Below are 72,089 nucleotides of genomic sequence, written 5' to 3' on the forward strand. Positions count from 1 at the left end.
GTATTAGTATGGTGTTCCTAATAATCCTTTAGGTGAGTGTATTTTTTTTGTTTGACCTTCAAAGAGGCAAACCAACAAATCAGTGAAAATGTTAAAATCTATTCAATATGCCTTATAAAAAACAGTCATCAATGTCCTGTCAATATTAAATTTGGCTAATTTCCGCAGACAATAAAGTCTTTGTTGACTCATCTTACACAGTCTATCAGTATTCTCTGCTAAATGTAATTTATTATCGATAATAGTGCCTAGATACTTAGCTTTCGACCAATTTAATCTAATGATTATAATCGTACATGGCACTACTGGATTACGCTGCAGATCGATACACATATGCTTGGTTTTCTCAGCATTCAGAAGTAGACCAACCTCTCGACACCAATCTGTAAAAGACTCAACAATAGGCCGGTGTTCCATGATTGTCTGTTACCATAGCACCGTGAGGGACCAATGTGGCAATGGCATGATGTGGTTAATAAACATTGTTGCCTATGTCTAATGCAGTTCATCAAGTGCGAGTGTGTGTGTGTGTGTTGGCATGTTTAGCTATTCTTTTGAGGACCAAATGTCTTCAAAGGATTGTAAAACTTGAGATTCCCTATACTTTGTGAGGACTTTTTGCTGGTCCACGTGCATATGATACGCATGGGGTTTAGGGTAGGTTTAGTAGTGGTTTGGGGTGTGTGTGTATTATACGCAATAAAGTGCGTATCAAATGCACGCGAAAACTGCGTATCATATGCACGTAAAAACTAATTTTCGCGTATAAATTGCACGATAAACACAATGTGTGCTATAGAGACGCATTTTCATGAGATCAGGCTGCCTCACAAGGAAAATTGATTAATAAACATAATAAAATGTGGGGGTTTTGTACTGTATAAAAACCATTACATCTATGGAGGTCCTCAAAATATAGCCAAACAAACGTGTGTGTGTGTGTGTGTGTGTGTGATCAGATATGTACAATTGCAGAAAAAATAACATTACAATGTCTAGAAATCAATTTCAATAGTCCATTGAGTTTAATTTATCGACATATTCATGTTTAACGTGATAGTTTCATCCGTACTATAATACAAATATATTATCCGCCCTCAGATTCTCTGAATGATGACATGTCCCACCCGCAAATTACATCTATTAATTTATCTTTCATTTGTTTGAATTGCACCAAAACCAAAGTAAAATCACAGTCTATCTTTTTTGTTGAGTAACCACATGTTGAGATTTGTTTTTAAATAATGGCTTAATAATGCACATAAAATAAGGACCATATATGACAAAGTATATGTAACTAAATTAATACTATAACAGCGTTTTTTTTTGTTTTTTTTTTGGTACAACAGCCTCTGCATTTAGATGCTGGGGTTTTTTTTCTGAACTACTGGGCATTGACCTAGCTGTTTCGCAAATGTGTTTTACTTATTGATTAAATTCAGTATTCAGTCCAATTTGTCCTTGTCTGTACTTTAACTCTACGCCGTGAATCAATCGATCACTCTCTCTCCCAGTAGCACTACTTAGTCCACTTGTCACATTGTGCATGGCGCTACATCTGACTACAGAGTGTGTTGCGCTCGTGGCTGCGTTCAACAGGAGTCAGGAGACAACCACGCGCCTTTAAGAACTTATAAGCGATTTACATATCGATAGAAAAGACTAGAGAATTTGTCATTCGGTCCATTTGGCATCGATTCCCACCAAATCGACCATTTCTAAGTGACATGTTGCCGTTTTCCGTTTGAGCAAAGGACTCTCTCGCGCGCATTTGGAACTGTGCATCGCGCGCGGTCTCCAGTCCACTTCAGGTATTGTATATCAGAAGATTTCTGCACATTTTCGCCATGGAACCTCCACAAAACGGATCTAACCTAACGGGGAACTTTACAAACCAGTTCGTGCAGCCGCCGTGGCGCATCGCGCTCTGGTCTGTGGCGTACAGCTCCATCCTAGCGATCGCGGTGTTCGGGAATCTGATCGTCATGTGGATCATTCTGGCTCACAAGCGGATGCGAACCGTAACCAATTACTTTCTGCTCAACCTGGCGTTTTCAGACGCATCGATGGCCGCCTTCAACACTTTGATTAATTTTGTTTATGCCGCGCACAATGATTGGTATTTTGGAGAAGCCTACTGCAAATTTCACAACTTTTTCCCCGTCACCTCCGTGTTTGCAAGCATTTACTCCATGAGCGCGATAGCAGTCGACAGGTAGAGTACATGCAAAGTTAACATAAAATCACTGTGAGAACTCAATAAATGTTGTTTTAATGCATGTCATTAATACATTGCAATAGGTCTAACCTTTTTTTAATGCAACATTTCTGGTTTCACGTTTCATGTTTTTTTTTTCTACAAAAAAAAAAATGATTTAATGACTCTAAAATGTAGTTTAACTATCTAGCAAAATATATATAAAAAAAAATCAAACATGTTATTTAATTTTTACAAATATAATATATTTTGCCACATCAAAAATGTCAATCAGGAAATGATTGGATTGTTGGATCATTGCAGTGGTTTGCTATTGCTGTGACTGAAGTCATGTGAGTGACAGGTTGTCCCGCCCTCACGCCAGTAATCACGTCATCAGAGAAGTGATGTTGCTGCAAGATTGAGGGGAAGCTATTTTGATTAAAGATTGGGAGGGCACATGAATTGTAAAAAAAAAAATTATGTGTACAGAAAAATAATTTATATAAAAAAAAAAAACCTGCAATATTCATACAAAAATAAGAATTGTCTATTTTGATTTCGTGGTGACTTTATGTCACACTGACAACAGTTTTTCCAGAATAAAACTAATTTGCCTTACTGCTTTTAAAATAAATAAATAAAAGCCAAACATTTTTTTTTTCAAGTATTTTAGCCATTTAATGACACATTTGTTCTTTTTTACAGTCTCTGGAAGACTTATATGCACTTTAAAACTCCCCTTTGATATGTATTTATATAGACTTGACAGATTTAGTTTAGATTGGTTTAAACAGTTATTTATGTGTCAATTCTCTTGACTGGAAAAAGTGCCTCAGGCAGTCCTTCTTACACAGAATGGTTGACTTGAAGTAAATGGCTGCACAATGATTGTGGATCGCTAAGCTCTTCTAACAGCACCTTCAGGGGGCATCTTTGCAGGTGCAGATGCGCATTCTTTATTTTCTTGGAAATCAAATCACACAGTGCAATTGAAACCACATTCATAAGCAATATTTTATGGCAAAATTCTTAGCCTCAGTTGAAAAGCTCAAAATTGAACTGATTCAGTTTTGATGATAAATCAGTGATAGCCTATTCTTTAAAGGAGTCATGAGCGGCATTTTTCTTATTATTGTAGAATGTTTCCTAAGGTGCACTTTTAATGTTAGTCTGATTTTTACATCAAAAATGGTCATAATTTAGAAATAAAAGGCTGTTTTCTATCCTGATTGTAGCCCTCTGATTTGAATGCTCTGTTTGAAGGGGCGTGTCTGCTTTGAGACTTCAGTGTAAACGCCCACTGCTTTGACTGGCTAACATCTTTGCATAGTGTTCCATATGAAACTCTCAAAATCTTTTACTATGGTTTTACTATTACAGCTTTTTAACTAATCGTGAAAAGTGTTGATTATAGCTGTGGCAAGCAGGTTGGCGTGATTGCTAATGAGCGTCACCTGCGTGCCGCACCGGTCTCGAGTTTCTCACGGAGGAGCTCCAGAAGCATTAAAGGAGGAGTGACGACAGTGAAGGGTGAGAGAAGACCAGGCCTGGACTTTACATTTTGTTTTGTTTATGTGTGTGCAGCAGTAGTCCGTGAGAAACTCAAGATCAGTGCGGCGGCGCAGGTGGCGCTCTTTAGCAAACACCCCACCGGCAATTAGCAATAGTCCTGCTTGCCACAATAGCATTATATTTACTTCCGTCACATGAAAGGTTGCAGCGATGAGCAATTGTAGCTGATGACCGACATGTCTGTTGAGCGCATGAATGCAGTGATCTCATCATTGCAGCTCGATTTAATCATTCGATTTCTCACAAATGCTTTCATCATAGCTAACAATGCAAACATGATGTAAATAAGACATTCAGTGGATTATAATGGGAGTTTTTGCGAGAGTCCAGAACTCAGTCACTGATAATCTTGCGCTGTTTGATTGACAGCTTCAGCGATTATAAAGGGAATGTTCTTTGATCGCTCTCTGTATATAATTCAATTACAATTTAGATAGCTTATTTTCATACTACTAAAAGAACAATGTGAAGTTGACCGTTTAGTCACTGGCTTGATTTACGGACGTATAAACAGCAATAGATTATTTTGAGACATAGAACATCTGACTGTATGTGAATCATATCTATTATATATCATATTAGAACTAACACGGTTACATGTCGGGGCATTAGTGTCAGGTACATATCTTACAGTAAAAGTCTGTCTGCAAAGCCTGTGTCGAAATTGCGACTGATTAACCAAAGAATCCACAGTGAAATGTACAGAATAAACAAATAATGCTCTACTGAGACATTCACATATTTGAAAATAAATCCTTTGGAAGATAATGTTATTTTTAGTCCATTGATGCTGCATCTCTCTTCTCTCGCTAATGCGCCAGTGGGCGGGGCCAAAGATGTCATGATGTAGAGTAGGCTTTACAGAGGCTGCTCACTGCAGAGCAAATGGGTGGCTAGGCGTCCAGTGAGGAGGTGCGGATGTAATTTGGGCTTAATGGGTGGAGCTAGAATATACAACCACACCCTAACCCTACCCACAACTCTATCCCTACACCACATTAGATGCCCAGAGAGGTGGAGTTGGACGTCATTTGATTTGATCTGATTCTGCTGAGGTGTTTTTTTTGTCACACTATTACACACAAATCGTTTTCAGAGCTTTGTTACAATAAAAGCTGTTTTTGGACTAATAACGAAGTTTTGAGTTCTGAAACTTACAGGATGTTTTAATAGTACAATAACCTCTCTTACATGTCAAAAGTTAATGACCCCTTTAAAATGTAAGGTTTGGCAAGAATTTGTCACAATGAAGATGCATTTTTTGATCATTAAAATGGCCTTACTTGCTTAGATGCACTTTTTTTGATCATTAAAATGGCCTTCTAAAGAAATGATTATTATTTTTAAAAACGTAAAAAAAAAACATTATGTAGCCTAATAAAACTTTTATTTTACATGGAGTGGGTCGCCTCATTGGCTTTATTTTACTGTGCTCCATACAATTAATTTGGCCCAAACTTATTAGATAGTGAAAGTCAATTCAACTGTAAATTAATTCTTTTCTCCATGAACAGAGTCAACAGAGAGAGAGACAAATAATTTGCATTTAGCACTACCAGAGAGATTGTGCTTCTATGGCGCTCATTGATCTTGATCTGTCCTTGCCTCTAATCAGATGTAGTTATTTGAAATCGAGATTTTAAAAGAACAATCCAAACTAATGTGAATGAGTTCAACTGATAGGAGAACTGCAATTTAGAAGCCACAAGGTTCTGAATACTGAATATTTCAGAGAGTCTCAGTGCTGTCTGAGTTGAGTCATTTTGCCACAAGCAATGCTTTGGAACTTTTAAGAAGTTAAAAGTTTTTTTTTTTTTTTCTCGAATCCGCCCAGGTCTTTAGGATGCATAATCTGCGTAGGTAAATGTGGAAATGTTTATATATTTATTTTGAGAACATTGCTGCCTTCTCATCCCTTTACGTCATGCTGTGCCATCTAATCATTCTTTTCCTCTCAGCACCCTGCTGATATTTCCTTATTTTTCCTCTGATTAGACTAAAATCTTACTAACTAAATAATGCGAAAATAATGCATATTAAATGGGACTTTTGAACTTCATCAGTAACCTTTCAGATTTGGATGATTAGTTCAGCACAGTGAGCACATATCAGTGTACTGTATTTGGGTTACTTAGGTCAATTATTTTTGATGCCATCATCAGCTGTATGAATTCTGGAGTAAGTGAAAGACAAATGTCAGAGTTATGCAATGCTGTACAATGAGTGCAAGAGCTGTATATTTTACAGACATCACTCTAATGCCAAATATTATCCAAGACTTTTTCTATGTCCTTTCATTTAAACTCATGTCAGAAAGTGAGTTGTCACATTGCACTAATGAAAATAATGGAAGCAGTGTAACTTTTGATTATGACTGATGCCTGAAGCTCATGGCTTGATGCTTGTGCTCTCTCAACTTGACCCCAACTATGACTTCAAGTTAAATGTCAGGGTAATCAGATATAATGCTCATTAATTTGAATGGAGATCACTCTAATATCAACATAGCAAGCTATTATTCAGTCAGAACTGTTTTCTGTATGTATAAGTTCAAATATGCTTAAAAGATGAGGTGGCATTTGATGAGCTTAACCATTTTGCAATACAATTCTGATATCATACTAATTTATTCTGAATAGAGGACTTGTTTTTAGTCCTTTTATAAAGGCTTTTATAAAAAAAAAATATCACTGTAAAAGCAGAGGTAGGCTACTGTAAATTCAAATAAAATGGTTCCATCATCCTCAAATAAATCTTTCATTTGATATTTTGAGATATTAGAAATAATTAGAAATATTGCTAATTAAAATCCAAATCCAAAATACTATTAAAACAGTAGACCATTTATTGAAACTAAAACTGCAAAAGCGACTTGATCCTAAGGTCCCTATTCAAGTAAGTATGATAGTCTGTGCTGCACATTTCAGTGTGGTTTATTTTCGGATCCTGTCACAATCTAATGCAGCCTTATCAAAGGCATTTGATACTGGAGGATGAAAAATGGAATATGGTCATAAAAAGCTATATAATGACTGATTCTGACCCAAAAACCTTTACTAATATTATTACATGAACCTCTGGGAACAAGAAGAACAACAACAAAATGTGTGAAATAACCCCTTTATTATATGGAAAATGGTGTTGTTATTTTTAGCAACCAAAACATAGTTACTGCAAGAAGGGAATTATATTAGACAACGGAAAATGCAAAAAAAAAAAAAAGTTCTTCATAGTTATTTCCTGAGCTCAAAATGTCACATAGTGCTCATGGCTGCAGGCTACATATTTCACAGCCCACATTTGCTGTTACTGTTGTTTTTGCTGGTAGGCAGTCACTACTCTAATGTAAAGAGCAATTGTGACGTCTGCAGGAATTTGCAGTGGGTCAGTGTGCTTGCAGTTGCATTTGGAGGACAGTGTGAGATTTGTGCTGACACCACTTGCCCAGACAGTATTTTTTAGTACATAAATGTTTTATTTTACTGTCAGAGAGATGGCATTGCTGACAAAAAAAACTCATTCTGGTGCTTTTTTGGTTTATGAAACTTTAATGAAACTATTATGTGCGACATTTTTTGACGAATAGTGGAGGCCACTAGGTTCAATCTCAGTTCAAACATTTTGTCATCAATGGCATTACACTTGAATGTGATATTATTTAGCTGACTTATTTTACATTTAGCCGATGCTTTCCATGAATAGTGCAAAAACTCTAATATATCTAAACTTGTGAACATGAGATCTAGTGTGTACGTATGTATGTATGTGTGTGTATGCAGTGCTGGGTAAAACTGATTGCATGTAATCTGGATTATGTAATCAGATTCCAAATATTAAGTACTTGTATTTAGATTGTATTACATTTTAAATTACTTGTAATCAGACTACTTTTTTTATTACATATTCACACAATGGCAGTAAATTGTTCATCATTTATTGATTCTCCCTAATTCTTCTAATTCATGTTTAAAAATCGTATACAGCTTATATATAGCTCATATATAGTCTTCTAGTTTTGTGAAATTGCACTCACATACCACCCACTAGCTAACAGGTGGTTATAATTACATGGAAAATTGAGAGCATTTGACCACTGGATTTACAGACATCATTTCACCTTTAAGGAGGTTTTTCTCAACATTTCTCAACGTTGCAACAATGTGATAAACGAGTCAGGTCAAAAGTAATCAAAAAGTAGTCCGATTATAGACTGTTTCCTAAAATGTGTAATGTGTAATACCTTACTGACTACAATTTTTGTCATGTAATTTGGAATCAGTAACGGACTACAATTTGTACGTAATCTACCAAACACTGTGTGTGTGCGTGTATATATATATATATATATATATATATATATATATATATATATATATATATACACACACACAAATTAAAGAAAAACAATAGGATTTGTGCCTTTAATGCTTTTCAAAAAATAATGGAGCGTCAAATTGCGAACAGCTTGTATGATTGTGGCAGCTTAACACATCACGGCATGACACAATTAGCTGTATTTAACTGCAGTATATTAATTAATCTACATTTGTGAATGTTTTCTAGACACATGCTGGTATTAATATTCATTACTATTATAACTAAAACACAGACAGTGTACCAATTCGTCATCTTCCCTGTTGTTTATCCAAGATGCCCACATGAGTGCTTTGACATTGATGCTGTCTATATCCCAAAAATAACCTTCTCTGCCCAAGAGTTATTGGCTGTCTAACAAAGCCATTCACTGCTTAAGATGAGGGAGTCATTAAAGTAAATGACCTATTATAACTCTTAAAGGAGTAGTTCACTTTAAAATTAAAATTAGCCCATGATTTACTCACCCTTAAGCCATCCTAGGTGTATATGTCTCTCTTCTTTCAGACGAATACAATCTGAGTTATACTGACGCTTCCGAGCTTTATAACGGCAGTGGATTGCAACCATTGCAACCATCAGTATGAAGCTCAAAAATGTGCATCCATCCATTATATAAAAACTCCACACGGCTCCGGGAGGTTAATAAAGGCTTTCTGAAGCAAAGCGATGCGTTTGTGTAAGAAAAATATTCATATTTACTGTAACTCGTTACAAAGTAAAATTCTACTAACAGCCATACTGTATGCTGTTTACTTGCGCAACTAATGACGTCGGAAGTAGGGCTGGGACAATAAATTGATGCATTGTGAATCGAGAAATTATTCTGGATCGATTCCAATTTTTTCCGAATGCATTGCGATTCTCTCTTGAATCGATTCTAAGCTTATTTTTTAACAGCAGATGACACTGCATGCTTTGGAAACAGCCATAATCTGCTGGCTTCCAGTTCCTTACACACACCACTTGAACCTTCTATAAAATAATCATTCATCAAAAGGTTGAGGCGAATTACAAGGGTGTTTGCAGTTTAGCCGTGAGCCGTGTGGAGGTCTTATATAATGGATGGATGCACTTTTGTGAGCTTCAATCTGATGGTTGCAATTCACTGCCATTATAATGCTCATTAATATAACTCCGATTGTATTCGTCTGAAAGAATAAAGTCGTATACACCTAGGATGGCTTTAGGGTGAGTAAATCATGGGCTAATTTTCATTTTAAAGTGAACTACTCCTTTAAATGATTGTGAATATGGTAAGCACATAGGCTAGTCCCACATTATGGAGTTCAGAAGTAATCAATGGCATGTGATTAATCAGTGTTTCCAAATGATTAAAGGAAGGCTTGGAGTGAGAGTTTCTGTTATGGAATGTTGTATTCACCTGCAGGTTGAATTTATTTATTAATTAAGCTGTTTCGAGACTGATTGGTCATCTGTTTGTGTTGTACAGGTACATGGCCATCATCCATCCCCTGAAACCACGACTCTCAGCCACAGCCACTAAGGTGATCATAGTGTGTATTTGGCTGCTGGCTGTGGTTTTGGCCTTTCCCGTGTGTTTCTTTTCAACCATCAAACAACTTCGCGTACGGACCATCTGCTACATTGCCTGGCCGAGACTTTCAGGGGACCCTTTCACGTGAGAGCTATTTAAATATGCATGAGCATTTAAAATATATATTTATAATAGTAATAGTAGTGGTTGCCAATAATAATAAAGTAGTTGTGGTACAGTATCAATTTTCAATAAAGTTTCATTAGTTAGCATTATTTAACTACTTTAGTTAACATGAACTAAGAATAACAATCCTTCTGCAGCATTTATTAATCTTAGTTAATGTTAATTTCTTTTACTAACACATTATTTAAATCAAAAGTAGGTGAACTAACATGAACAAACAATGAACAACTGTATTTTTTATTAACTTACATTAACAAAGATTAATAAATACTGTAACAAATGTATTGCTTATTGCTAGTGCATGTTAGTTAATACATTAACCAATGTTAACTATATGAACCTTATTGTAAAGTGTTATCGTAGTGGTCAGTAATAATAAAAAAAAACATGATTAGTAGTAGTGTTATTATTAACAACACCAATAACAATATTAAATCTAATCATTATAAAATCATGTTTTCTATTAGGTTTGTACATAGCTGGTGTATGGAAACAGTGTCAACACAAGTTCAACATCCACAAGTGTTTTGATTGCAGTCCAGAATCTGTATGAGGAAGTTTAAGACTGCATTATTTCTTCAAGTTATTGCAGAACTGTGAGGTTAGATTCAAGACTGAAATTGTAAAATATAAATCCAAAACTACACTGTTGGATTTGTGCCAATATTTAGCCTCTGTTAGCCAACAGTCAGACAAGCGACATTCATAAAACAAAAAGTATCACAAGTGTGTTAGTGATGCTTGCTTAGTGAGTCCCTTGTTTGTCACAGAAACGGAAATTAGCTATACATACCCCCCCCCCTCTCTCTCTCTCTATATATATATATATATATATAATATATATTTATCTCATTACAGCTATCATATCATCTTGGCAATGCTGGTGTACGTTCTGCCCCTGGTGGTCATGGGCATTACCTACACTATTGTTGGGTTGACGCTTTGGGGAGGAGAGATTCCAGGTGTTTCATCAGACAACTATCAGAGCCAACTGCGAGCCAAAAGAAAGGTAAGCAGATCATGTTTTGGGGGGGTCACTCAGTTTGATTCTAGAGCAGAAGTACAAATGCAGAGAAGTGAAAGAGAATGGAGAGATGTTATAAAGAGCGATCCTGCAAGATCTGGTGGTCGCCAAAGTTTGGCCAATGAAATTCAAATGCTAACTCCATGTTCCTAGATGTAGATTGATGGAATGGCTGGAACACACAAACATCAGAGTAAACACACCACACACTCACATGTAATGGGTCATTACATGTGGGATCAATAAGATATTAGAGAATGAAGTTCTCCAAAGAAAATTGAAAGGGTTGAATAGTTCAGCAGATTATTTAGAGCACATGTAGGAGGTAGTCGATGAAAGAGAAGGATAGAAAAATTTTTTTTACACTAATACTGCTGGCCATGGTAAAAGAGAAATTGGCTTCATGTCTGTCAAGTGAATTAAATGTCAGCATTTGTTTCTGCTATGGACAACTGGCAGCCCACAAATCTAGCCTGTGAATCCGGCCTGTACTGTATGTATTTCTTTCTTCGGTTGAATGCAAAAAAATAATTAAAAAGAATGTATGTAACCAAACCCTTTTGGCTACCATTGAGTTAAATTGCATGGAGAGAAATCATTTCTCAGAAATATCTTCTTTTATGTTCCTCAGAAGAAAAAGTCATACAGGTAGAAATAGCAGTGTGTTCTTAGAAGTGACATTTAAAAAAAAAACGAAGAAAACTGAAGCCTCATAGACGAATCAGTGGACAGATATGTATGCTTTTCTACATTAAACCAGTGTACCTCATTTGTCTGAGGTGCTCATTAATCAAAGTGATAACATACCGTACACATTCTGCATTTGTTCGTACAGCCCAAGTTACTTTCAGGACCAGGAAAGCTTTTATTTGATTTTTCTCACTGGAGAATAATTTTCAAGGTAGAATATTTTTCTTTTGCCTTTGTCTATTTATGTAAAATGATTCAGTTGTTTATCATGTTAACATTTTAGACTTCAAATGAAAGCTTGGGGGATTTCCACAGAAAAGCACTTAGCAAATTACCATGGTTGATCTATAGCACTCTTTGACTTAGAAAATGTTAAACTGATCAAGTAATCAAAAGCTTCTCATTAAAAAAAAATGGTTTTGGAATAGAAAAAATATTATATTTAAACTCAAAAGCCTAGCTCTGTGTCCAATTTCCTGTTTTTTCACAGTGTGTACTGAAATCAGTGAAAAACAATATATTGTTTCTGAAGTTTTACTTCTAGTTGGCTATAGGCTTCCCGTCGACTGATGTGGGAAGCAGCTCTGATCAGCTTCGGTTGGTAACTTAGCTGTCGTAATGACAATCAGAGAGATTTGCATGAGAATCAACAATCAGCTTTAGAGTGTGTGATCCATCGTGTCTCGGGGTTGTGATTCTTCTGTAAATATTTTTTTCGATGTACTCTTCTATGTACCATGAACAAGAATCCTGTGGGCACCACTAAGTGTAGACAGTAAAACTCAGTTCATTAAAGCAATACGGTCCATTAAGTGAGAATGATGTGACTTACCCAAATGATAAGCTATTTAAGATGCATTAAAATTAAATGAAAGTGTGCAAAATATTGCAGCTCAACACAGAACAAGCATTTGGGCAGAATCTGGTCTTGCAACCAATTGTAAGGTCTTTGACGAGGATCACTCAGTCTTTGGAATACAGTCGTTCACTGGTTCAATAGGCATTTTATATATTCTACATTGCAATCAATAGCATTCAGAGCTCAGTCTGCCTGTTATACGTTTCATTAATGGCTGCTGGGATTGTGCTGGCTTTTTTTTCCGATCAACGCTGCATCTTGCTCGCTCCCTACGGCTGCCTTCTCATCATGTCTGTTCTCTCCATTAGTGGCTGGCGTCCTGAATATGTGTATTTGGAGCCAGTTAGGTCTTGCGGGTTCCATATGCCCCCAATTTATATGATGTGTATAGGTGATTATGGGAACCCAGAAGCGTGTACATCTTTTTCAGCCTTTAGAAGACCGTCAATTAAGCCTATAGGGACATTTTTATTTTCATTGTCAGTTCAGATGAAACTCTGGTCGCCGGTCGGTGACAAACACTTATCTATTCGCGCTCTTTATGTAGCCATTGACAAAACAGGAAAAAGCAACCCAATAGAGACTTTATATTTGTAAACATGAATGAATGATGCTCAAAATGGAGTGAAGATATTAAAAGAACATCTGCTTTATGTGGTATATTTTCAGTTTGAAGTAGTATGACCCGTTCTTTGAAATCTAATTGTGGCAAGCCTTCCCGGTAATGTTTCCAATCATGCACTATATCTCATATTGCTCACAATTAAGTAGAATTGATGTGTATAGCACACATACAGAGGTGGACTAGTACACAAATTAAGGGCTTGAGTAAAATAACAGATACCCTTATAAAATATTACTCCAGTAAAACTATTAAATAATCGTTTTCAATTTTACTCGAGTAAAGTACAAAAGTAAATGTGCTTAAGTATTAAAAGTAAAAAGGGTTACACTTTATTAGGTGTCCTTGTTACAGTGTAACTATACATTTAAGTACTGAGTAACATTAATTAATTACATGTACATACTGTTGGGTTAGGTCCGGTTTAGGGTTAGTTGCATGTAGTTATGTATAATGTATAGCTGTTACTTTAGTAACTACATGTGACATGTAACAAGGGCACTGAAAAATAAAGTGTTACCGTAAAAAGTACTGACCAATATTTAATAATTACATAATATGAATATATTTAATTGGTGGGGTTGCTGGGTCTGACATCATAAATTATGAATTGTCAAGTAGCCACCACGACCACGAGGCGTGAGCCAAAACCCTAAAAGGAAGGGACAGTGCCGGCCATCGCCCCGGAGCTGGTGCCCCAGAGCGTGTCTGACCAGGAGTGTGAGCCGCGCAACTGAGGGAATACTGGTGGATTTGGACACAGAGGACTGGCTAATAGATTTGGACATTGAGGTACTGCCCCCCACCCTGTCCCACCCAGTACTTCCTTCATCATTGTTGTTTCAAGACAGCACTGAAACCTGTATAGACTGTGAATTATCTGTCTGTTCTGAATCATCACGGTTTCAAGACAGCACTGAGACTGTTTCGTTGACCTGTTGAGAATTGGAATTACCATCATTGATCTCGTCAAGCTTATCTCTGTCACCTTCACTGCACAGCTCAGTCAGTCCTCCAGCCCTGTCTCTGCTGGATGCTGATCAGCCCTTCGTCTATCCCGGGAATGCCTTGCTGTGACGCGAAGCCACAGGTCGTGCAACCACCAGCCTCGCCTGAGCGAGAGGATCGTATAGCTCCGCCTCCGGCCTCTGATCCTTTCGCTCCATCTCAGCCCGTCGACCTGTCGGCTCCGATTGGCCCCTCTCAGAGACCCTCGGCTCCACCAGAGACCCTCGACCTTGTGGCTCCACCGGGTTCCCGCGTCCCACTGGCTCCCCCTTGGTCAGTCTTGGTCAGGTTTCCTCCTTCGCTTCAGATCCTCCTCTGTCACTCCACCTCAGTTCTTGGGCACTCTGGCTCCGCCACAAAACCTCGTTGCCGACTCCGCATAGGTCGCCAGTGCCAGTGGTGTCACTCATGTCCATCGTCTCTCCGTTTGCGCCCTGGGATACATCGACTCCGCCTCTTTTCGGCCGTCAGCAGGATGTCGTCAGCCACAGCAACACCTTGGCTCCCTCCCTCGACTCCACCGTGGGCTGTCATCCCTGCTGTGCTCTGGGTCTACAGCAGGGTCCCCCTTCCATCATCACCTCCGGGGTCTCGTCGTCACCATCTCTTCCGCCGCCAACTATCACCATCCCTTTACCATCTCCTGTAACCATACCTTCTCCATCCCTTTGTCTGCCTCCTAAGCCTCCTCCTCTCCACGCCGCGAGGTCTCACCTTCCAGGGCGTTCTGTCACCATGGGCCCTATTTTAACGATCTGAAACGCAAGTGTCAAAGCGCAAAGCGCAAGTAACTTTGTGGGCGGGTCTTGGCGCTGTTGCTATTTTCCCGGCGGGATAAATGACTCTTGCGCCAGGCGCAAATCTAAAATGGGTTGGTCTGAAGTAGCCTCATTATTCATAGGTGTGGTTTGAGCGTAACGTGAAATAAACCAATCAGAGCGTCATCTCACATTCCCTTTAAGAGCAGACGCGCTTGTTCTAAAGCGGATTCCTATTGTAATGGCGGTTCACAGCCAAGGAGAGCAACGCTCTCGTCAGGGACGTTGGGGATGGAGAAACACACCAAAATTAACTTCGGTTAAAAAGGCGTATGATAATTTGGGTAAATGTGTAAGCTAGATGTATGCTTTTATAATAAATTGTCTATCTATCTATCTATCTGTCTGTCTGTCTGTCTGTCTGTCTGTCTGTCTGTCTGTCTGTCTGTCTGTCTGTCTGTCTGTCTATCTATCTATCTATCGTAATAATGTATGATTTGCAAAAATGAAAACTGCTGCTTCTGTGTAGATGAGAGAAGCAAAGTGTATGCGCGTTGTGCACACGCTACATTGATTATGGCCAAGCATGCGCCCTTAAAATAGCATATGAATAACATGCGCAACGCGCCACTGACTTTAAACTATTTTTTCCTGGTTAGTTGCGCAATTGGTTTCTAAACCTGCAAAATAGCATGAAGGAACGTTTGCGCTGGAACACGCCTCCTTTTTTGCGCTGAACCGCCCAGGGAGCGCAAGTTCATTCCCTAGTTTAGCGACGTGCTTCTGTGGAGGGAAAAGCGCGCTTTGCGCGGGTGCAAAATAGGTATGATACATGCGTCGGTGTACAAAGTCAATTGCGCTGGGTGCAAGATAGGGCCCCATATGTCAGTTGTGTTTGTTAGTTTCGTTTTCATGGACTTTTAGTTTGTTTTCATTCATCATATGTGTTCCTTTGTTTGATTTTCCTGCCAATCATCAGTTTCTATGGACAGTAATCATCACAGCTGTTCGTCATCTATGTGTATATTAGTTCCTCACCGTTACTCTGTGTTTGTCCAATCTCATTTAAGTTAGCGCTTGTCTGTATCTACCCGTTGGATGTTTATTAAACTTTGCATTGAAATTTGATTGAAATTTAACAGACGCATTCAGAATACGATTTCAATTAGAACAGTCGCTCAAAAATAATTGCATTACTGGTAATATATTATACGTTGGCTTAGCTGCAAAGTTGGACTTAAACAGTACTTTATCTGTCATGCACATTTAGTGCTTATGCAGACTGGAGAGTATTTTTATTTTATGTCATGTAATGTACAATGAATTCCAATATTCCTTACCCTACATCGCCTTTCTTAATCCAGAGCAGGACTCATTGTTACGAAACTTAAACTTTGTCATTACAACTTCAAACATTGTCATATTAGCTGAAAGCTTTAGGCAGCTGCACTTGACTTCGCTTGTAGGATTTAGGCTTCATGGTTTGAATGCCTCACTGAAGCAGTATGTCTGCCTTCAGGATTACGCAGGCAGTGCCTACTTTGGATTTGAAGAATCTGTTAATAACACTAATCTAAACCTGATGAAAGTGATCCTGTGAGTTATGCTCTGATGATTATGGATTATAAGCCTCGGTTGATTAGTTTACCCCCAGACTCTGATCACGTCACAATAGCTTCCCTCACTCTGTTCTCAAGGCACGCTCTTTTCTCTAGTTCTTTGGAAGATTCTAGTACAAAACCAGCAAATGTTTTCAACAATGTCTGGGTTGGAAAGGGTCCTCGTCTAAAAAACAAATGACCAAATATCTTTCATGATCATGTCTTCTTTCATTATCTTGTTCTGTTTCGTTTCATTGTCTCTGTCTTTGCCAGGGTTCTCATTTGTTTGTTACCATTGTTTGTACCTTTTCCCTGTTCTGTTGATTAACATCGTCTGTGTATTTATCCCTTAGTTCCCTCAGTTTATTGTTTGGTGTCATCTATGTTTATGTGTAGTGTGTTTTGGTAATTCTTGGTGTTTATTAAAAAGATTCCATCATTTATTCTGCATCATGCATCATTCTTCGGATCTGAACTACACAGCCCTGTGACAACAGTAATGTTTGTTTTGAAACAAAGTCATGGAGGTTTAAATTTTCAGCTTAAAGACATACAGGTCCATGCATATTATAACATTACCGGCTAAATACACAAATATATATATATATAATATATATATATATATATTAACAATATATAACATATATATATTAACATATATATATAGTTAATTGGCATGCACAAGAAGGTGTAAGAGAAAATTTTCTTAAAAGCTCTGTAGGAAATTGGACATGGAAAAACATTTCAAGAGAGAGCAAGTGTAACATGTACTGTATTTATTTGTGCTCATTTTTGTTTATCATCTGACACTGTGAATCAAGTGAATTTGTAAAAGTGCATGTGAAAGCATTCATTTGAAAACCTATTTAACATTTCTTGAGCATGCTGCGGATAATTATAATCAAAATTTTAGAGCGCACAGCATCAATCCAGCTCTGCTGGAAGACAATGACTGCTGCCGTAGTGTGTTGACTGCAATCACCAAACCACACTTGTGAAGTTTTGCTTATCTCATCCAAAGCAGAGAGCCAAGTGTCTGAGCCACAGTACTATCACAATCCATTTCCTTCCATATTAGCTTTGTGGCTCTTTCACTGGATATCAGCAACTAAGTACAAAAGCCATTTTAACCATTTGCACATAAAGAGACCTAACACATCTAAGATAACTCAGTAATTTAAATTGAAATTTGATTAATGAAATACTTAAATTTAAACATTTTAAACTTTTTTATTCTTTCTTTCTTTTTTTCTTTCTTTCTTTCTTTCTTTCTTTCTTTCTTTCTTTCTTTCTTTCTTTCTTTCTTTCTTTCTTTCTTTCTTTCTTTCTTTCTTTCTTTCTTTCTTTCTTTCTTTCTTTCTTTCTTTCTTTCTTTCTTTCTTTCTTTCTTTCTTTCTTTCTTTCTTTCTTTCTTTCTTTCTTTCTTTCTTTCTTCACCTGATACTGAAGAATAATTGGTTGGAAAGGTTACCTTTAATAATACCTGGTTATTTATATATGGGGAGGTAAATCAAATTTCTGCCTTTCAGCCTTTTTTCCGGAAACTACTTATTGAATTTAATTTGACGTTGAATCATTTGAAAATCCATTCTGATTAGTCAATTTGCTGAGCCTTTATGCTGTTGTCGTCAATAAAACTCAACTGGGCTATCACACATGTTTTTTTTGTTTGTTTTTTTTTCCACATCAGAGAGATACACATTAGTAACTAAATTGATTAAAATAACGGTTTATCACTGTTGTTACGTTAATTAAAATATGAGATATTTCACAGTCCAGGCCGGTTGCAGCAAACAGCACATCACTGGCAAATGGTGCAAAGTGAGACAGTCAAGCCAGATGCACGATGTATTCTGTACAATCAGCCCTTGACAGTCTATGCTCCATTTTATCCATAGGAGCTGTTTTCGGGAAGGCTTCATTTTCTCTAAATAAGTATTCAAAATGACTCCAGCTCTGTTTGCTGGAATGAATATATCAGTGGACCATTATGGCCAGTGTCACAGCCTTTCTGTCATCTGTCATCTCATTCTACCCGGATCTGTTTTGCAAGTCTATGTGTGAAGGTACTGAAAGGTTTTTGTTCTTTTTTTTCTTGTTTCTGGATATGCGACTCCACCTAGATGCTTTTAGGTTGCAGCTAGTATTTATTTTATTTTGACTGGATTTAGTTTGTATACTCCATGTGAACAGCAAGCCAACAAAGGCAAACGTTGGGCAGAGTATTTGAACTGCTGGTGATAAGATGGTGTCAAGCTCCAAAAAGGACTGAAACGCACCATAAATGTATTTTATTTTTTTGTCCTTTTGGAGCATGGCAATGTAAATCAAAGTCGCAATTGCAATGTAAATTCCTTGTATGCAAAACAAAAGTTCACTCAGTCAATGCAAGGTTGAAAGGACAGAAGTGTGATTAAATGTGACTATTTTTATTGTTGGCTTAATTATTCCTTTGAATAAAAGTTGCAGAACAACACGATCTGTGGTGCTATGGTGCTAATTTATGAAGTTAAATCAGTTGTTTATAATGCACTTTGTCTGAGTTTTATCTAATTTTTTGGCACATATCTTGATGTCATGGGCATTGATGTATTTTGACAGCAGTGATTTAAATTTGATCAATGCATAATGGATATATCTCTTTTTAAACCCTGATTCTATCTATTGGAAGAAGTGATGTTACTGATAATGACATTGTAAATGGTGACGTGGTTTCAGTTCACATGGTTCTATTTGAAAATACCACGTTTCCTCTGTCAAGCAACTGTTTGCTGAATCAATATTGATTAGGATGAGAGTGAGTGTGTCTGCTGAAGAGTGAGTTTTGCCTTACTGACAGTGTGAGGTAAATAAACACTTGTCAAATTTGTCAGCTCAGTTACTCAGCAATTAATGATGATTATTATTGGTTTTAATTTTCATGTTGACCACTGATGTGGAATATAGTGTGTGGCTTACTCTTTCGTATTTATTAAAAATATTTAAATCATGAAAACTATCAGTATTGTTTTAACATGTTATTGGTTTTTATTCTAAGCACGCGCGCGCCCGCGCTGCGGTTTCAAAGTAGCGAAAATGGATGACATGCTAGAATGGATTCTGATTGGCTGTCAGTGTTTTATCGTTTGACAGCTGGAAAAAAAATCGTTCTGAAAGTGATCCCAACGATATCATTCCTCATATCTTTATCGTTATAGTTGTGGTGTGAACTCTGTTATTCTTTAATATGGAGAACGATTTTTAGAATTATATCTTTATCGTTATCTTTATAGTTATCGTCCTTGATGTGAACGGGCCTTAATAGCCAGATTTACTAAACAGGGCAAATTAGCGTGAGAGTGCATTCCATAAAAACGCAAATGGAACTGTGAAAGTTCTGTGTGTGATCTACTGCTGATAATCAGGTGCATGTGATCTATTAACAACACAGGCCAAAATGGGTAAAGACATGCTTTTTTGGGTGTTGAATAATGGCGCAAATACCAGTAAATTGACTTGCGCAAACCTTAGTAAATCACCAACACAACCAAATTATGACTTATTAATTGTTAGTAAGGTAGTTGTTACATTTAGGAATTGGGTATAGGATTAGCAATGTTGAATATGGTCCTGCAGAATAAGACATTATTATGTGCTTTATAAGTACTAATAAACAGTCAATATCCAAGTAATATGCATGCTACTAAGTAACTATAGGGAGAACTGGGAAAGGGAAACTTCTACAAATGTCAATTGTCAATGTCAATTTTATTTCTATAGCACTGCTAAACACAACACCAGTTGACCAGTGTGCTTTACATCAATACAAGAGGCAATAAAAACACACAAACAAAACACAATACAATACATTTCATCCTTGACCATATGCTAATTAAAAAAAATAAGATTTTAGCCTAGATTTAAAAACAGACACGGATGGAGCAAATCTAATACTAAAAGGTAACGCATTTCACAGTCTGGGAGCATCCACTGAAAACGCGCGGTCACCCCTACTTTTCAACTTTGATTTTGGAATACGTAATAATTTTTGATTAGACGACCGGAGTGACATAACTGGAATATGTTCGGTCAGTACATCCGAAAGGTAAGGAGGGGCCAGACCATGTAAGGATTTAAATACCAAAAGAAGAATTTTAAAATCAACACGATATCGTACAGGCAACCAGTGCAAATAACGTAGCACTGGAGTAATATGGTCCCGTTTTCTAGTACATGTCAGAAGTCTTGCCGCCGCATTTTGTACCATCTGTAACCGGGATAAAGCTGCTTGGCTGATCCCGTAATACAGTGAATTGCAATAGTCTAGCCTCGATGTTAAAAATGCATGAATTAATCTTTCAAAGTTATTAAAAGATAAAACAGGTTTTGATAGAGCAGGATTTGACCACTGAACTTATCTGCTTGTCAAATTTCAGACCATCATCAAAAACAACACCCAAGTCCTTTACCCAAGGCTTTGCAGAAAGTGTTAAATTACCTAAGGTTATTTGACAAAAAGAATCAGATGAGCCAAAAACTATAATTTCAGTTTTATTTTCATTAAAATTGAGAAAATGTAAAGATAACCAAGCTTTCACATCAGATAGGCAGGCCCTAAGTGTTTCCAGTCCATCAATATTTGGTTTTAGGGGTAAATAAACTTGAGTGTCATCCGCATAGCAGTGGAAAGACAACCCATGTTTCCTGAAAATAGACCCTAATGGAAGCATATATAATGTGAAAAGAATGGGGGATAATATGGATCCCTGAGGAACACCACAAGACAGAACAGCAGCCTCCGACGAATATTCCCCAATATTAACGCTAAACTTCCTATTTGACAGATAAGAATTAAACCATTCTAGGGCAGCTCCTTTGATACCAACCCAATGCTCCAGGCGAGCAAGAAGAATAGAATGATCTACCGTATCAAAAGCCGCACTCAGATCTAGCAATACAAGTACGGTAGAAACCCCAGAATCGGCAGCTATTAACACATCATTTAGAATTTTCAGGAGTGCAGCTCTGTCGAGTGATATTTTTTACAACCTGATTGAAAAAGCTCAAATACCTTATTTTCATCCAGGAAACTCTGCAATTGTTGCAACACTGTCTTCTCTAATATCTTAGAAACAAAAGGCAGATTTGAAACAGGTCTGAAATTGACCATACCATTTAAGTCTAGGTTTGGTTTCTTTAACAACGGCCGAACTATAGCATGTTTTAACGCTTCTGGGACCATGGAGGTTTCCAGACATCGATTTATGATGTTTAAAAGATAAGGCCCCACGGTATCGAAAACTTGTTTCAAGAGAAATGGAGTGATGGCATCCATAGAGGAGCCCGACGGCTTTAACTGACCCACTATTTCTTGCAGATGGGAGAGAGAAATAGGTTCGAATTGCTTAAACTCTGCCGAATAAGCCGTTGAGATAGAAGGATCAAAAGAAGGACAAGATATCCCCAATCTAATGTTTTTGATCTTATTCACAAAAAAATGTAAGAAAATCATCACACAAAGTCCTTGATACAGTAGGATACTCATAAACAGGTGGATTTATAACAGAATTAAAAACAGTAAAAAGAGTTCTGGGTCTATGGTAATTTTTAAAATAATTGGATCTTGCTGCTCTCAAGGCCTTTTGGTATTTTAAAGGGGTCATATAATGCCATTTTTGTACAAGCTAATATGATTCTTTAGGGTCTAAATTAAAAGTTTGTAATATACTTTAATTAAAAATTCTCATTAGTATTGTAAGAAAACACTAATTTTACCTGGTCAAAAACAGCTCTGTTTTCAGCACGCCGTTTCAGTGCATGTGTCTTTAAATGATAATGAGCTTTGCTCATCCCGCCACTCTTTTCTGTGCATGCGTACACCGTTTCTAACACAATAACCACACGTTGTTCATTATAAACGTGGGATTATGAATTATATTGAGAACGTCGTACATAGAAAACATGCCGTAATGTACCCTGAGTGTAAACCTTAGATGCATTCATCGTGAAGCCTGCAGCAAGGTTTGCAAATTTCGCAAAGATTAATATAAATACTAATATAAAGGTTAATAAAACATTTCACTCACATCTTCTGGAGGTTCAGCAGTAACACGTTGGTACCGATCCGTTTTTTCTCGTTTGTAAAGCTGTCTGGTGTGAAATGATTCACGCAAACATGAAAGCATGGATGATCGTGGGGAATCCCCGTGAGGGAATCCCCGCGTCAATCCTTTGGGCATATCGCTTCAAAAACAAAACTCAGCCACTGCATCTTCAACGGCTCGGATTTAGGAACATCCAAATGACTGCTGTGTTCCCTATTACATCTAAGAACAGAACACCACAATCGCTTAGACGCCATTCTGCTCCAGCATATCAACAATGGCGGACTACTTTGACGACAGCTGTCACAGCTCGCTCAGGGCTGGTCTGTGTTGAAACACTGCTGTCACTCAACAATCGCGGGAGGGGTGTTGGATATTATGACGTCACAATATCGAACGGCTTGATTTCAGAGAGGGTCAAACATATAAGGAGATTAAAACAAAACCACTGGATGGATTTTTATCATGATAGGATGGTTGTGTACAGGCACTGCCAACAGACATTTCAGTGCAATCAACTTGTAAAAGTGCATGTACCATTATATGACCCCTTTAACAAATGCATATGCAAAAAGGTAAGCAAAAAAAAAAAAAAAAAACTGTCCATGCATTTTCTGCGCTATTTTTTTCACTGCATGTTTTTAGTAAATCCTGACAGTATTTTTTGTTTCTGTTAGTAAATCTGGCCCTATAGATCCGCTATGCATACTTCTGCTACTAGAAATGCTACTGCCAACAGATACACAGACACACTGCTGTTAGCACATAAGATATGCTACTGCTGCTGCTGCTGCTGCATGAATAGACATGCTTAAATCCTGTAGTAGATCTTGGCAGGTGGAGCTGGGGGAGGTGGAAGGTTGCAGAGCATCAGGACCAGCTTGCTGATTGCTCAGATTGCGCCATATAGAGTTTCATGACTGAACTAAAACCAGATTAAGTCACCTAAAAATTGTGTAGGATATTAAGGTTTGTTTTAAGAGAATATTTACAGAATTATCATAATTATTATTTAGGGCAGCACAGTGATTCAGCAGGCACCACTTTCTCCTCACAGCAAGGTGCAAAAACATGCAGTATAGGTGAATTGGAGAGGCTAAATGCGTGTGTGTGAGTCCTGAGCCATGGGGAGGGTTGGGGAAAGACCTGGCAACCTACCCCGGAAAAATCATTGCCAATAAAATGTATGATCAGTCTCTCGTGTATAGCAAATAATTACCAAGAGACGTATATGACTGAAATGGTTAATAAATGAATGAAATTATTATTATTTAAATAGTTTTTTTTTTTAAGAATAATTTTATATTTTTATTTGAACAAAATCATGAAATAACCAAGCAAACTGCAGTGAAAGATATTTTTAAATGATATGGTTAAGGGCAGAAGGAGGCGGTAACCCTGTGGCATTGCATCCAGTTTGACCTTCTAAACAAAGTCTTGTCTAGTAATTTGCATTTCTACTTCCTCATGCTGACAGAGAGCAAAAACCTCGGTTGCTCATCCATCACGATACGCTGATCCAGATCTGTCTCTCCAGATTGTGCCACCCCACAAAGGTTTTTGAATAATTCATATATAACTCTAGAAAGACTACATGTATTTTCAATTAACAGCTGCCGCTAATCGACTTTACCCCCAATCCTGTATTAAATAGTCTGGTTTTGGGTTAACTTGACCCTTTGATTCTTATTGGTGTTTTATACACTACTTAAATGGTATGTATTGTATTGTTTCCGAGAAATTTTAAAACATCAGAAAAGCCATACAAATGGAGCTGCTTATGTGATGCTTGGTAAAAGCGTTTGAGGTTATATATATTGTGCACGGAACCATGTAAAAATAAGTTTTAATCGCCAGTCTGCCCTAATCATAATTTCTGTGAAAAAGAATGAAAGTCTAGAAAAAAGGTGTTTTATTGCCTTTTCAACTGGAAACTGCATTGACATTTTTCTAAAATGTATGTAGATGTTTTTCCAATGAGTTGTACTTGGGAGTAGTTTCAGATTCAGGGTGTTTTTCAGTTTTTCACAAAATCATCGGCCAAAAAAATATGATCAGTCTCTCGTGTATAGCAAGCCCACAGAATTACCAAGAGACGTATACGACTGAAATGGTTAATAAATGAATGAAATTATTATTATTTAAATATTTTTTTCATTCTATTGAATAGTGAGGAAAACCTGACCTGATGAATTTAAAAATGTTCACCCATTGTTTTAGGCACTGAAATTTCTTCTTCTTCTTTTCTTGTACTTGGTTCGAGCATTACTTCTTTGTTGTCTCTCTGGACTTGTCTCTCTTATGATCTATATCAGTGTATTGATCAGCACTTTACGTCAGTCCATTGACTATTCTCCATTCCACAACCTCAAACAGATCTCCAATCTCTATTTGCCACAGTTGTGTAGTCTCTATTCAAGCGCCAATCACCAAAAGGACTTCTATTTCAATGAGAGTGCCCTTTTCTTTTCTCAATCTTTGTATCTAAGAGACAGGGCAGATAAGAGAAAACAAAAGAGACATTCTGTTGTGGTGCCAAACGCAGTGCACTTCCAGCTCTCAGTTTGCAGAAGCTTTCGTCTGGAGACATAATGGGAGAGAAACATTGGCTTGAAGGTGAGCGTGAATGGCAATCATATAAGCTTTCCTTTTACCCCAGGACATCTTCTCACGTCCACCTCCTGCTGAACCGTTGAACCGGCACTATATCTCTGTGTTTGAAATGTGGTGTAGGGAAGATTCTTAATGCATCTTTAGGAAAAACAAAGGCAGGCATTTAGGGATGGAATACTGATGAAATACCCATAGGAAAAAAATCATAAAATGAGTTCTTTGAAGAATCTGAATTCCAAAATTATATATTTTATGTGTCATCCACGTAGTGTCTGTGAAACACACCATGTGTAGTCTTCTGTTCTTTCCTTTGATGATTTGTTTCACAGTTAATCATTTATGGTATCATATTTTCTATGCTCATTAGGGGTGTCTGATATATTGCATATACATCTGCAAATACATCTTGATATTCATATACTTACTGTGAAAATCTTTTACAAAGTTTTTTTTTTTTTTTATTAAAAAACAAAATCAAGGTATGTTTTTAAATACTAAGGTTTTAATATTTTAATTTAAAAAGAACTGTTGACTCATTCCCAGAAATAGATTTTTTACCTATACTAACATAGTAACTGAATCAAGAGCTGCTATTAAAACATGTCTGAATGCATTCTTACTCATGATTTGCAAGATACAGCCTTCTTTGAAGGTGCATTAAAAGCCTAATTTTATATTGCCAGCAACAACATCATGAAGATATTGTGTATTTCCGATATGTCATCCAGCCCTACTCATATTTAAACATGATTCCTCACATTGTGGAGTTTATATAAAGCCAAAAAGGTTAATTTATACATAAGAAATAGCCCAATGCCCAACTTTAACTTACAGATGCTGAAAACACAGTTCAGCAGGGTGTAAATCTGTGTGCTTATCCTGTTTCTGTTGCAGTTTGATAATTGAATTTCAGACCAAACTAAATATTGAGAATTACTCCATTACTATAGTTCAAAGTTTTTTGCTTTCACAAATAGTTATTTGTGAATCTGCATAAATTACATAAAACTTTCAACAATCTAACCTTAATGATTGGTCAAGCTAAAATTGAAATATTCATTACTTTTTGACAGCGTCACAAAATAAACCGTGTGAACGTACACTGAGACTTCTTGTGGTGTCTCTTGAGGCTAAGTGTGCATGCTAGAAGAGCGATGGACATGTTGACTAGTAGTTGATTATTTTCTTTCTTCCAGCTTTTTTGCACTTGGGAGGAAGCTTTGACTTTTGATATTCTAGTGTGTTTTCATTGTACAATAATCTTATCTTAAAAGATCAAGAAAGAAACCTGGTTCCTCAAGATATGACACTCTTAATATATAAAAGGCAAAATGTTGTAATGACTATATTCACATATTAATTTGTTCATTTATTGATTCTTTTATTGATCTCTGAGTGAGATCTTCAGATTGAAGAGTATCTAACAAAGCTCCATTCGCTGTCTCTGTGGGACAGCATGAACAATGTAATTAAATTCATTAGTGGAGTGAAGCGGGAGGCTCCTCCAATCAGACTTTGTGATGTGGCTACAGAAACAATTCACCTCGTGAAGGATGGGAAATGGATTTGTTATGGCAGAAGTCCCTGCAGGGGCAGAAGGACACTTGCTTGAAGTGAGAGTGGATATTTTGAGGACCGAACAAAACTGACAGGATGGAGAACTGCACAGATCTACACACAACACAGTTTGACAATTGACACAAGAACAGTACAATAAAAGCAGCAGAGAACTGAATTCATGTTTTCATGAATTTTGGCAATTACAACTTAGTCAACATACATATTTCAGGAGCACGTACGCCATGTTTCCTGAACCCAGAGGAAGTCAGAGAAGACCTCATGTGGTGTGTCCTTGTTCTGTTGGAAATGTGTTGCCTGGGGTTTTCTTTCTTGCTGCAGATGCATTGTTTGCCCAAAGTGTCAAAGCTTGTTGGTTGCATGACCAAGATTTTGGTACCCTGACACTGTTTTGTGCTTATGGGTGTGCTGTTTGCTGTGGGATTTGAATGACAAGCAGTGTCTTAATGAATTAACATAATGAATAAAAACACAGCCGTATAACTGTTTGTGATATGATTGCTCCTCCACTGTTCTCTTTGTTTTTGTATGCCTGAAATAAGGTCAGTCACAATGTCGCAATGGGTAGAAGCCGCTCTATTTTGTACTCTCCGCCTTGATGAACCTTTATCAACATTTACGATTTGTGTGTTTGTATATACAGTGCTATGCATAAGTTTAGACACCCATGCTAAAGTTGACTAAAAAGAGGAATAAAAAATCATCTTTTGGAAATTGAACTTAATGCCTTAATTTAAAAAATGAGGAAAAATCCAACCTTTAAGGACACCAATTTTCTTTGTGAATGAATAATGCATCATAAATAAATAAATGTTCTTCCTTAAAATACAGGGTGCATAAGTGTGTACACCCCTATGTTAAATTCCCATAGAGGCAGGCAGCTTTTTATTTTTAAAGGCCAGTTACTTCATGGATCCAGGATACTATGCATCCTGATAAAGTTCCCTTGGCCTTTGGAATTAAAATAGCCCCACATCATCACATAGCCTTCACCATACCTAGAGATTGGCATGGAGTACTTTCCATAAGATCATCTCTCAATGTAAATCAAACTAGCTATTAGGCTAACTGAAATAAAACCATGCCAATCTCTAGGTATGGTGAAGGCTATGTGATGATGTGGGGCTATTTTAATTACAAAGGCCAAGGGAACTTTATCAGGATGCATAGTATCCTGGATCCATGAAGTAACTGGCCTTTAAAAATAAAAATCTGTCTGCCTCTATGGGAATTTAAAATAGGGGTGTACACACTTATGCACCCTGTATTTTAAGGAAGAACATTTATTTATTTACGAAACATTATTCATTCACAAAGAAAATTGGTGTCCTTAAAGGTTGGATTTTTCCTCATTTTTTAAATTAAGGCATTAAGTTCAATTTCCAAAAGATGATTTTTTATTCCTCTTTTTAGTCAACTTTAGCATGGGTGTCTAAACTTATGCATAGCACTGTATATCTTTTAGCATAAATAAATATATATCTTTACTATAACTTATGCAAGCCACATCACCGATACACTATTTGCCGACTCTTTTCTCCGATATACTCCGATATAATAAATTCCCATCAATTATGATACAATATTATGTAATATTTTACTTTTTGCCTTCATTTTCTGTTTCCAGGTGGTGAAAATGATGATCATCGTAGTGGTGACCTTTGCCATCTGCTGGCTGCCATACCATGTATATTTCCTGGCTGCGGGATGGAACAAGGAACTGCTTAGATCAAAGTTCATTCAGCAGATCTATCTGTCAGTCATGTGGCTTGCCATGAGCCCCACAATGTACAATCCCATTATTTACTGCTGCCTGAACAGCAGGTAAGACTCGAGTGCCACAACAACAAAAGATTTATGACACAAATGTATTTTTGTCATAGCAGCAGGAGTGTTGTTCCCACTTATAGTTGCATGAATAAGCCTTATCATGCACATGCAGTAATGGACACCCATGAGATGTTGCTTTTTTGTGAATAAATAGTACTCCTAAATCAATGATTGAAATGAAAGTGTCATTAATAATCAGTCCAAGTGAAGGACGTGGACATGTAACAGGCTTCACTGAATTTCCTTTTTAAACAAAAACTCTGAAAACTCTAAGGTTCAAATCTTAAGATGGTTCCATGTGGTACATGAATAATCTGTTAATAGAATTAATTAACATAGTATTTCTCCACACTGAACTTATTTCTCATTATTTTTCAAGGATATAAAATGAATAGGTGTATTTATACAGACATTTTAAAACGATAGTGTTCCAAAAATGACAATTCTGTCATTATTTCCACTTCTTCAGGTTGATTCAAACATACAGAGAGGAAAATAAGTATTTGAACACCCTGCTATTTTGCAAGTTCTCCCACTTAGAAATCATGGAGGGGTCTGAAATTGTCATCGTAGGTGCATGTCCACTGTGAGAGGCATAATCAAAAAAAAAAAAATCCAGAAATCACAATGTATGATTTTTTACCTATTTATTTGTGTGATACAGCTGCAAATAAGTATTTGAACACCTGAGAAAATCAATGTTAATATTTGATACAGTAGCCTTTGTTTGCAATTACAGAGGTCAAACGTTTCCTGTAGTTTTTCACCAGGTTTGCACACACTGAAGGAGGGATTTTGGCCCACTCCTCCACACAGATCTTCTCTAGATCAGTCAGGTTTCTGGGCTGTCGCTGAGAAACACAGAGTTTGAGCTCCCTCCAAAGATTCTCTATTGGGTTTAGGTCTGGAGACTGGCTAGGCCACGCCAGAACCTTGATATGCTTCTTACAGAGCCACTCCTTGGTTATCCTGGCTGTGTGCTTCGGGTCATTATCATGTTGGAAGACCCAGCCTCGACCCATCTTCAATGCTCTAACTGAGGGAAGGAGGTTGTTCCCCAAAATCTCGCAATACATGGCCCCGGTCATCCTCTCCTTAATACAGTGCAGTCGCCCTGTCCCATGTGCAGAAAAACACCCCCAAAGCATGATGCTACCACCCCCATGCTTCACAGTAGGGATGGTGTTCTTGGGATGGTACTCATCATTCTTCTTCCTCCAAACACGTTTAGTGGAATTATGACCAAAAAGTTCTATTTTGGTCTCATCTGACCACATGACTTTCTCCCATGATCATCCAAATGGTCATTGGCAAACTTAAAACGGGCCTTGACATGTGCTGGTTTAAGCAGGGGAACCTTCCGTGCCATGCATGATTTCAAACCATGACGTCTTAGTGTATTACCAACAGTAACCTTGGAAACGGTGGTCCCAGCTCTTTTCAGGTCATTGACCAGCTCCTCCCGTGTAATTCTGGGCTGATTTCTCACCTTTCTTAGGATCATTGAGACCCCACGAGGTGAGATCTTGCATGGAGCCCCAGTCCGAGGGAGATTGACAGTCATGTTTAGCTTCTTCCATTTTCTAATGATTGCTCCAACAGTGGACCTTTTTTCACCAAGCTGCTTGGCAATTTCCCCGTAGCCCTTTCCAGCCTTGTGGAGGTGTACAATTTTGTCTCTAGTGTCTTTGGACAGCTCTTTGGTCTTGGCAGTAGTTGGATTCTTACTGATTGTATGGGGTGGGCAGGTGTCTTTATGCAGCTAACGACCTCAAACAGGTGCATCTAATTTAGGATAATAAATGGAGTGGAGGTGGACATTTTAAAGGCAGACTAACAGGTCTTTGAGGGTCAGAATTCTAGCTGATAGACAGGTGTTCAAATACTTATTTGCAACTGTATCATACAAATAAATAGTTAAAAAATCATATATTGTGATTTCTGGATTTTTTTTTAGATTATGTCTCTCACAGTGGACATGCACCTACGATGACAATTTCAGACCCCTCCATGATTTCCAAGTAGGAGAACTTGCAAAATAGCAGGGTGTTCAAATACTTATTTTCCTCACTGTATATGCTGAAATATAAAGTCATATTTTGGAATGACATGTGGATGAGTAAATGATAAAATAATTTTTGGGTGCACTGTTTTAACGCAGCGTAAATGAATTTAAGCATCAGTATTTGTTCTTCCTGCATAGATGACAGAAAATAAGATATGCACTGAATGTCATGACAACGACACAGAGATCATTAGAAACAACTTTTTTCCCAAGGTTTTAATTAAAGGAATGTTCCAGGTTCAATACAAGTTAGTTTGTATTGACATCATCCTTGATATGTCATCGATCACCACAGAAGAACATTTAGACTCATCCTTTAGTTTACAAAAACTAGCAAAAGGCATCTTTACAGCAATGCACTAACAATGGAAGTCACTCAGGCCAATGCATCTATTAAAATTTGCACGGTTAAAAAAAGTAAAGCAACAAAACATTATACATAAGATATGTTTTACATACATTTTTTCAACTCCTATCATGACCATTGAAACCCATTAAACCCAACCAGAAAACCCAGAAACCAAAAACGACTAAGAAAAAATCACTCTCAGGTATTACATTGGTAACAAATTATATATGCCTAGAATTATTTGTGATACGTAATTTGAAATGAATATGAAATAATTGAAATTAATTATTTAAGATGAAAGACATTATGTTTGCCCGCTTGAGCATTCCTTTCATTTCATGGCCATACAAAATCATAGGCATGAAATGTCTTTCTCAGGTTTATTTAAAAGCTTACTGTACCACACTGTGAGAGCATGTCTGTACATTTAAGCTCCCCATAAAATATAGCTAATGACCTTTATACAGCTCTGCAGCCTTTTTTTTTTTTTGAGCACTCTACCAGTTGTAGCCTGGCAACCGTTGCTATCCACCATTAACTTGATCAGGCTGGGACAGCCATAGCATTGACTTTATGTAAATGCACCACAGATGGAAAACATGGCTAAAATGCAAGACTGGATGATAAATAATCCACATCTAATTTCTTCAGGTGCCATTTGGCTTTGTACCGGAGCATAACAATTTGCAACCGTACGCTATTCAATAAGCGGAAAAATAGACATGGCAGGATCATTATCAATCATTGAGCTGAATATTGCGGGGGAAATAACTGCTGTTTAATGTACCTGACAGTATTTGATTATTAAAAATACATGGCTAAGCTTGTTATGCTGGCAGTCGCCTCTGACACCTAACCTGTGATTTTGGTTTTCTCTTTATCCTGTGCAGTCACTCGAACTTAACAAATTGATTGCTTTTAATGGCTTTTGGTCATTTTCAAAGGTATTCAAAGCCTGTTACCACCTCAGAGTAAAAAAAAATAAAAAAGTAATTGTGAGATAATAGGCCCTATCATACACCGGCGCAATGCAGCACCAGGCATGACGCAAGTGTTTGCTAGTTTCAGCCTGACGCAGTTATCATTTTCACGTCCTGCGCCACGTTGTTTAAATAGCAAATGCATTTGCGCCCATTTGTGTGCCCATGGGCATGCTGGTCTGAAAACAAGATGTGTTCAGGTGCATTGTTGGCGTGTTGAACTGAAATAGACTGCGCCATTGACCAACTGAAACCTGGTCTAAAGTCAATGGCACAGTATTTTTTTTTGTTAGGGACTGTTCGTTATTTATTTAAGGGGCCACCGGAGGAGTTTTGAGATCTGTTGTCAAAAAAGACATGACCCTCCCTTCGCCAGCAATAATTTTTTCTATGACCCTCCAAAATGATTGTGAAAAAAGGCATGACCCTCCCCGATAATTTATTGATTAGCCTAATTCTGTACTGGTTTGCGCTTGGCAAATATGTTCAGATAGCCATGTTTGTTTGTTTTTTAAACCATAAACTCTTGCTTTCTCATCTGGCTGTAACGATATACCAAACCTACGATTCGGTTCGTATCACGATTTTTTATTTTAGATTTGAAAAAAAAAAAAAAAATCATGTTTTCGGTGCTGATGCGGTGTGACTCGTTCAACATGTGGGTGACATGTAAATAATGATTATTAATATGTCATATATAGCTAGACATTTTAATTGTTTTCAATAAACAAGTCTGTGTCTACTGCAAAGATGAAGTTGACGATGCGTCGCGATCTTCTCAGAACGCGCCAGAGAGAAATGCACATTTCATAAGGAGAAAGCAGTCTGTTTTCCTTTGTTTTGAATTGTTCTGCATGTTTAAAAGTAGACATTACAAGCTTTCTATTCGCAGGTCTATGAGGCAAGTAGCATACCTTACGCTGAGTTTCGGTTCATTTATGAGACAAGAGTCCAGTTCACTCGCCCGCGCCTCTGTGTCATGATTATCTATTTTCTACTATATTTAGACTACTTCTTATTTATTAAATCCAGATGAAACATTGATTAAAATTAAGATAAAATTAATAAAAAAACGAAATTCACTTTAAAGAAAGGCTTTGTGCTTTTTGTTTGAGGTCTCTGTGCAATTTTTAAAGTCGCTTCAGAGCAGTCATGTCCGTGCGTAATGGAGAACTGTCACGTCCGTAACATTTTTTTTTTTTTTCACATAAATGCAAACACGAAAAATAAAATAAAAATAATATAAAATTTAATTTTCTGTGGAGGCCAATCTTTATTCATCCGGTGGGTATATATATTTTGGTTTGCACAGTGTAATTTATAGAATTACTAAAAAATATTTTGCCACCTAAAAGTTAAAGTTTTTTTGTGTCACTTCACATGTGTATTTCCCTCATATTAAATATAAAACGCATGTGTAGACTGATATTTTTCTAATGTCTTGACTCCTTTCAGACGTTTCAAATAAATGCATTTTCTGAGAATTTTTATTTTAAGTTTTGACTGCAAATGTCACGTCCATTCACTGGAATCGCCAAATTAACGAATTTATCCTCAACTAGTTTTTGTGGTGTAGGTCTATGTATTTTATGTTAACTTAAATAATAGCCTACTAATAGTGATTTAAAGATGTGGTAGCGCTGCGAAGATCGCGAGTCGTCAACTTCATCTGTCTAGCCGACACTGACATAAAAAATAACTGTTTTATTAGTAAACAATTAAAATGTTTTAATGTCTCCTGCTATATTGAACATATTTGCCTGTTCCTTACAAAACACTGACAGTGGGGTTTTTGACTGTTTTTTTTTAGCAGCTGCGGACAAATTATTTCGACACACACACACACACACACACACACACACACACACACACACACACACACACAATATTGATAAACAGGATTTTTTTTGTTGCTTTTTTAATACAATAAAAATTTCATTTAATTTATTGTTTAATAAAATTATAAGCCTATTATTTTTAGTTTATTAACAGCAACAACAGCTGTAAAGATGAAGTTGACGATCGCCATCTCCGTAGTGCACGCTATAGAGAGAAATGCACATCATTACATAGGCTAACCAGAGAGTAGCCTATTTCTTTTCGTTTTAAATTGTTAAAAAGACATTTCAAGCTTTCTTAAGATATATTTAATGTCTGTGAGGCATATGTTGAGTTTCGTTAAGTTAGGATGAGATGCGCTCCTGTTTACGAGCAGTGCAGACCACGCGGGCGCCTCTATGATTGTGTTGTCTGCTATATTTGGTATTTGGCAATTGGTTGATAAAAAAATAAAATAAAATTAAGATACAATTTAAATAAAACGAAATTCACTTAAAAAAATCGTTTTCTGCAAAACAAAACTTAATTAAGTGGTCAAAATCATGTCTGACCCGCTCCATGTCTCTCGATATTGCGTATACTCGTGTGTGCGGTTCACTTTTCATAATCAACATAGATGAAAAAAATAACATTATTATATTTTAACAAAAATGAAACTAAATGAGCTTATTTAATGGTAACACAGTAGGCCTACAGACTCTGTATTTGTACAAATTGCTGCACATTCATTTAATTCTAAATTTTGCACACACAAGTTGAAAGGCATTTGTTTGTGCATGCATGTAAAACACATCTGCAACATTTATCAAGTTCACTGATAATTATGCGTGCATTTATTAATTATTATCTTAATGAATAATGTAACAAGGACGAAGCATGTAAACTGTTTGTTTGGATCGATCATCGCAAATAGATCCGAACAAGGGAGTAGGTTTGGCCTCAGCTTTGGTGGGGACATCCCCCCTCCCCTTCCCCCTGGAATTCTTTTGTTGTAAGATACCAGTGCTTTAATGGTGATTTCAGACTGTTGGCAATACAGAATATCTCAATACAGAAGTGAATCTACTTCATCTCATTATATTGTATCCTGACCCCAATACACCATCCTGTATACTGTCCCTAAAGAGCTAGTATAACTGTATAGGTCCAGCTACTTCTTCCTCAACATGCTCTGTGACATCTTCACAAGATGTCTGAGTTTTCTATATGTAATTAAATAATGAACAAATGAATAAAATACACACGTATCATAGTATGCATTCAACACAACAAATCCATTATTATAATCTATTATTATTATTATTATTATTATCCATGATTACAGTATTCCATTAATACTAAAATTGTATCTACTATTCTATATCAAATTCTATATATATATTCTATTCTTAAATATTAAATTCTTAGGCTACACTCACTCACAAATACATTTCATAAATAGAATGTAGAAACGAAAAATGTCTCAGATCCACTGTTTATGTTGACTGCAAGATTCTAAGTTAAGGTCAGCTAATTAACATTCAGTGACTTGCTAACGTCGCATTATATCATGATAGCGCGACTTCTATGAGTCTATCAGTGCTGTGCTGCACAGCCTAATCAATACTCTTAACCTTAGTTGAAAGATTGCTGCTGCTAGGTTTAACTGTAACAACATCCTGGGTAACACATACTATCACCAATACTATTTTCCACAGTAGAATCTGCATTTGAAAGCCTGGTCAGTCACTACTGCTAGTTTATTTGTGTGGCTAGTTATTTTGCCTACTTACACTCTGCTTTATGAAAAAGCTTCGTATATTTCTTCTTCTTGGGTGGCATAGCTGATCTATCTACAAAGTACAAAAAGTGGCAAAAAACGGAATATTAAAATGTTTTACTCTGGCCTTTGTATGTGGCAGAGAGACAGCCCTGGTAACTTACCGTCGGCGTCGTCGACACGCGCGCACACACACACACGCACACACACACACACACACACACACACACCACCCGCTCGCTGCCAGTGCAAGCACAAAAGTAGTCCCGGCCCGTGCGTGTAGCCTGTCAGATACACCGCCGCCAATCAAATTACGGCGTTTCTTGTACTGTCGTTGTTTTGGCCGTTGGAATCGATCCAAATAGCAGCGCAAAGATCCAAATAGCAGTTCAAAGGAGCTTGCTAAATATTGGTGGGGACAAATTTGTCATCTCAAAATATTGATTGGGACTAGTACCTAGCGTCCCCCCCTAAGCCTACGCCCATGGATCCGAATGAAGAAACGTACAAAACCATAGGCTATAGAAAATGGGTGGGCCCGGACCTAAATGCCTACCGGGCCTAATGGTAGCGCCGCGGCTGGTGGTAGCCCTACATCTTACACATCGTGGAAACAAAATAAGAATGGAAACTAAAATATGCAGTATCGCCCTACAGCGCACATTCTATCAGCAGTTCTGGCGCCTCAGTCCATACTGTTAAACTCGACGTACGTTCACATCACATGTTAATGCAGCGGTAGAGTTACACTCACAGGACACTGTGCACTTAACAAAAGTTCATTATTTGCTCGTGCTTTAAAGCTTTGCCGGGTAAACATTTCTTTGGCATTCTGTTCAAACAGCGCCAAACTGGATTTTTGTTGGGTCAGACCCATCTGATATCGAAGGGGGGCTGATAACGCGAGATCAACATGGAGCTAAATGGAAAAAAATAGCACCAAACAAGCCACTTTGAAATGTTGCTGTTTTAATGAATATAAAAGTTGGGTGACCCTCCCCTCAACAAAGAATAAAAAGACATGACCCTCCCCTATTTTCCTCCGGTGGCCCCTTCCATACACTCTAAAAAATACTGGGTTAAAAACAACCCAATTTGGGTTATTTGGCAACCCAGCGCTGGGTAAATATTGGACAGAACACATGCTGGGTTATTTTGACCCAGCAGGCTGGGTTTTTATACATTAACCCATCTGCTGGGTTGTTTTTAATCAGTGCTGGGTCAAACAACCCCCATGCTACAGGTTATTAATTTTAGATAATAATAATAATAAAAAAAACGAATAAAAAAATATTATTAACAATAATAACACTACTGTTTATTGATTCAATTAAAGTGTTTATTCCAGGAAATTAATATAATCAAAAATACATTCATGTTAAAAAAAACAGACATCTGTAACATAAACGGAGGCCCACGAAAATAAAAAATAGCACAAAAATTTTGTGCTAAAATGTTGATATGTTAAAATATTATAAAATGGTAAGATTCTCAAAATTCAAAACTCTTCACTTATAAACTGTAAAATAGCCTACAGCTTAAGATTCTATTCACAAAGAATACAATAAAAAACACGTAAGTACATACATTGTAATTCACTTAAATAAGCAATCATTTAGTCCTGTGTAGCAAAATAAAAACATGAAACTCTATACCTATAAACTGTAAAATAGCCTAGCTTAAAATTATCTTCACAAAATGATAAAAAAAAAAAAAACGGAGTCAACTTTTCCAGAGTTTCCCCATTCACCAAAAAACTGTCCAGCCATTCCAAGCTCCAAGACAAAGGGGAAGGGTTTTGCTTCTCTCTGCCTTTCCAGGTAAAGCACCATGTTGGTTCCAGACTAAATGAGGGAAAGACAATATCAGACACAGATAATTATTTAAAAGTGTGTCTTAGGTTTTCATAAGAGCAGTCTTAAATTAGTTAAATACCATCTTAAATTAACTTAAAGAATTAGTTCACCCCAAAATATAAATTTCCTAATCATTTACTCACCCCAGAGCCATCCAGGATATCCATGTCTTTCTTTCTTCAGTCGAAAAGAAATTAAGTTTTTTTGAGGAAAACATTTCAGTATGTTTCTACACAGAATAGACTTAAATGGCAACCAACTATCCCAATGTTCAAAGAAGGTTCAAATGTCCGTCATTTGATTGTTTGTCATTAAAGTCCATTCTGTGTAGAATAATCCTGAAATGTTTTCCTCAAAAAACTTAATTCCTCTTCCACTGAAGAAAGAAAGACATGGATATCTTGGAAGACATTGGGGTGAGTAAATTATTAGGAAATTTTCATTTTGGGGTGAACTAATCCTTTAAAGAGTTGTGAGAAAATGAAATGCATGTTAGATTCAAGCAGCAATAAAACGATTTATCGTGCAGCCCTACAAACAGGTGTAAAGAAATGAGCCTGCTCTTTTTGTCCCCTGTTGTTTTACTTACCAGTTGTACATCAATGAATGAGGTTCTTGTCTCTTGAACAGTTGGCCGAAAGGTTTTGTGGCCAATCTTGTACACAGGCGGGGGAAGAATGACAGGCAGGATTGTAAGTGCTAGTATGCCTTTGGAATCTAAGAATAGAAAAATGGCAAATTAGAACTTGTTCGTTCATCAGCTTTTAAATTAAGCAAAGTGCATTTCTAACTAAGGTCAACTTAGAATGAGTGAAATTAGCTTAAATATATAACAGTTAAATATGTACTCTGGTAATCTGAAAACATTTAGTGTTATTAAAGGTATAGTTCACCTTAAAATGCAAATTTACTCACCCTCATGTCAAATTTAATCGCCTCATTTACTCACCCTCACGTTGTTCCAAACTTTTTGTGAAGTTTCTTTCTTCTGCTGAACACAAAAAGATTTTTTAAAGAATGTCAGTAACAAGATAGTTGACGGTAACCAATGACTTCCATAATAGGAAAAAAGTACTATAAAAGTCAATGGCTATTGTTAACTGTTTTGTTACCAACATTTTTTCTTTCGTGTTCAGGAGAAGAAAATCATTCAGGTTTGTAATACCTTGAGGGTGAGTAAATGACGAATTTTCCTTTTCAGGTGAACTTAAAGCAGTGCTTCTCAAACCCGTCCTGGGGACCCCATACCACTGCACATTTTGTATCTCTCCCTCATTTAACACACCTGATTCAGCTCATTAGTACAGACTGCAAAATTTAAATTGGGTGAGACATCCTAAATTATGGGGGTCCCAGGACATTTGAGAACCACTGCCTTAAACCAAGAAAGGGGCAAACAAGCACGGCTATCTATGAAATTACACTGACAACGACTAGGCACAGAAGTGGTACCCTATGCCAGCCCTACAATATAACTGATTTAAATTGTCTTGTCATGTGCTTGTACTTGGACAAGTAAATTGGCCATTCATGTTTTTGAGCTTATTGTGAATGGTGTAGCAAACTTTGTTAAAGGAATAGTTCGCCCAAAAATGATATTTAACCCATGATTTACTCACCCTCAAGCCGTTCGAGATGCATATGTCAATCATTTTTCAGACGAACACATTTTCAGTTATTTTAGAAAATGTCTTAGATCTTTCAGTGGTTATAATGTGAAGCAATGGGGTCCACCTCCTTCAAGTCCCAAAATGTGCATGCATCCTTCACAAAAGTAATCCGTAGGACGTAGCATAGAAAGCGTCGTGACGTAGAACGAACGTGACAGCGCAGCGAGAGAGCAGAGCAAAACAAAACTCTACGTTCGTTCTACGTCACAACGCTTTCTACGCTACGTCATACGCCAGCATCCATCTCCATGAACGCGCGTCGACCGCTACCGGAAGCCAGTTATTTTCGTTTATAAACTTTTAAATATGTATATTTTTACGACAAAACCGCACGGATTACCCTCAGAAGGCCTTCGTTTATCCCCCTGGAGCCGGATGGATTACTTTTGTGAAGGATGCATGCACATTTTGGGACTTGAAGGAGGTGGACCCCATTGCTTGACATTATAACTACTGAAAGATCGAAGACATTTTCTAAAATAACTGAAAATGTGTTCGTCTGAAAAAAGATTGACATATGCATCTCAAACGGCTCGAGGGTGAGTAAATCATGGGTTAAATATCATTTTTGGGCGAACTATCCCTTTAAGGGTTAGGGTTGGCACTGGATGCAACTGTGAAAAAAAGATTACATACAAAGAAAGAGAATTTGAAATGCAAAATTGTTCATCACATATTTACCAGCAATTTTTCAATGAGGCACTCAAGACTCCAGTTGAGGAGATTTGTTGAACAAAAATGTCCATTGCTGTAAAAGAAAAGAAGGAAACATCTGATTAGTAATATCTTTACAAATTTAGCATGTCTTATACAATGTTTTTAAAATTAATTTTTATGCTGGCTCCAGTTAATTTAGAAAATATATATATAAATAATTTTAATGAATCATTACTTAATTAAAAAAATAAAATAAATAAATAGACTAAATAATTTTTAACAGCTTAATTAACTATTGTTAATTCACAAGACTGTAAACAGAAGAAATTTTGTGGGTATTTTGTGGACTCTTTTTTTCAGAGCCGGTTTAAGACCAAATTGTACTTCAGTAACTACTTTGATTATCTTTACATAGTTTCTGAACGTAACTGAAGCAACACTGAACTGACTTCAAATGAACAATGACAGTTTTTGATAAGAATTGTACTGAGCTGGACGATAACACTGTTTTCTGCAGAAATGCTTAGCCAAATTGAACTAAGGCGCACACACCCAAACACAGAGAACATACTGCAGCATAATTCAATATTTTATGTAAAGCTACCTTTCGAAAATGACTAACAAACACAGTTAAATAATAGGTAACGTTAGACTTACAGCTTCTTTAGCATATCCAGCCACTAGCCAGTGACGTTACACTGCATCCATCCAACACCGCCGAGTCAAGTAACCCGCAACATTTCTGGAGATAAAACAGACACCAACAACTGTACTTAGACATTGTGACCGTGTTTTAAGTGGAATAATTGATTACAGACCGTGTAAAAATAATGAATGTTATGTGTAACGTAACGTTAACGTTAGCATACGTTAACGGTCGCTAGTTCGACAGACGTCGACGTCGTCAATAATTCATAGTTCATTTCAACATAACTTCTTGTTGACTTTCTGACTTCTTTGACTAACGTTACTTAACATTAGGAAAGTTGTAATAAAACAGGGTTGCTCACCTTTACGCTCGCTCCTGCTTGAACCTCTCGTCCTCCTGTTGACGTAGTGATTTGAACAGTGTGGAGTGTGGACAAAAGCGCGCGACTCGCGAGGAGGCGCTGGGTCAAAATTTCCAAAACAAACCCAAATGCTGGGTCATTGTCAGCTGATTACGGAGAAAATAACCCAGCAACATAGTCAAAATGCTCAACCCAGCATTTGGGTTTAAAAAATAACCCAGCATTTTTTAGAGTGTAAATACCGAACGGTCCCTTATTTAAAAGAGCGCATTAGTGATGTGCGCCTACACTCTCAGAAAATAAAGTACATATTGTACCTTTAGGGGTACAATGGCTTGTTACTGGGGCTGTACCCTCAAGGGTACAATATCGTACCTTAACCTTTAAAAGAAACGGTACATATATGTACCTTTTAATGCTTTTTGACCCTCAGAAAGGTACATATATGTACATTGAGGTCCAATAATAAGCCCTATAGGGTACGTTACTGTAGATTGTACCTTGGGGGACAGAAATGGACTCCTACTGTACCCCTATTTCTTGGCCTTAAGTGCTCCTGTGCTGTGCGCTTTAGACTATGCGCTTAGATCGTTAAAATAGGGCCCAAAGTTTAACATAAGAAATAAAGTCACACTGTGAGATAAAAATTTGTAGTTGCAACACATGAAACTTAAGTTGGAATTGCAAGTGAGAGATAAAATCCTGCATAAATGTGCAATTAATATAGCCTATTTGTTCAGTTTTTAATTCATGTTTTGTGTTTATTCTCGTCTTGGCTCAGGTTTCGGGCCGGCTTTAAACAGGTTTTCCGCTGGTGCCCGTTTGTGAGGGTTTCTGACTACGACGAGCTTGAGCTGCGGGCCATGCGGCATAAAGTAACGCGCCAGAGCAGCATGTACACGCTCTCACGAATGGAGACCACCGTTGTCACTGTGTGTGACCCCTCAGAGCCAACCGCCCACCCAGGCCGGAGGAGCCTGCTCAACCACCAGCACAACGGCTGCTCCAACCCGGCCAAGAGCAGAGAAGTAACGTATATGCAAAGCGACCCGAAGGAGGAATTCTGTTGAGGTGGACTTTTGATGTAAGATTCACACTGAAGTATCAAGCACAGCCATTTTAACGAATCTCATTGCAAGGAACGATGAGAAGTCATATCTTTAATTAAATATGCTAATGTGTAACACACACACAACAGCATCCTCATACAGTAATTTTTCAAGAACTGGGTTTCATGGAACATGCCTGGTGTGCTTTGCCTTGAAAACTTGAGAGTCGCCCCCAGCACTCATCATCACAAAGACCAATATTGTCCAACATCTGAGGAGCACTTTGTCCATACCAGAAATTGTAGATAGAGGTTCCCCTTTGATGCCAATCAGGTACTGTTTTCTTTCATCGTGTGGTTAGCAAGGTTAGCATACTACATGAATGCCAAAGGTCCGATTTGATTTCTCCCTGAGGCTGAACACTCAATTCTTGTTGAAATATCTCATGTCTGAAATGGTTTATCCTCAACAGTGTGTGTAGGCGCGTTTCCAGCACAATGGCAACTTGGCTGAATTGTGAAGTAAAATTCTCTCTCATTTAATCTAAAACATTGGTTACACTTTATTTTAAGGTGATGTAGTTACATTGTACTTAACTAGTACTGAATAATATTAATTAACTACATGTACTTACTATAGAGTTAGGGTTTGGTTTAGGGTTAGTTTCTTGTAATCATGCATAATTAACTGTTATTACTATAGTGAGTACATGTAACCTGTTGCCAAAATCATTAATTTAACTGATAACCTGAGATGGTAAAACCAATTGTGCATCAATTGAAGATAGAGGCTGTTATTGGAATAGCATGCTACTTTTATTACTACTGCAGTTTGTATGCATATTTTCGGTTTGCATGGAATACCTGGATGAACTGTTCAGAGTGCACTGTGTGGGATACTCTATCCCAAAATGCAATGCGCATGACTTTTCATGACCTTTCATTTCAAAGAACCAGCGGTGTGCTTTGTTGTTACATTGCTTCATTGGTCTACTGATCAAATTTTTATGTTTCTTTGATAACTGGACGCTACTTGCTGAATTAAACACAGAGCAATGTAGCATGCTGCTCTTTGAAATGTGTGCACAACATGTACTGTTGCACATCCTATTTTTAAAATATATATGCAGCATACAGTGCTGCAGTAGATTTGGTCAACCAATGCTATATTTATTTGATCAAAAATACACTTAACAGTAATATTGTGAAATATTATTACAGTTTAAAATAACTGATGTAATTGTTCTATTTTAATATATTCAAAAACATTATTTATTCGTGTGATGGCAAAACAGCCATTACTCCAGTCTTCAGTGTCACATGATCCTTCAGAAATCATTCTAAAGGACAATTCACACTTTACGACAAATGGCAACAGACACTTCATCCGGTTTTGTCTGATAAGTGTGTTACCCTAGCCTAGAAATCTAGACGCACCCTAGCGGCAGCAAAATTTATTTTGCAGCCAGGGTAGTCTAGCAACTCTCCGTTGACTTTCGGAGCTGTAAAAACCTAAATTGGGTCAGGCCAATCACATCGTGTATAGAGTAGGCGGGGCGGGCTTAACATAATTACGACGAGTTGCGACGGTTCCCCACTACTTGAAAACAAAGAATGGCGGCTGCTGCTGGCGAACAGTCTTTCGAATCGGCTTTGGAGTTAAGTTCTTCTTTGAGAAAGAGCAAAGAACGGCACTTAAGTCATTCTTAAAAAAGGAAGATGTGTTCGTAGTTTTGCCAGCCAGATTCAAAAGTTGAATCTATCAACTAACGTTAGCTCCGCTGTTGGGAAAACGCTCTGGTTGGTTGAAGCGCTGTCCTATTGCGTGCAGAGGGAATTTGAAAGACAGCCGTTTATCCCGCCCCTCGGATTGAGCCATAACTATGGTGAGTTTCCAGTCCTAACATCTTGATGTAGGTCTGGCTTGCCAGGCTAGTGTTACCCCTGACAGTGTCAGTTTAAATGCCGGAGTTTGTTTTCGCTGATTGAACATACTAAATCTGATATGTCTGGCAAATGAATTGGTGATTGTCTGCGTTGGTCAGCATTTGTCGGTGCAGTGTGAATTGGTCTTAATTGAATTGGTGCTCAAGAAACTATTAATTTGTTTAAAAAATCTTACTGACTCAAAACTTTTGAAAGGGATTGTACATAATGTACTTTTTTTATGATAGCAAATAGTATGCTGGCTGGAACGTAATTGAAATGCTTAAGTGAAATGAACTCTCATTTTATTCAAAATTCACTGATACTGTCTTAAAAAAAGAAGCTAATTGTATATTATCCATTGACATGGCTGTACACCTACTGATAATCGGCTAAGCAGATATGGTTAGTTAATCGGCTGATGCCAATAATCTCAAAATAGCTAAATATTGGCCCTTAATCGACCCGGCTGACTACGAATATTGCTAGTGTGGCCTGTTCCACTTGCGGTAACGTGATGATATATCGTGGCCACAAGATCATTTTGTCAAGGTAATGACATTCTTATGTTGTGGCCACACAATGTGAAGTCAAGGCCTCGAAATGTCTAGGGAACAACTTTTTTCTCGTGGCCACGAGTTTAATGTGTAAACAGAAGTATAGTGTCAACATAGCCAGGTTTTAGTTAACCTAAGTCAGGTAAGCCACAGAGACTGAAACTGTGATTTATCTAGTCTGTTCGATTTCATTGGTATTGCATCATTACTTGTAATAGTATAATCTTATCAACCATATTATCAGTTCCCACAACAGACCAACACCTCAAACTTAGATTCATCCATCCATAATACTCTTTTCTTATCATTTACCTCCCAATCTTTGAGTTATTTTGTCTATTCTACCCCTTGCTTCTTATTTTTCTCATTTTTAAGCATCTTCTATCTGCCAGTAAAGCTGGTGTTTCCTGTGTACTCTTCAATGAAGCTTCCAGCTTCAGCACCAGTCAGGGGTCGGTTTCTCAAACTAGAGACTGTGATGTGTTTGTCCTCTTGTTGCTGTGCATTGGGGCTGTCCACTTTCGGTCCTGGTTAGATCCAATTTTCTTTCTTCTTTAAAGACAGTAGACATGGAACAGCCTTCATTACTCAAAAGAACAGAGCAACATGAGTGATGAGTTTCTGGAAAAATATGTTTGTGTCTGGCCATTTCTAAAGCAAAATATGACCGACCAAATATAATTCAGCAACTGTAAAAAAGACATTGTATGAAATGTTCCACACTTCATTGAGCAGCACAGACATGTGCAATAATAATAAAAAATAAGAATAATAAGAAATGTTTCTTGAGAACTAAATAAGCACATTTAAATGGTTTCTTAAAAATGTATTTAACACAAAACTGGAGTAATGGTACATGTATCAAGTAAAATTTCAAATGATTTCAAAAAGTTGTAATAATTTTAAGTCAAAATAAATTATTATTATTGTTGTCAGTTGTAGTGTTGTTGCACCTCATTGTAGTCTTGTAAAATAAATAAGTAAATAAATACTTAAAAACAAGGTTAAAGATAAAAGGTTTTACTTAAAATAGAGGAAAGCATTTTCATACCTGGGTGGAAATGCCAGAGTCTTTCCTTGCCTGACCTCGGAGTGATGTAAGTGACCCATTTAAATGGTTTTCTTAATTTGTCCTTAGGTTGTTTTTCAGGGTTTTTCATGATATGCTCCTAGTCTGCGCTCTTGCTTTGTCTTTTTATTTTATGCTGTGTTACAGGAATCTAGGACTCGTATGTTAAAACATGTTATAATTCACCCAAAAATTTAAATTGTCACCATATACTCACCCTTATGTCACTCCAAATCTGAATTATTGTCTTATGTGCAACACAGTTACCATTGACTTGCATGGACATAAAAGAGACATTTCTCAAAATATCTTCTTTTATGTTCCAGAGAAAAAAGACAGTTTTTAACAACATGGGGTGGATAAATGGGGGCAGAATTGTCCTTTTGGGTGTTCTCTCTTTATTATTATAGATTTTCATAGATCATACTCTCAGTGGAAGGTTCTCAAGCAGAGGATATATTTTCCTCAATGAAGGGAATTTTCCTTAATTTCTTTCATTTTACCCATTTAGAAGCAATTGCTCAGTAATCCACCACTAATAAACACAAGACAAGATCTATAGCTGGCCTAGCTTCAGGCATTGATCGGTCAAGCCCGAGGAGTGCTGGTCACTCTTTAGTTGTTTCTTGGAAAACATGTCTGGAGGCCTTGGTATGCTCACCCTCACTGCACCAAGAATTGCAAGTTTAATGGATTTTTTCCAGGTAAGGAAAGCCAGCTGAGGCCCTTCAGATAAACATGACCTCTTCTCACTGTGCGCTTGCTTGTGCTCTCAGACACATATTAATGCATGCATGCTGCCTATATTCATCATAATATAGTGATTTTTTTTAATAGTTGTGTTTTTAAAATGTTTGTGTTCTTATTGTGCATTTTTGTGACACTTTGTGTCATTGTCATGGTAAATTTATGTATGTTAGATTAATGTGCGTATGGCCACAATGAAAGTATGCCTAATATAAACTAATGAAATAAAAAAATTATGTGAATACCCGTAAACACTGATGATAATAATAAGAAAAAAAATTCTTAAGCAGCAAATCATATTTGAAATACAGTATTTCTGTAGGATCATGTGACAATGAAGACTGGAGTAATGATGCTGAAAATTCAGCTTTGCCAACACAGGAATAAATTACATTTTAAAAATATAATACATTTTTAAAAACATTATTTTAAATTGTAATCATATTTTACAATGCTACTGTTTTTACTCATTTTTTACTCAAATAAATGCAGCCTAAGTGAACCCCAAACTTTTAGTGTGCATTTCACTGTATAAACTTTGAAGAATCATCCATTTAAAAAGTAATCAAGGTTTTATACCTTTATGAACATGGACTCAAACTTATGTGCATAATATAGGTTAATGAATCTCACATAGACAAAGAGACAATATCAAAGAACATAAACTTTGTCTTTTGATGTTCTTTGAACAAAGCACCTCGTATCAGCTCTTTCAAACACTCGCACATGTCCTTTAAGTGACTTTCCTTGACAGTTTTGAATCTTTTTTTTTTCTTGCCTTTGTTTCAATGTTAATTTTGTTGATGTTAAGTATATTGCATATCAGTCCCCTCTCATTTGTGAATAGCCGCATCGCTGTTTTAGACAAGCCTTTAACCGATGTTCTTGTAAATAGGACAATTCACCTGCCTAGTGAATGTGCTGAGACCATTTGAAAGTATTAACCATGAATGTAAAACATCATGGACATATTTTGATAGTGTCGTACATTCCTAGTATCTCGAAACAATAACAACAAATGACTGATCACGCCATTATCAACTCCCAGCATTCTGAGTGAACCATGGAGAATGTGTCAAACGTGTCAAAGCATGTCCTTATTGCCTTATCAGTGTGTTTCTAAAATTCATAAGTGTTTTGTATGTTAAAAAATGCCCCAAATGTCCTTAATGGAATGGATTCAGCAACAACTGTGTGTCATAGCATTTGCCATGTCTTTTGGTGATTCCATAGTATACAGACACATACTTTTTTTTCTTTTCTTTTTTTCACAAATATGCCTAATTGTGCTGTACATTAATGATCTGTTTGAGGTCTGACAAGACATCGCGGCTTTACGTGAGCCGTTCCTAATAATAATTTAACACAAGGATATTTTGCTCTACTACGTGTAGTGTAAATGTAACACTGTGTACTTGTGGAAAATATTTGTGCAGGTTCTTACATGTATTACCTAAAACGGTATTATGTTATAACTAGATTTTACATTTAAATAAAAAAAATGATTGTATAATTATCATTCAAAAAATGATATGCTCATATATTAGTATGCTTTATTGATAGCTTCTAACAAATTAGCATTTTAACTGAATGTTTCAGCTACTGCTTTCTTGTATAAACATGCATCCATTGCCATTTTCCTAGATTAAATGACTATACTGTTTACAAGCATTCATAATTTTAGTTGAGGATAAAAAAAAAAAACACTGGGACAAAGCTGTCTATGTTGGACATGCACAATAGCTTTTTCGATAATGATGTTGTCTGCTATTGCACATGATAGTAATTAATTAGTGTAATGTTTACTGTGATTCTTAACTTTTTTATGTTTGTTTGCTTAATGTGTTTGGTTGAAAAACTCTGTACTGCCAGTTATATTTTTTTGTTCGATTTGTTTACTCTAGTACATGTATGTAATTGCCAAACTGTGAAATAAATGTGTTCAAATGCTTTTAAAATGACAAATGTGAGTTTCAATTGACATCCATGTCGAAAAGCTATTTTGAAAGAAATAATTGCCTCTGCTGTTACTCAAGTTGAAATAGGGTCGGCTGAGCAATATAAACTGAAATCCCCTCTGGATTCAATATGTTTGTGATTCGATCGTCGTAGCTGAGGAGGTGTCGTTTCTGAACCACTGATTTACACTCATCTTGAGGAGTACTTTTAAGAATAGTTCAGCATCAGTCATGTGTGCACGGGATTTTTACTAAATCCGATGCAACTCAAATGAGACTAATCCCTAACCCCCTCTGATAACACTTGTAGTGTATATCTTTTACCACTCGGAGATACTCTCTTCTGACTTGCTCTATTTGCCATGGAATGTTCCCACACTAAAATGATGTGAGTTTACCACTGCTCACCAAACAGTGAGATTCTAGCAAAGATTTAACACAGTGAACTGTTACGAACCGCAAGAATAATGTGTATTGGTTAATCTGTGACGATCAATTTCAGAGGCCCTGGAAATGGTCAGGGTAATTGACCCTTCGCTAAGCCACGCCCGAAAACCGCCACAGGCCAATCGTGGCTTAGCAACCTTAACTAGGCGCGGGAGGTCTGGCAAGCTTTCGAGCGAGAGGGAAACATGCCGAAGCGGTGTGCGTATGGATTGTGCAAATCTGATACCCGGTATCCTAAAAGTTTGGACGGGGTGGTGGATTTTGTTCCCTTCCCGAAACCTAAAACCCAAGGGGAGAAATGCCGGGCGTCATCTTCATTTATATAGCGCTTTTAACAATGTAGATTGTTCCAAAGCAGCTTTACAATGATAATAGGAAATTAAAAGTAAAGTGTTTTGGCTTTATAGCAGCTCTAGAATAAAGTTATTGTCCAGCTCGTGGATCAAGCAGTGTGATTAAAGGCAAGACGGAGGCTCACTGACATAATTTACATTACTTAAAAATATATTTCAGCATTTTGTTAATCGACGGCCAAACTAGTAACGTTACGCCAATCCGATCGTGACTCTCCCGGTGTTAGTTCTAGAAAAAGTAAAAGGTAACGTTAATTAGTAAAAGCAGGGAACATCACGGGGCTTGCCTGAGATCTCCAAGGAAAAGGTTGGTATGCAAACTTAATCAGTTCATAACAGTAGTCACTTATATGACCCACGACATGTGAGCAGTAACGTTAGCCTGGCGCACTACAAATATAAGCGGGAGATCGTTATCATTGCAAAGTGGTCAGGCTAATGTCTTGTGTTTATTCCACAATACATATGGATAAGCTGTTTGATTTATAAATATTAGAATATTTTCACATTTCACTTACCCTGCTGGCTCAATTTGTGTGTTTCCCATTTGAATGATCAGCGTACGAGGCGGCTGCTGCTTGCGCTGGGACCTATCGTTATAGACTTTAGCTTCAATTTTGATGAAATTATTCTCTAATCGTTTGCATATTATGTCGTGGATATAGCCCTTGAATGCATACTGCAGTCTTGCTCTCTCAGATTTTCACCTGTTCGCCAAAAATGACTAATTATCTCCTTAGGAATGTCTGAAACCAGTGCATACATACTGTAATAGACGTGCCAGGCGCAAAAGCTTGACAGGCGTAGCAACAGTAACTAAGGAGGGAGGGGCTTAGCGAAGGGTCAATACTGAGGGGAGAAACCTTATCACAACATTTCCATCTCTATGTGAGGGCATAATCTACTGCAATGGTAAAAAAAGAGAAGAGCTAGCCAAGATAAAATGGAAATGTTCTGTGCAGCACAGCATAGTTCAAAACCCTCTAAAATAAGTTTAAATGAGCTGGCAGAATTTAATTGATCCCTCACTTGATCCCTGACCAATTTATATAATATTTTTATTCACAGATAAAAGCACAAGCAGTGTTGCCTAAGTTTCTGGGAACCAGGAGCTAATGATCCTTTACAGGTGACTGAATTTCACTTACAAATTATGCAAAAAAAAAAAGAAAATGCTGTGAAAAATGTTTAGTCGGGCAACCTACTGGGCAAAAAAGATGACGTACAATGCCTTAATTTTTTATTACACAAAAGCAATTTTAAGAAATAGTTCAGGTAGAAATAGATTCGAAAGTATGCTTCAGTCCTCCATTTGATTTCTGTAAAATCAGGTGATTGCAAGGTTTTGAAAAAATAAATTTGTTTTCATAATGATGTCCAATTTAAAATACGGTAGCCTGTATTATAAATGTACTCATTATATAAAGTTTTTTTTTTAAATCCAGAAATGAATGGCCATAAAAACTATACTTCTACTCTTAATATAGAATTAGGTCACTACCTTCACACTTTATCACGAGAAATGATGCATGATGCACACATGAGAAAACCCCCCACTGCGAATTACTGTAAAGCCTTAAATCTGTCTTTTGATTAATTGATTTACTACAATAATTTTTAATATTCATGTTTGTCTTAGTGTTGGTTTGCCTTTTAAAATGGTCTTTTAATTATACAAAAATAAAGATTAAACATAAAAATTAAACACTTTACTCACGCACACACAACTCAAAAGTTTGCTGCTACACTACCATCGTGCGCACATTACGCGTCGTAAAGATTAAGCGTTAGTTCTGGCAGGTCACGTTAGTCAAGCTCGCATCAGCTGACTCTCAGCTGATCCGGGTCTACCTATGGGAATATGATGCCTATCACTGTACACATATATAAGCTCCTTCAGTATTATCAGCAGCTATCATGTTTCTCATGAGCTAATTGCCCTCCTCCATCCCCAGCTCCTCCTCTCGCCCAGTCAGGATTTGGCATTCTGATTCCCCTAGAATCAGAACCATACCGCCAATCCTAACTGTATGCTAATTGTAAATCGTATTCGACGATAATGGTCCTGACAGAAGTGTTTTTATGTGCGACTGTGAACGCGTCGTTTGCGCACTGTATTACTCTTGCTATTCTGTATTATGAATTAAAAGAAAATGCAGTACACCCACAAATAAATCCTCACCATTTATTCATTTTTACCCTCATGCCATCCAAGATGTATACAACTTTCCTTCTTCAGATTAAAACAAATTAAGGTTTTTAGAAAAATAAAAAATACATCTCTAGGAATACATATTTTGCAAGCTCATGTGTTCCTAAAAGTTGGAGCATCAAACAGCATATACTGTAATAACTGTAGTAATCCACCAACGCTACCTCACGACCAATTCGTACGAATTCGTACGAATGATAAAAAGTTGGCTAATTCGTACTAATTCGTACGACCTCACTCGTACGAATTTGTACGATTTGTCTAAACCCACGTGATGGGTAGGTTTAGGGGCGGGGTCAGGGGTAGGTCATTCGTATGAAATCATACGAATTGGCCAATTCGTAAAATATGTACGATTTTGCTAAAATCGTACTAATTCGTACGAGTCAGGTCGTATGAATTCGTACGAATAAGCCACCTCGTAAAATTTGTACGTTTTCCCGTGAGATCGGGCTCTAATCCACACGACCCCAATGGATGGATCAGTGTCTTCTGAAGTGAAACGATAGGTGTTTGTAAGAAAAATTACAATATTTTAAACTTTTTAAACTGTAGACTATCGCTTCAGACCAACTGTAATAAGCTGTTTTTCAAATAAAAGTTTCCGAATCAGTGATATTAAGATTGTGTATGTATTTGTGTTACCCTGTAACTACATGGAACAAGAGTATATTTCCCAGAAGTAAAAAAAAGCAATAGTTTTAACTTTACTTGCCTTGAAACATGTAAGCGCAAACTTAAACATCTGCACTTTTGCTATATATATAAAAAAAACTGTATAAATGCATAGATATGTACCCTGTCATTTTTAAAAAGCCTATACAGTATTGGTACACAATTATTACAAAAAGGTACACGCAGTGTATGTTCTCGCTAAATTGCTCCCAAATGTAAGATTGTTGTATCATAATAAGTACCCTTTAGTTCTATAACTAAATAGTATGATACTTACAGTATAAATATTTTTTTTATTCTCCTGGTTGTTACCCCTTTATTCCCCAAACTTTACGTATTGTTCCCTTATACTTAGATGCAAGTACTTTATAGGTACACTATAATTGTCAAAAGTTACGATTTAAATTAGTCTTAATTACGCAGTACTTTCTGGGCTGTAATCTAAAGCGTTACCAAGGTACTCGCGATCCATCTCGAGTATGGAAAGAATATAAAGATGACATAATTCTGTGCTGTCCTCTATGGAAGCTTGTTTCCGCCACAGAATAAAAAATAAAAAAGGTAATTGCGACTTTTTATCTCACAAATCTGACTTTTATTCGCGCAATTGCAAGTTTACATCTCGCAATTCAAACTTTTTATCTCAGAACTGCGTGATGTAAAGTCACAAGTGCGAGTTATAAAGTCAGAATTGCAAAATATAAACTCACAATTGCAAGAATAAAAGTTAGCATTGTGCGATATAAACAAAAAAGTCTGAATTGCTAGTTTATTTCACGCGACTGAGTTTATATCTCGCAATTCTGACTTTATTTCTCGCAATTGGGACTTTATATCACGCTATTCTGACTTTTATAACTTGCAATTGCAAGTTCATATCTCGCAATTCTGAGAAAAAAGTCGCAATTATCTTTTTTAAATGTTTTATTCTGTGGTGGAAACAAGCTTCCATAGTCCTCTGCATGTCAGATTTCCAAACTTTATAATCATGCCCCAAAACTGCACACCTGGTGCGATAACACTGTGGATGTGTCAGTTTTTTCCCTGGACAGCAGCCACAAAGACACAACAAACAGAGATTATGCATCTGCACAGCTTGAGGGCTGTTACTAATCAATGGAAGAATGTACAAAAGGAACACCACTGTGTTTGTGTGAGATGAGCAAAAAACTCCCATAAGGCATTTCTCCCTTTATTGGAAGTGACTCAACTGGGACACCTGATTATCTTTGACTCCTTGCCCCACTTACCTGACAAAGACCTTGGATTTCATCGTATTTCTCCTTTTTTTATTCCCTTTTTTGCATGATAATTATATAAAATTAAAACTCAAAAATATGTAATTATAAATTTCAAAAAGTGGGTTAAAGACTATATTAATTGTCAGTAAAAAAAAAAAAAAAAATTTCATAAAAAAATAAAAAAAACATTGCACAAAGTTTTTTAGAAAAGCAACAGGACCTGATGAATCATTAGCTACTCTATTTCCAACATCCCCATGCATGTTGTTAATGTTTAAAGAAAGCCACAGGATCCCAACACAATCTGTCTGTCGCCTGCTGTTAAACATGGCAGGGAACATGTAATGATATGGTGCTCTTGATCTCATGGGAGGCGTTTGATATGATGATTTTTTATTTTTATTATTATTATTATTTTTGCATATTTTGTTCAAGTAATATGATATTGCTTTTGACTTACAGTACCAGGCATACAAGTGTCCCCTTTTGGGATGATAACATATCATAAATTCCAGTGGGATGGGTTGTCATACACCTTAATGTTAATATTTAAATTGGTGTTTAAAGTATGTGGTATTTTTCAAGGCTGTTATTAACTGCATCCCTTTTGTCCCATCACAAGCACTTGTTTGGTCACTGTCCGTGGTCCTGATGTCATAATCATCTGTTCAATGGAGCCACAATAAATGGCCCATGAGAAGTGATGAGATTGCTTGTTGACTGTTTTGTACGTTAGATTGCTTGTGTCCAGACGTCTCAAAGAAGACACTACTGAATTGCACCATTTGCTCTTTCATTTTCTATCAGAAAGATACGATCTCTGGAGCTTTTCCTCACAGCCCCCTATGGAGAATTCAGGGACCAAGACACTTTTTCATCTTGCTGATATGGTAGTCGCCTTCATAGGGCTTGATTTGCCCCCCACTCTCTCATAGTCCAACAAAAAAAAAAAAAAAAATGCTTCTGGCATAAACTCTGGGTGGGCCAGTGGTGTAACATAGTCATTTTGGTTCTTCACATTTCTGTAATGTTAAAATATGCACCAAGGGGGGTGGGCTGGTGTTCGCAAGAATCTTTGAAAATGTCATGGAGACCTCATTTCTGGCTTTAGGAAAGGGGTTCAAATGATGTGAAGTCAGTGAATACCCAGAAGGGACACTTGGAAATTGGGTCCCAGTCACCTCAATGCTCATCTACCACCTGCTCCTGCATTCATGTCAGGGTGAGTATCACATATAGTCTGTAACCAAATGTTCCATTGTGAAAAGCTGCAACAGATGCCAGTGCAACTCAAAGCATTGACACAATACAGCTGCACGGTTTGCTGTAGTTTGAATAGGAAGGCCTCTGCCATCAATACACCTGTTCTTTTGCACCTGTCGTCCTGAAGGTGGAAAAACATGAGTGATGGTGAGCATTTTACCCAAGCTTAATCTTAAAGGGTAACTCTCGCCAAAATGCAATCTAGGGTCTTTTTTTTTTATCTACCCGAGGCAAACTTTTGTTTAAAAGCATAATTAGAATGGAAACGCCACTTTTAAGTTTGGCCGTATTTTCGTTTTCGGTCAAATTGCCTTTTGAATGGGAGTGCTAGGGGCACTTCTATGATAGCATCAAAAATCACTATTTTTAAACACTAAGAAGGCTCGACACAACATGAAACTTTGCTCGAAGTATCACCAGGGGCTCTACACATGAACTTGGGCATTGAGAACATTGTTTGTGTACACAGAGTTTACTAAAAAGAAAGATTTTGAACAACTCACTGTTGCTGTTGTTGTTTCCGGCCGCCAGCAACAGTCAAAAATAGTCTATTTCTGAATGCAATGTAACAGGGAGCAGAGTAAAGATGGAAAGCTCCTAAAGCTTAGTTCCATATAAATTCCCGGATAATTTGTTGTTTTGTTGTTAGTGAAAATCAATATCGACCTTGTATTTGAAAAACGATCCTCATATAAGATACAATACTAAAATTCAGAGTCAATTCATTCTCATTCGGAGATCGACTATTTTTGACTGACAAAATGCCGGCGGACGGAAACAACAACAGCAACAGTGAGTTGTTCAAAACCTAGTAAACTAGGTTTAGTAAACTCTGTGTACACAAACAATGTTCTCAATGCTCAAGTTCATAGAGCCCCTGGTGATACTTCGAGCAGAGTTTCATGTTGTGTCGAGCCTTCTTAGTGTTTTAAAAAATAGCATTTTTTTTAATGCTATCATAGAAGTGCCCCTAGCACTCCCATTCAAAAGGCAATTTGACCGAAAACGAAAATACGGTCAAACTTAAAAGTGGAGTTTCCATCTTAATTATGCTTTCAAACGAAAGCTTGCCTCGGGTAGATTCACAAAAAGACCCTTGCGAGAGTTACCCTTTAAATGATAAAATCTATTGTTTAAATTCATGTGAACAATTCATCCATCTAAATGTTTCATTGTTTTATTTTTTATTTTCTTTGACCTCGTAATGATTAATCAAAATGCCATAACTCAATCCTTAGGTGAAAATGACTACTCATTTAGTCCGCTTAAACCCCACTCCCATCATTCATTTTTAAGTGCAACACCCACATCTCACAATCCAATCAACCACTGATGGATATAGAACCAAATTCCCGCATTACATTTTACTTACTACTACATGCTACTTTCTTTTTTTGATAATTAGTTTCCTCTCTTGTAAATTACAATACAGAAGAATTTGTCCCTACTTCCGTTCTATTTGTAAGTTGTCACACTCCTCCTCACACTTACACATTGCATTAATTGAAAGGTGCTGTATGTTTTTTTTTTACTGTACTTAAGCATGCAAATACCATAATATTCTTGCAGATATTTAGAATACATACTGGTTTCTCTGAAAAACAATGCTACATCCAGTTATTCTGTTTCGAAATGTGCGTTCTATGTATGTCTGTTTTTGTTTTGGTTTGTGTGATCCCGCCCACTGCCAGTTTACCCAATAGTATTTCGAGACTTCTGGATTGCCACTTGATGGAAAACAAAGCAGACATGGACTCACCTTTAAAGCATTTAAAAATCCATATTTATAGCATGCAGCCTAATAGTATATTGAAATTTGTAGCTAAAATTATTGTCACTCTACTCTAGCTTATTATCTACCTAAGAAAATGTACCTACTGTATATAATTTTAATATAAAATTAATATGAAGATTTGTATGTTTCTAAAGGTAAAGGTGAATACTTTTACATTTTAGATTCTGTCAATTTTTCCATATTGGGCATTTCAAATAGGTCTATATCCAAAAGTACAAAATTACTTACGAACACCTTTGAATACTTATAAATACCCTAATATGGCAGGCTGATATATAGTTCCGTGGCTGTTGAAATCATCTGTAAGTAATGCTTTTTTCATAATTCATATTCACTGGCAATTCAGTCTTTGTATAATTGCCTTCTAAATAAAGTTTTTGCGTTATTGTGGCAATAAGGTCCTTTGTAGCCCATTTGGGGAATAAAACGTAAAAACAAAATGAAACCTCCTAACTAGTCTCCACTTTAGCATCCCAGTGTGCTCATTATCATTATCCATCTGCCACTTGATTGGTTTAGATTTCCAGGAAATGGGTCAAGAAAATAGACTGTTCAACAAAAGAGAATCCTTTTTATGATTGTCTCAAGTAACTGGTATTATAACTATTCTTCCCTCATCGGCATAAAAACAAACACATGGACCATTCATAATATGCTTACAATGATGCTACTCAGATCAATGGTCTTCTAAATTATACAATCATGTCAATGAGCCATGTAGGGATTCTGATTACTGGATCTATTTGAATAAATGACTATCCTTGTTTCTTTCTTTCTTAAATGTGGAGGCCAAATGTGCATTAATTCATGTTTTTTATTTTCTAATCAAGCTCTTTTCTAAATTTGCTGTATGCTGATTGGGTGAATGGGTGGGATGCATTATATAGGCTATATAAGGGATAATCCACGGCTAGCTGTTCATTAAACTATTTTAATGCAAGACGTGGAGGCAAAGAACCAGAGTGAAAGATTCTGTGCTCATGGATGGTTTCTGTGTGTGCACAGCCTTATCTCCGAGTGATTTCTGCGTGTGTGTGTGTGTGTGTGTGTGTGTGTGCTTTAATGAAAACAGGGCATTCATATAGAACGGTGATTAGACTACCGGTGCATTGAACGGTTGCACACCTTTGGAAGGTGACCTTGCAGCCAATCAGAATCGAGTATTCAGACAGACCATATGAGCATTGATTATACCTTTTTTTTTTTTTTTTTTTTTAAATGAGGGGGATAAATGGGATAAATCAAAAGATCAATATGGTATCTTTAAGAATGGAAGGAATAGCTCACTGAAAAATGACACATCTGTCCTCATTTACTCACCCTCATGTTTTTTTTTTAAACCTGTATGTTTCTAGTGTCTTTGTCCATATAGAGTAAGTCAATTGGTGACAAAACAGTATTTAACTGATTTTCAAATAAATTAAATACAGATAAATAAATAAATTTAACACATGCAACGAAATGAGGATTAGCAAATGATTAAAGAATTTTCATTTTTGGGTGAACTATCCTTTTAAAATAGCCACTTGCCTTTTTTTATACTCTTATGTTTGTTTTCTAATGTGAGCCATCAATTCCTGATGGATAAAATTAGGTCCCGTAACAATTAATGTTGAATTCAAGAGACAAGACGCCTGTTTTGATTTGTGTGAAATCCAAAAGTTTCATCTCAGATCTGCTCATACTAAAAAGAAAAAACATCTTTTTAAACTATTTTTCAAAAAAGTGCCTTTGGGGAACCCTCCTGAAATCGTCTCGCACCATGACATGTTTCGAGTTAAAGAGTTGTCTTTTAGCCGCAGCAGAAGAATTTGCCCTGCTTTTATCGCATAATGACTCTGGCTAACCTGGCATGCAGAGCCTCAACAGGATCTTACTGTGAGCAGTCCTCCAGAAAAATAAATAAAATGAATTAAATTGGAGTGACAGACTGAATTACACAATGAGTGACTGCTGGCAAAAAAAAAAAAGATGAGAGCAGGCTGTTTACTTGGAGTGTTCAACACTGCTCGTGGAATGAAATAGGTGAAATTCAATTCAAGAATTTCACACATGAGGCTCTATAGATACCAATAGATGATACTAATAGATACCATCTGTAACCACAGTTTCCCTAATTATTCTATAAGATTCTTCTGTCAAGCCTTGTTTAGTTCATGTTATTTTGCAAATAAAAAAATACTCCAACAACATTTAAACAATTTGCTTACATTTTATTTACATAACCAAGCACTTTTACTGATGCTTTTTGTAGTTTAATAAGTAAGATTTTTGTTATTTATTATGTTATTTGTACACAGCACAAAAAAAACAACACAAAACTTAAAAATATGCATTTTAGATAGCAATTAATTGAAGTGCATGCTATTTGTTTTTAACTCTGTCATTAAAACTGCTTGAAAAACTAATATAAAAAGCTACATATTAGAAATATTACATTAAGTAAACCAGAAATCAATTTATTAATGAGTACAGCATTTACAGAATGATAAAAGTGAGTAGTTTTAATCATCTTTTATTCTAAATACAACATATCAGAATACTGTAAATTAAGATAACTATGGAATGCTTGGTTTAAGAGGCTTTGACGGTGCCTCTTAGTTCACTGTATAAATCGGGTGTATGTCATGATCAAGGGCCTTGATATCTCTGAACAGACTCCTCAGGGCACATGCTCAAATCTTACCTATTCTATTTGAGTTTGCTAAGTTGAGCAAGAAATCATCAAATCTTGATATGATACATGGGAGAAAATAGGAGTTAGAGATATGATGAACATTTTGTATTTGCCTTCCACATATTTACTTTCAGAGTTTACAAGTCTCCAGACAGGATTTGCACGTATTAGCTTCAGATGCATGATTGTTCAAAACATGGAATGGGAAAACTCATGTTTGCTTATTTTCCTTCTGGTCACTGAAAATCTCTTTTAAGCATGGATGGTTTTCCCATAGGGCAAGGAGCTCAAACTTCCGGATTCTTCTCGTCACAGCTTCTGCTCAGTACGGCACTGAATCTTCCAGTGAAATTTCTGATAAATCAATTCTTACCTCAATAATTTTTCTGATTTTCAGGGTGTTGGTTTCAGTTTCTTCCAAAACGTGTATGTGCGAGCTGTTGGTTTGGCAGCTTGCTGTGTTGTGGCAATGATTGAAGTACAATATTTTCAGATCCATGGCTGCCTGACTTTTCATGAAAAACAAGTAACTCAAAATCCAAAAGCAACACTAACAGCCACACCAATTTCCTCTCAAAGGTAATTCCAAGGTTATAAAAATATATAAGGACAAGGCATTCGAGAATTTAAGGAAAAAAATAAAAAGCTAATTCCAAGGTTTTTATAAATAAAATGACAAACCCCATAGGCACTATAATAAAAATACTGTTGGGCTTATTATTGCATTTGTAGATCATTTGAAAATTAGAAGGACTACAGCATATGGGTAAACGTATGAAAAATATATATGCAATAACATTTCTGAACTAAATTCTTTCAAAGTTTTCAAAGTCTTTTTTTTCAGTATAGAATTTCTTTTTATGTAAATTGCAAGGCTTTTTAACAAAGAAGTAGCTTAACTGAATGTTTGAATATGGCATTGATATTCATTTCAAGTGTTAAGGTTTATATATACAGTGCTATGCATACGTTTAGACACCCATGCTAAAGTTGACTAAAAAGAGGAATAAAAATCATCTTTTGGTAATTGAACTTAATGCCTTAATTAAAAAAAGAGGAAAAATCCAACCTTTAAGGACACCAGTTTTCTTTGTGAATGAATAATGTATCGTAAATAAATAAATGTTCTTCCTTAAAATACAGGGTGTGTAAGTCTGGACGCCCCTATGTTAAATTCCCATAGAGGCAGGCAGATTTTTATTTTTACTTCATGGATCCAGGATACTATGCATCCTGATAAAGTTCCCTTGGCCTTTGGAATTAAAATAGCCCCACATCATCACATAGCCTTCACCATACCTAGAGATTGGCATGGAGTACTTTCCATAAGATCATCTCTCAATGCAAATCAAACTAGCTATTAGGCTAACTGAAATAAAACCATGCCAATCTCTAGGTATGGTGAAGGCTATGTGATGATGTGGGGCTATTTTAATTCCAAAGGCCAAGGGAACTTTATCAGGATGCATAGTATCCTGGATCCATGAAGTGACTGGCCTTTAAAAATAAAAATCTGCCTGCCTCTATGGGAATTTAACATAGGGGTGTCCAGACTTATGCACCCTGTATTTTAAGGAAGAACATTTATTTATTTACGATACATTATTCATTCACAAAGAAAATTGGTGTCCTTAAAGGTTGGATTTTTCCTATTTTTTTTTAATTAAGGCAATATGTTTAATTTCCAAAAGTTGATTTTTTATTCCTCTTTTTAGTCAACTTTAGCATGGGTGTCTAAACTTATGCATAGCACTGTATAAGATATATATACAGTTGTTGTTAATAATAGCTATTTTTATTTTGTAGAGGTGACTGATTTTTTTTTTACAACAAATATAGAAATAGAAATAAAATATAAAAAATGTAAATTAACATACACTATATGAATTTTATTATATCTACATCTAAAAAATAATTCTTATCTGTGTACTAAAATACTCTGCAGACATATCTAAAACATATAGGCTATACACAGACGTGGACAAAGTCGGGTACTACTGTATCGGGTTCTGACGTCAATCCAACGTTAGGTTCTGATGTCACTCTGACGTCGGGCTCAGACGTCAATCCGACGTCGGATGTTGACGTCAATCCAACTTTCATTTCCAATGTCTGTCCAATGTCGGATGTTGACGTCAATCCATCCATTGACGTCAAAATGTCTGTCCAACGTTGGATGTTGACGTCAATCTGACGTCGGGTTCTGATGTCAACCCGACTTTCATTTCCAACCAAAATGCAACCCCTGCAAACAAAATCATCCACTGACTGATGTTACTACTTTCTTCTCAAGGACCTTGACAGAAATGTAGTGGAGTAAAAAGTATGATATTTGTCTCTCAAATGTAGTGAAGTTAAAGTAAAACGTTTCAAGAACAAATAATACTCAAGTAAAGTACAATGCCCGGTTGCATAAAGCACCTTAAGTGTAATTTTCCCTTAAGTTCGCCCTTATGTTTCCCTTAAACCTAAGGGTGTTGCAGAAAAAAACCCTTAAGTGTTACTTAAGGCTTTCTTTAAGTGAAACGTCATAAACACTTAGAATTTCCCTTAAATGCTGTTTTTTCACTTAAATAATCCCTTAAAAAGCGTTAAGTGTTGCATAAAACCCCTTAACGGTCATTTCCCTAAGTTTAACTTAAGGTTTGGAAATCGTAACCTTAAGAGTAACGCGGACAAAAATAAGACGACATGGCTGAATTTATGGAACCAGCTGAAGATCATTATGTGCCAAGAAGAATTTTTAGGAATAGGGAGAACCCATTTGGACCATTTTAGGGATGAAAAATTGTTGCAAGAATACCGATTTGATCGACGCGCAATATTTGCGCAATACATCGCTAACAAACTTGACCATGTCACACATCGCAACCACTCTTTACCTGCGGTTTACAACTGCTTAGCACTGCGTTTTTTTTTTTTTTGCAACTTGGAGTTTTCAGTAGTGGGATGTTTTACATGTGCATAAATCGGCTACCATTCAATAAATGTAGGCTACAATTAGTGTGTATTGGATTTTCAGGTGATATTCTCAATTCATTCAGTTAACGGACGCTCTGAGGTAAAGTGTTCAGACTGCAGACTTATTATAGCAACGATTATATTTAATTGTACAGTACAGTCATAACATAACGTACAGACATTATCTTAATTCCATAATGTCCTTAAACATAACAATATTGCTGGCCATAAACTGAGAAAGTGCGCGCCCGGTGTGTGATACAGTTGTCCTAGACGCGACGCGCGTTTAAGTGTTTTGCGTATCTATGGCAACAACAGACTTTTATAACGTGAATCCAGGATCGCTGTCGTGAAACACTAAATGTTTCCCTTTCCTAAGAGAACCGTTTAAGAGATTATATGCAACACCCTTAAGTTATTCTCTTAGGTAAGGGGAAATCGCCCCTTAAGTATCACACTTAAGGGAAAACTTAAGGTGCTTTATGCAACCGGGCACTGATCCTCAAAAAGTGTACTTAAGTACAGTACTCAAGTAAATGTACTTTGTTACTGTCCACCTCTGGCTATTCACGGCAGTGTGAGGGAAAAAATTACAAAAAGGGGCACTAGGACCTACCCAGCTAACAATTTAACGTTCTGGGAACGTTCTGGGAACGTTAGTTTTTGGTTCCCAGAACGTTCCCAGAACGTTCCCAAGAACGTTCCCTATTGGTTAGCCAGGAAAGTTTTCTTTACGTTAATAGAACGTTCCCTATAGGTTAGGGGAACGTTCCCGGAACGTTCCCGAAAGGTTCCCGCAAGGTTCTCGTAACGTTCCCGGAAGGTTAGGGGAACGTTCCCGGAACGTTGCCGAAAGGTTCCCAGAACGTTCCCGGAACGTTCTCCTAACGTCTACACATCCTGATATGCCTGTACACAAATTGTAGGTCTACAAACAACATATTCTACATTGTTTATTGTTCAAACACTTAAGAATCCTATGAATATATTATTACAATAAATTGAATTTACAGAAACTATCACTAATAAGTAAATCAATCAGTTTGTATTAAATAAATAAATCAGCACACAATCCATGTTTTTGTTTATTCATTGTTTAATTATCAACCTAAAATAAGTCATTAAAAACAGCGTTAGCAAAATGTATTCAGGAACAGTAATTTACATTTAATATTTCAAACATGAAAATATTTCAAATAAAACTGCACAAACATTTTAATTAAAACGATCTTTTTGCAAACTGTAGCCTATAACTTTGGCTATAAAGTTGAAAAAGTATTCATTTATATACAATATACATGAATGTGCCAATCTTCACTCCGCTCAAAACATTTAAACTCCCAACACCATCTGCAAATTTAACAAGAAAATAAAAAGACAACGCGTTACATGGACACACAATCCCATGCCAAAATTCAAGCCCTGTAATGGCATTAATATTCATCTGGAGCAAATGAAAAGAGTGAGGTGGGATTGTGGATCACAATTGGGATCACAAGCTGTAGGAGATATGAGCACGAGCGCTGCTGGTATCATGTATTTATTCAGATATTTCAGCATCAATGTGTATAGAAAAATTTATATATTTCAAAACAATACATTGCATTTATTTATATTGCACTATTTATTATTTCAGACTACAAATCAAAAAAGGAATGTTTTATATAGGGGTAAGGATACCCATATTAAGCCTCTCTCTCTGAAGTCAAATAAAAAACAGAGAAAATAATATTTAAGTCTAGTGAACTCTGACCTGCGAATTCGCTCTACCTTTTATGTATAAGTCTCACCTCCAATGAAGAATTTGAAAACCTGTAACTGCTGTGTTGTTTATGAGAAAGAAAGTGAAAAAAAGTTTGAAACTGCTATCAATTTTTTTTTTTTAATCTCTGTGACTTTACACCTACAAATTCCACTGTCACAGGTGCTCAGTTTTGCTATAATGAAACCCTCACAGAACATGGTAATAATCAGCCATCCATGCAAAAGCAAAGGTCGGTGTAGTTTACAGGTGCATCTGTCCAGGCCAACATCTGATGCCTTGATGCCTTCCGCTGGGATCCCAGAAAACCTGAAATAAAAAAATAGTACAGTTCAAAATCTATCATACATACATCTCATCTGGTATCACAAATTATCATTCCAGGTTCACTTTAAGATATGCTCAATATTAGTGCTGCACAATATTGAAAAATTTAGAGTTTATTTAGAGATATCAGCCGTATGGTTTAGTGCATGCGCTAACGGCTCCAGGTTTGTATCTGGTAAATTACCCCACTAATAATGCCCAGAATGGTACCAAACTACTACAGTAGTACAAATAGGTTCTGTACTCATTAAACGAGGCATTGGAAAGTTTGTAAGTACATCAGGAGTTTATTTAAATAACACTTGCCTGACGGCGAATGCTACTGCTGATGTTGACGTCACTTTATGAGTACAGAACCTATTTGTACTACTCATTTTCCCCGACATAGAGCAGACCGGCACACAACAAAAACTGCTGTTCGGATGTTCCCTTTTCTGATATTTTAGCCTTCGTGACATTTTAATTAAAACAGAAGTAAGAATTTTAGTGTAATAAGCAAAAATTAACAGTAAACTCAGAGATCACCTACCGCTGCAGATGTGTACGGAAGTGAAAAGCGGAAATGCTTAGACCTCTTTCCGGTTCAACCGCTGGGCGCTCCGCATAACCTCTATTGGGGGGATTTTGTAGAGGAGTGAACCTGCATAGAAAATTACAATAGATAACAAGCATAGATAAATACAATAGAAGAAAAACACAGTTGAAATAAGCAGTGCATTATGTTTTTCAGTTAAATCTAACTTATCAGGTACAGAAATTGATTTATCAAAATGTAAAATAAGTCTTCAGTGTAAAAATAAAATAACTATAAAATTAATGTATCTTTGCTAAAGCTACAAGTCATTCTCTCTTTTGATGTTTGATCACCATTGGCGACACAAGCAGCTGCGGGTACGTTAGGCTGCTGTCCCTTTAAGACGAATGCGCAGAACTAATATAAATGACACGCATCCGTTTTCTTTCTGTTTAAAACACAAGACAAGAGGAAACTCGCCATTTTGACTTCATTTTGCGTGCACGTGTCTGTTTAAGCTAAAAAAAAAAAGTGAAAGAGAACTGAATTCGGCTAAACTCACCTTCTTCATCTACTGACTGTGGATGGCATCAAGGTCTTGTCCTGAAGAATACAGGGCCAAACAATAGGGATTTTATCTCATCTGGTAACAAGAGCAAAGCCATAACTTTAAGAACTCTACTGATATATTTACCCCCTGATATTGCATTGGGGATATCAATTCAAACATTTTTAAAGGCTAAGAGTATGAGCCACAGCTGCCCAAGATATCTAGGGGTTGCAAATTAGTCATGGCTATAAACCTGTATGCATGGCATCTACTTTGTATTTTTTATAAAGCAATGTTCTATGCATTTGTCCCTGTCAAATAAACATTAAATAAATAAATCTGTGAAAAATAACTGCCTAAAGTTGTCGACCCCCTGAACCGCATTTAAAAGTACAAAGAATTTCAGTATTGATCAATAAAAAAAAATAAAAAAATACATAAATACCTTTGAGTTGGACAGTATGTTGTCAGTCTCATTGGCCAACATAATTCAAAACAGACCTAAAGAAATAAAATAAAATATAGTAATCATCAGGATATCATGTTATCATAATAGTTAAATGAATTATTATAACTATGACCATTATAATATTGTATTAGTCGCCTATTATTTAGCTGATTATTTAGCTTACAGGCTTCTCAAGGACAATCTCACTGAAAAAACTTGGGGTTAATGATTTTAAAATGTGAGACTTATTTCAAAAGCATAAATCTTACAGACCCCAAACCTTTGGACAGCAGTGCACTGCATGTTTGAGGTGGTTTTGCTTACTAGTCATATGGTTCATAGAGATTTTCTTGGACAGGGAGTGCAGCAGGCCATCACAGCATGATGATCTAGGAACATAACATGCTGTTTGTCACAGAGCCAAAAATATTACATGTGATAGGTTTATTACAAGGAACCAAGCTAGAACAGAGGTGAAATGCAGAAAAGATAAATATATACAAATCTTAAGATAATATATTGTGAAATAAATGCATATGGAATTATCATCATGATTAAACAATAACTCACCCCTTGTTGTAGAGTTTTATTTTTTCTCTCGCTATTCTGAAATCACATTTTAGCAATATTGGTAAGTAACGTCACTGATTAAGTTAACAATACAGTGCATTCTTTTTGGTTAGCCTAAATAAATTAGCTTACTTCCCATTGACAAATTACCAGCAAAACTATCAAAAACTGTTATCTACACTAAATATGTGTTTAAAAACCCAAACTTTCATAAATAAGACCTCAACTTAACGTAACTTAGGCCTAACGTTGTCTTTTGAAACCGGTTAGCTAGCGTAGATGCTAACGGACTTTTTCAAAGACATAAAATCATTTCTTTAAAATAAATATTTAACAGAAGCGTGTCAATTACACGTAAGAAATGTGTCAGGGGCGTTTGTGTGTATTATTTGTGAGATTTTGTTGTCTAAACTTACCTGAAAGCAGTGAAACCAACAGCGAGAGACGGGAGTTTTGTTGTTTGTCAGTTGTCGATGACGTTTCCATCTGCTCTCGAGCAGCGCACGTGCTCCAGTGTTTGATCACGCGCATGCGCATTAAAACACTTCAAAGTCATGCAGCATTTAAATAAACATATAGAATTAAAATATAACATAATTTAAAATATCATTAATAAAAAGTTATTGCGAATAGATCTGAACGTTGTTGGTTATCTTATAACCTTAGGGGACCGTACTGACGACGTTGTCAGTTGGTAATCTGCCTGTTAATAGTAGGCTAAGTGATATTAAAATAATAACCTGCAGAGAACGTTCCCAGAACGTTCTCTTTAGGTTATACAAATAAAACCTAAAACCTGCAAGGAAACGTTCTGGGAAGGTTCTCTTTAGGTTATAAAAATTAAACCTAAAAATAACCTGCAGGGAACGTTCTGGGAAGGTTCTCTTTAGGTTATTAAATAACAACCTGCAGGGAACGTTCCCAGAACGTTCTCTTTAGGTTATAAATTTAAACCTAAAAATAACCTACAGGGAACGTTCTGGGAACGTTCCCTTAAAGTTATAAAAATAGATCCTAAAAATAACCTACAGGGAATGTTCCCAGAACGTTCTCTTTAGGTTATAAATTTAAACCTAAAAATAACCTACAGGGAACGTTCTGGGAACGTTCCCTTAAAGTTATAAAAATATATCCAAAAAATAACCTACAGGGAATGTTCCCAGAACGTTCTCTTTAGGTTATAAATTTAAACCTAAAAATAACCTACAGGGAACGTTCTGGGAACGTTCCCTTAATGTTATAAACAAAGATCCTAAAAATAACCTACAGGGAACGTTCCCAGAACGTTCTTGTTTGGTTCCCAAAAAAATAACCAAATGGGAACCAAACGGGAACGTTAGGGGAACGTTCTGTGTTTGCTGGGTAGAAGTTCCATTGAGTTCTGACATAAAATCCGAATTGCATCTGAAATTGCATACTTTAAAACAGTATGTGAATTACAGTGAAGTGACACAACTGACGCTGGTGGGTCACATGATAATGACAACAAGGCAAGTGCAGTACGTCTGGATTACATTCATACTTCACACATTCATACTATATAGTACACTTTTTTAGTGGTAGTGAAGTAGTTATTGTTTAAAATAAGTACATACTCAAGAAAGTATGCGATTCCAGACGCAGCCATATAGTATTTTCTTCCCTATTGTGATGTATATCAAAAAAAAAAAAAAGAAAAAAAAAAAGAATCAAGACTTGATTTTGTCCATCAGGAATCGATTGAATTGGATCTCATGTTGTGGCCCTGTCTTCATGATCAATTAAAGATAACGGGGGGAACAAAAATGTAGCAAAAATAATGTGCACAGAAATAAATAATTTATAATAAATACTGCAACATTCAAATTTGTTCAATGAATCAGTTGTACCGGTTCATAAAAGCAGTCTGGGGTGCTTTTCCTGTATAACGACGTAACTCGCTGCTTAACCACCATATGATAGCCTGGCAAGCCAGACCTACATCAAGATGTTTGGTCTGGCAACTCACCATAGACACGGCTCAATCCGAGGGGCGGGATAAATGGTTGTCTTTCAAATTCACTCTGCACGCAATAGGACAGCGCTTCAACCAACCAGGGCCCGGTTTCCCAAAGCGTTCTTATCTCTAAGTAGTTCTTAACCTATTGCTTAACCTCTCTCTTAACCTTATGGGACGGTTCCCGAAACGTTCGTACGCTAAGTATATCTTCTGTAAGTCACACTTTCGTGAGGTTGGTCTGGACCATTCGTAGCTCTCTCTTAGCGTTGTTGCAGGTCTAAATGAATATAATTCTGAAGTTTTAATACACCCAGACAGTATTAAATTAGGCTAATTCAAGTGTTTTCATGCAAAGAATAAAATTGTCATTACACTGATTGTTGTTAGATTTTTAATTATATTATTATACAATATTATTAATTGAATTAAAACGCTCTTTTAAAGGCCAGTGAAAGCATAGGCTACTGTCAGTTAAGTCCTATTCGGACGCTAATATTGTTTCTCATGGGCTCGTCCGGTATTTTAAACGTTTACAGGGGTAAGTCGGTGATTTTAGTGCCGTTCGAATCCATAATATCAGTGTTTTTCTCACCCAACCCGCGTAAAAATCCCTGGCCAAATTAGTACCTTCTGTTTTTTGACAAACAGGTCGTGTGGTAATTTAATTGCCGTCTGAATCCAAATCTCCGAGTTTACAAGAGATTCAAAATTCACGGTTTGAATCCTTTTTGATCACTGCCGAGCACCGTACGCAAGATGTAAACTTTTATTACTGAAATGTTGGAAAGTATTTACACAAGAACAATATTTCATCGCAGCTCCACCTCAGCGAACAAAAATGGGAAATAAAAGGCGGCACGTAAATTTTTGAAAAGGTTATTGTGGCAGCAATAGGCTATATGTTACAATTTTAAAATATGTAGGTTTGGCTATTATAGGCTATTATAGTTTGGATTATTTTTTATAATATCCAATAATCATAATAAATTGCAATTTCAACTATTTCTGAAGTGCTTCTTTTATAAAGATGACAGCTTTTTCACATAAACAGCCCCTGCACGAGAGAATAATTGATTGTCGAGCCATCGATTTCAAACAATTCAGCACCATGGCCACGGACAGCGCCGGGTCACGTCGCACTTAAGAAGGTATATCTTAAGCAGCTTTCTAAGGTATAGTTCGGGGAACACACTTAGGAAAATAAACAAATTTGGTAAGATATATCTTTCGAGTCTTCTTAGCAGGCTAAGAGTGAGCGTTATCGGGAAACCGGGCCCAGAGCGTTTTCCCAACAGCAGAGCTAACGTTAGTTGATAGATTCAACTTTTGAATCTGGCCGGCAAAACTACAAACACATCTTCCTTTTTTAAGAATGACTTAAGTGCCGTTATTTGCTCTTTTCTCAAAGAAAAACCTAACTCCAAGTCTTCCAGAGTCGCGGCCAGAGCCGATTCGAAAGAGTGTTCTCCAGCAGCAGCCGCCATTCTTTGTTTTCAAGTAACAGGGAACCGTCACAACTCTGTCGTCATTATGTTAAGCCCGCCGCCTACTCTATACACGACGTGATTGGCCTGACCCAATTTAGGTTTTTGCAGCTCGAAAGTCAATGGAGAGTTGCTAGACTACCCTGGCTGCAAAATACATTTTGCTGCCGCTAGGGTGCGTCTAGATTTCTAGGCTAACCATATGATGCATTGTTGAAGAAATCAACTAGCTAGTCACGACTGTTTCCCGAAACCATATTGTCGCAAATTGGTTGTTCAACAACATTAGTTAATGATGTCATGCAGGTGGTGGAATAACAACAGCTTTTAATTAATCTGTTTGAGATCAAATTAATGCTTAAGATGTTTTGCTATAAATTACAAACATGGCATTTGTGTGTAATAATTTGGTTGTGGTAAGACAGCATTCAGCAGAGAGAGTGAGAATCCAAACACAGTTTATTAACAAATATAATCCAAGGTCATAATCCATACCAGGCAGAGGGTCAAGCACATGTAATCAGTCCGAACATATATACAATCCACCGAGGCAGACGGGAACAGATAAATTTAAAGAAACCAGGAACTGCTCAAAAGTCTGACAGAGAGCATAAACCAAATCAAACAAACAAGACTTCATACTGAATGAAGGCAAAAGGCATTTAAATAGACAGGGTGATGATCAAATGAAACAAGACACAGCTGAAACAGATAAACTATTAATGAGCAGAGGGTTCTGGGAAATGAAGTCCGGGAATAACAGAGTCCATGGAAACAGTAAAGAACTATAGGGTGCCATCTGTTGGTACATGGCAGTTGACAGAAGTAACACTGTGGATTTTTTCTCAATTGACTAAGTTATATTGCTTTATTTCCAGATTCAATCATAGGCTCTACTAAAAGACGTAAATTATGTATTCTAAATAAAAGATGTCTATTATACTGAATGTCAGCTTGCTTATTTGGCTCAAGATAAGGATTTATTGAGTCCACAATAACAATTAACAATGTTTGTTAGAACTATGTTTTCGGGAAACACAGACTCGTTGAACTACGCTGTTAATGACGGAACTTGCGACCGTAGTTGGCTGAAGATGCTTTTGGGAAACGCACCCCTGAGCGATTCATTCAGTAATCGGACTGAATCATTCCGGGCGGTTCTTGAATCAATAGGTGTGTTCGACTTGAAGCCGCGCTGCGCAGACCGATCGGTGTATGACATCAAGTGATTGATACGACATCTGAATGCTTTCGAATAGCTCTCCCGGTACGCTGATGTCACACACCGATCAGTCTGAGCAGCACAGCTTCAAGTCAAACACACCTAATAACTCGCCGACTTATAGAACTGTCAGGGTTACGTCATATTTGATCTGTGTTTGAGTTTTACTATGAGTTGGTTTTTGCTCTGTTTCCTTTTTCCTTTGTCCCTTTTCCCCTCTTAGTTAGTTTCAATAGTTACTCATGGCTTGATTAGTGTTTGCACCCGTGGATGATTATGTGATTTTGGTCTGTGTATTCAAGCCCCATGTTTCTTTCATTTCATTATCAGCCTTCGTCGTGATTATACCGGTTGTTTTGTTCCTAATTTTTTTTTTTTTTTTTTTTAGTTCATTTTGAATACTATTGCTGCTGAGAACAGATCCACTCTCTCCTCATTATTGAGCAACCGGCCATGACAAGAACAAAGAACTGAAACTTAAGTATGCCAATACAAGTGTCTTCAATTGTGTGATTTAATCATGTGAATCGCAAGCCATTTTTAACGGAGGAACAGTGTTCAAAAATTAGTGGACAAAACCATGGCAAAAATGTGGTCTCTCTAAATATGTTCTATAGTGGAACTGCACAACACAAAAGGACACTCATTTCTAAGTGGACACCGGCTTTTTTTTTTGAAAGTCCATGAAATGCTAGAGAGAACGGCACCCACAATGTTGATATTCTTCACCACTACATTCAGTTTTATCTGCTTTAGAAACTAAAAAGGGAATGATTACAAGTTATTTGAGTTATGAGCCGTGACCGTTACTCCCCTGTAATAATGCTTTTGGAATGACTGAGATGGAAGTGGTCTTGATCCTCATATATCTTGAAAAACATCTGTTATTGTCCATTAATGTTCTGACCTGCCAGGCGGATCTCTGAAGCCGTTCTGTTTCTCGCTCTGGTTCCTCTGCTAAAATGCCAGCTGTGAATCGAACGCCTGCAACACCCTTTTAAGACACCCTTATAAACACATACAGCAGTGCATGCTGTGCTGTAAATTACCTAATGCTGAATGTGGATATATTGGTTCAATAGCAATAATTTCATCTGAGAAGGGGAATGTTTTTCTTTGTAAACATTTACATATTTAGATATATGTCTCTGGAAATACTAGGCCTATGTATGAAATGATCAGCATTAGAATGCGTATTAGCATAAATATTTGGTCAATTCATATTCTAAAATTCTGGAAGGAAAAAATAAATATACTAGGCAATTATATGCAGAGTGAAGATTTATCAGTTTATAATAAGAATCTCTCTTTCGAAATTGCATTAAGCTGAAGAGAGATTTTTCAATCCAATTGCTGGGTCGGGAAAAGTGAAAAGATTTTAAATCCCCTTCCAGATTTAGCTGGCCATCAACTGCAATAATATCACAATTTTGCTATTGATTGGATTTCAGGGATGGTTGTAATAACGGAGTCAAATTTTCTCAGTGTTTGTACATCACATTATTTGTAGAGAACAGTTAAGGCAATTTCCAATGCTTAATGGATGAGCTTTATGCCTAATATGAAGACATAAGTATGATATGCTGTAGAAACAAACACTACTTTCTGTCAAAGAAAATGTCCA

At 36.8% G+C, this 72,089-nt stretch overlaps 1 protein-coding gene and 2 long non-coding RNA genes across 4 annotated transcripts; 1 reads left to right on the forward strand and 2 right to left on the reverse strand.

The window, feature by feature from the left end:
* Nucleotides 1-1,548: 1,548 nt before the first annotated feature.
* On the forward strand, nucleotides 1,549-41,751 carry tacr3a (tachykinin receptor 3a; the record flags this gene model as incomplete). The annotated part of the gene is made up of 5 exons (XM_081360374.1): nucleotides 1,549-2,215; nucleotides 9,600-9,788; nucleotides 10,689-10,839; nucleotides 28,294-28,490; nucleotides 41,463-41,751. Exons 1-5 carry the CDS (start codon nucleotides 1,848-1,850, stop codon nucleotides 41,749-41,751), a joined length of 1,194 nt encoding a protein of 397 aa, XP_081216500.1. The 5' UTR covers nucleotides 1,549-1,847.
* Nucleotides 38,005-40,697, reverse strand: LOC308687669. Its single transcript, XR_014029780.1, has 3 exons — nucleotides 40,329-40,697; nucleotides 39,696-39,762; nucleotides 38,005-38,061 (listed from the first exon to the last, which is right to left on the reverse strand). It is a non-coding gene; the product is annotated as an uncharacterized lncRNA (long non-coding RNA).
* A 20,949-nt stretch (nucleotides 41,752-62,700) lies between the features above and the next one.
* LOC308688151 lies at nucleotides 62,701-65,915 on the reverse strand. Of its 2 annotated transcripts, none has more exons than XR_014029831.1 (6): nucleotides 65,782-65,915; nucleotides 65,536-65,600; nucleotides 65,209-65,264; nucleotides 64,776-64,816; nucleotides 64,229-64,339; nucleotides 62,701-63,681 (listed from the first exon to the last, which is right to left on the reverse strand). It is a non-coding gene; the product is annotated as an uncharacterized lncRNA (long non-coding RNA). The 2 variants fall into 2 exon arrangements; XR_014029832.1 differs by having other exon boundaries at nucleotides 64,776-64,856.
* Nucleotides 65,916-72,089: the final 6,174 nt, after the last annotated feature.

Source organism: Scardinius erythrophthalmus (genome assembly GCF_964197995.2).
Source record: "Scardinius erythrophthalmus genome assembly, chromosome: 3".
Lineage (NCBI taxonomy): Eukaryota > Metazoa > Chordata > Actinopteri > Cypriniformes > Leuciscidae > Scardinius > Scardinius erythrophthalmus.